General features: G+C 40.3%; 1 protein-coding gene, 1 long non-coding RNA gene and 2 pseudogenes across 2 annotated transcripts; 1 reads left to right on the top strand and 3 right to left on the bottom strand.

Moving 5' to 3' along the window:
- Nucleotides 1–45714: 45714 nt before the first annotated feature.
- Nucleotides 45715–51827, bottom strand: LOC145797190 (uncharacterized). The gene is made up of 3 exons (XR_014338406.1): nucleotides 51689–51827; nucleotides 50387–51457; nucleotides 45715–47790 (listed from the first exon to the last, which is right to left on the bottom strand). It is a non-coding gene; the product is annotated as an uncharacterized LOC145797190 (long non-coding RNA).
- On the top strand, nucleotides 51809–52517 carry LOC114264597 (uncharacterized). Its single transcript, XM_082883765.1, has 2 exons — nucleotides 51809–52084; nucleotides 52191–52517. The coding sequence occupies exons 1-2, from the start codon at nucleotides 51809–51811 to the stop codon at nucleotides 52446–52448; spliced, it is 534 nt and encodes a 177-aa protein (XP_082739891.1). The 3' UTR covers nucleotides 52449–52517.
- Nucleotides 52518–52597: 80 nt separating this feature from the next.
- On the bottom strand, nucleotides 52598–55366 carry LOC145798170 (G-type lectin S-receptor-like serine/threonine-protein kinase At2g19130 pseudogene; annotated as a pseudogene).
- A 4906-nt stretch (nucleotides 55367–60272) lies between these two features.
- Nucleotides 60273–61467, bottom strand: LOC114264482 (G-type lectin S-receptor-like serine/threonine-protein kinase At2g19130 pseudogene; annotated as a pseudogene).
- Nucleotides 61468–63108: the final 1641 nt, after the last annotated feature.

The raw sequence follows: 63108 nt of genomic DNA, 5'->3' as shown, positions 1-63108 counted from the left end.
TATCTCATTTCTTACTTGCCTCAGGTTCCGAAGGATCCAGTGTCCGGTTGATCGAGGTTGCCCAAGGTTTGAAGGAGGGCAAGAGCTACATTGCTATGGCATTGGCTGAGACATTGATGGGCTTAGACGCTTTTCATTGCCAGGAGACGGCTAGGCTGGCGGGGAGCCCACTACTATTGCAGGTAATGTTTCCCACCCAATCTCACATATGTATTGCTCACATCACTCGGCCCTCAGGCTCGATTTTTCTCGTAAAGCCCTTTTCTTACTTTTCTCTCATCGTACATCTCTCTATTCTTTATTCTCTCATTTTTCGATCCCTCCCCAGGTGTGGTTGATGGACAAGTTACAGATTATGGAGTCTTGCCCCACATACTCAGCTCGCGGCTACTTTTTTTGACAATGCCTAGTCGATCCCTTGATGAGGGGTGGTGGTACGACTGGATGTGCAATTTGTCTACAAATCGCATCGCTTGGCGCTGCCCTTGGCTCAATCTGCCGGCGATGAGTTACAACATGACCCGTCAACCTGGGGTTCAATTGATTGGCATGACACGCTGTGTCTTCTATTTTCCGTTCCGATTCCAGCGCCAATTCGGACATGATCAGACTTGCCCTCCAGAGGGGATAGAGTATCCTGCTGCATTCCCGGTTCGAGGCGCACAGCTTGCCCGGTATGCCATAGCATGGAGGACTAGAGAGCTCTTGGCCCCTGCTCCCACTTTCAGTTGCACTTTGTCTGATGAGTGCTTGGATTGGCTCAATGAAGAGGCATAGGAAGGGCCTACTTTGGCATCAGAGGCTTCGACCAGCTTTGGAGGGGGCGCAGGAACACCTGACTTAGCTATGCCCCGGATTTATTACTTTATTCGTACTTTCAAGTTTTCTTTATGATTGTAATAAAAAGCAACTTCAATTTGTATGCAAAAGCAAGAGAACTCTGTATTGAAATCAATGAAATTGAAGGTTGTGGGTACTGAAAATTTTCCACTTTGGACCAAAAATGGTCTAAGTTGTGAAAAGATTAATTTTGAACAAAATAGACTTTATTAAAACTTTTCAAAACCATTTTCGATGTGGACCAGAACTGGACACGCCTGAAATCTGTCACCGAGATGCACAACCCCGGATCCCAGCAACTGGAAAGTTGCCCCTAGTCTGGAAAAATAGTACCGCAGCACTGCGCAGCAACGAAAAGTTGCCCCTAGTCTAAAGAGCACTGCACCGGAGATCATAACCGAACTATTGAATGCTGAATAGACAAAGATGGTCAAGATGATCAAATGGACAAAGTTGATCGGGAAAAAGTTTATGGCTGAACTTCATAATGAAGTTGCCTACGTATCCCAAAGATGGGAATCAAGCCTTACGTAGTTCAGGCTCAGGCTCACTCGAGTATTTTCACTCTCCTTTTACGCTCTAACTTTTGCCAAGGCCGCCCTTTGCGGGTTTTCAACCTTGCGAGCTCAGTTTTTATAATTTCAAAATTTTTTGTGCTCTGACTTTTGCCTAGGTCGCCCTCTCGGGTTTTCGGCCTAGCGAGCCTCTCAAGGGTAATATTTCTTCAACTTGTCCATGTTGATCGGTTGGGAGAACTCTAGGCCATCTAGGTCCATCAGAACCACAGCTCCACCTGACCAGATAGACTTAATGATGTAAAGACCAGTCCAATTGGGTTTGAACTTGCCCCTTGGGTCGTGGATGGGAGCTCGGTTGTCCTTGAGCACCAAATCTCCTTCTTTTAGATTCCTGGACTTAACTTTCTTGTTAAAAGCCCTGACAATTCTGCACTGATAGCCTTGAACATGGTACAGTGCTTTCAGTCTACGTTCGTCAAAAAGCATGAGTTCTTTAAATCTGCTCTGTTGCCAATCTGCTTCGGCTATCTGACACTCAGCCAGCACTCGCAAAGATGGAACCTTAATTTCAATAGGTAGAATGGCCACTATCCCATAAACTAATGAATACGGAGTCGCCCCAGTAGAAGTTCTAATTGAAGTCCGGTACCCCCACAGAGCAAACGACAGCTTGTCTGGCTAATCCCAGTAGGTTTCCACCATCTTCTGTAATATGTGTTTGATATTCTTGTTGGCGGCCTCGACCGCTCCATTGGTTTGCGGCCGGTATGTAGACGACTTATGAAAAGCCACATTGTATTTTTCCAACAAATCAATTACTTCCTTTTTGAAGTGGGAACCATTATCTAAAATGACCTCGTTTGGGACCCCATAACGACAGATGTTGTTTCTGATGAATTTTGCAACATGTGACGCCTTCAACACCGCGTAGGGTTGGGCCTCAACCCACTTCGTGAAATAATCTATCACGACCAGGATGAACTCATGCCCATTGGACCCTTTCGGGGTAACAGCCCCGATCACATCGATTCCCTAAACTGAAAATGGCCATGGCGAAGTCATATTGTACAGCTTCGACGACGGGATGTTCATGCGGTTTGCATGGATCTGACATTTGTGGCATCGCCGAACAAAGCTGATACAATCCTCCTCCATGGTGGACCAGTGGTAACCCTATCTGAGGATTTTCCATGCCAACATTACCCCATTCATATGCGCGCCGCATTCCCCTCCATGGATGGCCTCCATCAGGCGTTTTGATTCTTCAGCTTCAACGCACAGCTTATGCATTCCCAGATGACCTCTCTTATACAATTTACCCCCACAGATGATAAACTGAACGACCATTCTTCTGATTGCCCTTTTATCCTTGGCTTTTACCCTTGGTGGATATGCTTCCTTCTCCAAGAAATTCCAAATATCATAATACCAGGGGTTCTCAACGTGAACCTCATCTATAGCCGCAATTGATTCGTAAGCCGGCACAAATTTCTGGTCGATAATGACCGGACGCATCCGGACTCCAAACAGGATGTCTATCATGGAAGATAGAGTTGCTAGTGAGTCTGCGAACCTGTTGTTTTCTCTTAGTAGATGAGTGAAGTTTAGCTTCTCAAATCGAGGAATTAACAAATCCAAGGTCTGGTGATACATAATCATCTTTTCTTCTTTGACTTTCCAATCTCCTTTCGCTTGAGATACAACAAGGTTCGAGTCCCTGATGACGTCCAACCGTTTTGCTCCTAGTTCCAGGGATGCTTCTATACCGACAATGCATGCCTCATATTCTGCTTCGTTGTTCGAGACTTTGAACCAGAGTTTGAAGGCTAGAGGGATACGGGAATTGTCGAGTGCTATCAGCAACACTCATATCCCATACCCGTACTGGTTTGACGCTCCATCAAAGTACATCGTCCAAGTTTCATCTTCGATATGCAAAATGGCCTCATCTGGGAATAAGTACTCAACTGCTTCACCCCCTTCCACTGGATGATCGGCTAAGAACTCTGCTACTGTTCTTCCCTTGACTGACTTGCGCGTCACATATTTTAGATCGAATTCGGAAAGCAACAGCAACCAACGAGCCAGCCTACCCATAAGTGCTGGTTTCTCAAAGAGATATTTGATGGGATCTAATCGTGAAACCAACATTACGGAGTGAGCTAACAGGTAGTGCCGCAGTTTCCTGGTAGCCCATACCAAGGCTAAGCAAGCCTTCTCCAATGGTGTGTAGCGAGTCTCATACTCTAGCATCTTCTTACTCAGATAGTAGATGGCCCTCTCCACTATATCCTCTGATTCCTGCGCGACCATGCAGCCCATTGTGGTCTTAGTTACTGAAAGGTACAATATCAACGGTCTCCCCAGCTCTGGTGGTAACAACACGGGCGGGTTCTGTAAGTATTCCTTGATCTGTTCAAAAGCAGCTTGGCATCGGCCGTCCCATTGAAATTTCTTTCCTTTCTTCAGGAGGCCAAAAAGTGGTTCACAAGTCAAGGTTAATTTTGAGATAAACTTTCTTATGAATTGCACTTTACCCAGAAAGCCTCGCACCTCCTTTTCAGTCCTTAGTGGTTGCATTTCTAGGATGGCCTTAATTTTGGAAGGGTCGACTTCGATACCTCTCTGTGTAATCAGAAACCCTAGCATTTTCCCTACTGTAACACCGAACGTACACTTCTGAGGATTCAGCCGCAACCGAAATTCTCTGATCCTTTGAAAGAACTTTTGCAAGGCGGTGTAGTGACCCTCTCTTTCCTTGGACTTGACAATCATGTCGCCCACGTACACCTCAACCTCTTTGTGGATCATGTCGTGCAATATTGTGGTCGCGGCCCGTTGATATGTAGCTCCAGCGTTCTTTAGCCCAAATGGCATCACTCTGTAGCAGTAGGTGCCCCACGGGGTGGTGAATGCAGTCTTTTCCCAGTCTTCAGGTGCCATCACTATCTGATTATAGCCTGAGAAGCCATCCATGAACGAAAGCAAAGCATGCCCGCTGTGAAGTCCACCAACTCATCGATATGCGGCAAGGGGAAGTCGTCCTTCGGACTGGCTCTGTTTAAGTCCCTGAAATCCACGCATACCCGGATCCTGCCATCCATCTTCGGCACTGGAACAATGTTGGCCAACCAAGTTGGGTATTCGGATACCAGCAGGAAACCTGCATCAATTTGCTTGGTGACTTCTTCCTTAATCTTAAGGGCCCAGTCCAGGCAGATCCTTCTGAGTTTTTGTTTAACGGGTCGGGCCTCGGGGTCAAGAGGGATCCGGTGCTGTACGATCTCAAGATCGATTCCAGGCATGTCTTCGTAGGACCACGCGAAAACGTCTTTGAAATCTTTTAATAAAGCGACTAGGCGCTCGCGTTCCTCCGAAGACAACGTGGACCCGATCTGGACCAGCCGCGGGTCCTCCTCAGTACCAATGTTCACAGTAGTGATTTCATCCATTAAGGGTTTAACAAATCTTTCCTGCTCTTGTTCAATTAAGCGTTGTAAAACCGGAGCAATTTCTTCCTCGTCGTTTTTATCAAAATTTTGAAAGTCTGAGTCCAAGCAATAAATCAAGGGCACAGAAAAGTACTCAGAAACCACAGCCACATCATTCTCATTAACCACATCCAAATCGTCCGATTCTTAGGTTACAACAGACTCAAAAGAGAAAGAAAAAGACGACCTGGACAAGACTGTGGTATCCGGGTTATCACCCCCTGGAATACCGGACTCAGACTCAGTCGAGCTGGAACCTGATTCTGACTCAACAGACTCGGTGGAATCAGATTCTGGCTCACTACCTGACCCGGTGCTGCTTGACAAAAATCCCTCTTCATACTACCAGATGAGAGAGGGTGCAATAGATGCATCCAAAATGTTTGCTGGTAGGCCCGCAGCCGTTCCATTCCTGATCACGCATACCGAGAAGGTATCCTCCAAGCACTTCTATTCGATCAGAGGATCTGAAAGTAGACACGCCAGCGCTACCCCCATTTCACTTTCGGCATCCTCAGACTCCATTTTCTTGCTCCGCTCAACTTCAGCTAATGGGTCTGTCTATTCTTCGGCAACGTCATCCCTGGGTAACTACAGGTCAAAGAAGATCTCAAACCCCGGCACGCGCTTCCTTTCCGCGTTCAACCACGGCTCTGGGAAGCCACAAAACAGAAAGTCCTCCCCCTCCCGGACGAAGCGTCCGTTTAGGGTACCTTGAATGGGCCGGTGCATTAAGTCAAAAGGCTTCCCTGCCTTCTTCGCTCTGGCTCTCCCAGCCATCTCCTTACCCTTCTTTATCCAATCCTCTTTGGTGGGCAGATAACCCAAGCCAAAGGTATGTGGGTTGTGTGGCACCTCGGCCAATGCTGCGACGCCCTTCCAGCCGCTCTTTCCCAATCCCATCCTGGGGACGTGTTAAAGCTTGTTCATGAGGTATACCGATTGAGCACTGACATACACCCCCTCATTAACAGCTAAGATGTTCTGTATGACCCGGTCCTCAGCTAGGGTAAAACCGGATACGAACACATCCTCTATACCGTGCTCAATTTCCAAAACTGGCGTAGATACTTCCGGCGTTGGATGGATCGATGAATTCCCACAAACAATGGCTACTCCCTTTCCATGGGGGTACTTCACTATCTGATGTAAGGTAGAAGAAACTGCCTTCACTTGATGCAGCCACGGCCGTCCCAAGAGTAGATTGAAAGTGGCGGGAACCACTAGGACGTGAAAGTTAATTTCATGCTGCCCCGGCCCAACCTTGGTCTGAATTTTCACTGTCCCCATGACTTCTCTGGTTGTGTTGTCGTATGCCCGAATCACCTAGGCTGTTGGCACAAAGTCCGCGGTCTTCAAACCAATTGCATAGGCAATCCTTGCTGGACACACGTTGATGGCGGACCCTGTGTTGACAAGCACCACGGGTATCCATTTGTTTCTGCACTCCACGGAGATGTAGAGTGGCTTGTTATGGTTTGCACCCTCAGGTGGCAGTTCTTTGTCAGAAAAGGTCAACATCGGGGTAGCTCCTCCCGGAAAAACTAAGCCCACCAGCTGCTCGGGCTCTATTGAGAGCTTGGCCTTGTCCATGGCTGATAAGACAGCTTGTCGATGCACTCGTGATGCTATGAGCAGTCCCTAGATGGAGATGTCTGCCTGTATCTTTTTTAACTACTTCAATACAGCCTCTTCTTCGAGTTGTTTCTCTTTCTGCTTCTTTGCCTCCTTATCTTTCCCAGATGCCTCTGGCTGGTCTAGGTGCGAGGGCTTGAAATATCGCCCGCTCCTGGTCATATGATCGACTTCGCCGATATACCAGGTATCATCTGGCTGATTGCTCCCCCAATCCTCATCCGTGTGGGCAAGACATAAATCATCGTCCTCCCACCACATTCCGTCGGCAGCCAACAGACACCTGTCTGGCTCCGGTACAATTGCACCCGCCGTACTCTCCGTCCACATGCTCGCAACATTCTCTATCCTCGTGCACACAGCACTTTTAGTTCCCTCAGGGCCCTTAGCTTTCTTGATTCTCTCAGAATCCTCAAACCTTTCTTGTTCCAACTGCGTCAGTACAGCTGGCTATTCAACAATTCCTACATTCACAATGCCCATGTCTTGAGCGAAATTCTTAGCACCGGCGCTCTTTCGGCGATTCATTCTGATTTCCGGCCCTTCCGGCCACCACTGATATTCTTGCCCTTGCCGGGCCCTGTTCCAACTGAGCTTCATCAACAACGTCAAGCAGGTCATCAAGCCACCCGGTGACCTCTGCTGACTCTTCAAAATCTGACCAGTTGACTACCATGCCCTCTGGCTCTTGTTCATCGAAAAATTGGAGTTTAGCAAAGTCCTCTTCCACAGCTGCCAGGTCATCTATCCTCTGACCAGATTCATCCCCTTGTATCATACAAAGCTCTGCCCCCGCCGGCAATTCAAAGTTCGGCCCAACCTGGCCCACTGATAAAATGTAGTCGCTCGGACTGTATAAAAAACTCTCAGATTCCTCATATCCTGGCTCGACAATCCCATTCTCCCCTGGAATCTCCCCTGTTCTATCTTCGACAGCCATGGTTCGGGTTGGGCTCTGGAGATGTCCAACATGCACAAGTTAGTGCAGTCAGGAAGGAGCACCTCCGGCTTGGGTAGGTGGGTTGGGGTAATATATATGCTGGGATCGTAAAACATGACCCCAGTCTGGATAAAGTTGATTCTTTTGGGAGGTGGAGCTTGGTTGTGCGGTGGGAGAGGGTTTGTTGTGACATTGGGTTTTTCTGGAGACACAATCACCTGCTTGTCAATGAGATCTTGAATCTCATGACGCAATCTAAAACATTGGTCAGTGTCGTGACCATGTTGTTGGTGATATGCGCAGTATTTTGTTGGGTTATGAGAGGGAGGGAGTGGATTTGGCAATAGCCTTGGCTCCAGGGGCTTTAAGTGCCCTTTCCTGATTAATACCCCTAGAGCCTTGGACAGGGGCATGTATAAAGGCGTAAAGGTTCTTTGGCCTCTGGATTGGAATTTGGTGGTTTGTGTGTTGCTTCCAAACGCGTCGGAGAAAGGGGTAGCTGCCATGGGTCTTGGAGGGGGAATGGTCGTGACCATGCTTACTTTTGAAGCCCTAGCATTTGCGGCATTGCTGGTGCCTGTGTTGTTGTTGCGGTTGAAGGTTCTTTGGGGTTGCTCTCAATCTTGGTCAATCAGACCTTGTTTCATAGCATCCTCTATTTGTACCCCCATCTCGTGCAAATCTGAAAAGGTAGGGAAGGGGAGCACAATCATTTTCTGCATCAGTTTTGGCTGGAGATTGGGCACAATCATCTGGATTTGATCTTTATCTATAGGCCTTAGGGTCATCATTGAGGCCTTCGCCCTCCAACGGGCCACAAAATCCGAAAAGCTCTCCTTAGGCTCCTGCTTTGTTGTCTCAAGATCACGGGTTGTAATCTCGATCTGAGTGTTGTAGGAGTACTGTGCAATGAAAGCCTCAGCCATCACGTCCCACTTCCGCTTCACATCATCTTCTAATTTTGCATACCAGATAGCGGCCACACCTGACAAGGTCCGGCCGAATAGTGAAAGCTTCTATGGTTTGGTGAGGCCCATCGGTCGCAGTATATCTGAGAATAACCGAAGATAGACCATGGGATCCCCGGATCCGTCAAAACGGTCGATTTGTGGCATCTTGAACCTATCTGGCAGCATCACAGCCACATCGGTATATCCGTCCTCGATGTCTGGGATGGACTTGACCCCCTAGGATTTCTTGAACAACTTCTCGAGCTTGCTCAATTTCAATGTTGTATTGTCTACCTCAAACTCGAAAGGAGAGTTCAGTTGATTGATAGGCGTAGGCGCCTTGGATAACTGTGGTAGAATCGGGGGCGGAGCCGACCCCGTTGGGATGTCCATATCTCCCTGGACATTTGGTGCCTCCTCGGGTGCTGGAACTCCTGGTGGGAGAGGAGCTGGGTGTAAAGCAGATGCCCCAGTTTGTTGTTACAACCTGGCAATTAACTCTGCCTGCTGGGCCATGATCTCGGCTTGTTGTTTGGCAAACTCATCCCAGAGAATAGCGTCCTGCTGCATGGCTCTCATGGTCTCCTGCATCTGGCGCATCATTTCTTCAACTCCTGTCGGTACCGCCATGCTGCCCTGATCTGTCTGAACTACTGATAGGTCTATCTCTATAGCAACAATTGAGATCTCAGTCCGACTGTCCACTGATGGGGTAATCCACTACTCTGGCAACCTCTGCTCGGATACACTGCGTCTTCTCGACCTCCGTCTGATAACCAGGGGTAGAGAATGATACACTGGTTGTCTGTCGACCAGATCCTCAGATCGATGGAGTCGGCAACCTCTTGTCCAGAGTGCTTGGGGAATATCTGCTTGGCCTGAAGCAATTATGCTAAACTACCCTAGCAAAAGATAAATAAAGCAATAATAAGGAAATAAATAAGCAGACAAACAGACAGCATAACAGCGTAAATAAACACAACGCGCAGTCGGATATAATTAACATGCAATTGATACACTGTTCTCAAAGACTGATTATTATTCCCAAATCACTATCCCCAAAGCTGAATCTGATACCCGCAGATAACTGATTCCGAAAATACTGAACTGGTGCCTGCAGGCCTGATACCCAAAATACTGAACTGGCGCCCGCAGGCCTGATGCACAAACTTGTAAACTGATACATGCATTCGTATAGAGACGCACTCTAAAAGCACATAATAATCAAGTGAGAGCCAAAACACCCCTATGTTGGGGTAGGGTTTCCCTGTCCTATTCTGCCAGGAACTAGGGTTTCACTATGCACGCAGCGGTTTCAAACAACCTATGATCGGGTAAACAACCTGTCCTAGTTTGGAATGGTCACTATGGATTTTGAATATGCACTAGGTCGAATGGTCAAAAGGGGTGCCCTGGTAAAACCAGGGTTTGTGTTCCCGTCGTGGCAGAGCCCATAACCGGTCAACCTTATGGCACGCTTCTCGAAGCGAGCCTCCGGCAAACCGTTCAGGAATAGCATACGGAAAACACGGTGTCCTAGGCGCACCAATACAAATGCAATGCAAAGAATCACATAAGTGTAATCAAAACCAGATATCACAAGTTCGAGTCAAGTTCACTAAGTCCCCAGCAGAGTCGCCAGAAACTGTAGGCGCGCCCTTGGGCCTCATTACCATTCGGACTCAATTTGTCACGGTCTTGTATCTAATCTCGCAGAGTACAATGCAAGACCGATGAATCATCAAAGAGTCTAAATCCGACAAATCGTTTTTTGAAAACAGATTTTTTTGAAAGAAGTGCCAAACATGGACTGCTTTGCCAGATACAGAGTCGCCACCTAAATATTTATTTTGGGGGGATTTAGGAAACCCTGACTCGTTTCCTAAGGCCACGTGTCCATCATCACCAAAGTTGCCTCGGCTCGGGAACTTGGGTACGATTGGGGAAGGTCACTTCGTGAGCACCCCCGCTCACCCGATCAAAGATCGGCCTTACTAATATGATATCTAGTTTTGAAAACATTATGCGTTCTTATTCCGGTTATTAGCCTAGATTTTACTATGTGATGCACACAACATACAAGTATAGACTGGATCGCCTGAATTGGAACGAAACATCTCATGTTTGTTTTGAAAACGGTTTGCTACTCGCAAGTAGGCTAAAGTGCGGGTTTGCCACCCTCGGCTGGGCTTAGAAAACATGGTTTTGCCACTCTCAAGTGGGCTTAAAACTCGCATTTAATGAATTGTTCCAATCCAAATAACCCAACCTTCGCCCACAGGCATTCAGGCAGTTATATCACATAAGCAATTAGCCTCATGGTAAGCATGCTATCATGGCAGTCACTCACACACATGCAAGGATGCTAAAGCATAAACACTTACCGAGTACTCCAAGCCAAAACAAAGCTATGTTAGAAATCCATGCATGATCCTAACTACACAGAAATGCCTAATGCAACACATGCAAAAATGCAACTACAATAGGCTCGGCTATTCTAAACATGGCATATGATGATGCTACAGCTAACACGTATTCAATTTGGAATTGAAATACAAATGCAGTTAGTATGATGCGCCGAGCCCGGTACATGCAATACAGATGAATGAATGCAAACATGCGAGCATGAGCATGCTAATTGAAACATGCCCTAATCTAACCATCATAAGCTGGTAAATAAAAGGGAGAAAGACGTGGGGTTGGAAGACATGCATCACACACACGCACAATTATTACAACATTGCCCCCTTCGAGGGGTCCGAATAAATAATACAGTCTGAATAATAAGTACAGTCCGAATAAATACAAAGCCCTAATTAATTAACAACTTAACTAGGAAAGCGGATAAATTAGCAGGCAAGCTATGGACAGCCTCAGCTCTGTTCTGAATGATGAAAGATGCATGCTTGAGTTGCCTAGTACGGAAATCCATTGCGATGCCCCGATTCGCCTCTGTTTACACTTAATCCCAAAATACTGTGCGAAGCTCCAGAAGGCTATTGATTTCTGATTTGCTGCAACAGAGAGCAAGAAAGGGGCATGGCAAAGTATTTTCACATATGTATGCATGACTACTCTTCAGGGAGTGTAGTCCTCGATCCTCGTGCCACCAATCACGCATCTCGATACATGATGGTCGACGAGTCGAATTGCACGACTCGATGTGAAATGAATGCACATGAAAACACAACAAGACCTAAACTCCATCATGGGTAATCCGAAGCGTCGGCGACCAGGAATTGAGACACGTTGAAACGTTCCCCGTTTCCCGTGCTTGGGCTAACTCCTATCCCAAACACAATGCAAATGAGATGGCATACACAATGAAACTAACATACAACCTAGCATACGCAATGCTATGAAATGGCATACACAATGCTCGATGTAACATGGCATATACAATGTTCTAGCATGCAACCCAGCATACGCAATGCTATGGACCGAAATGGCATACACAATGCACGACGTAACATGGCATACACAATGCTCTAACATGCAACCTAGCATACCCAATGCTATGGACCGAAATGGCATACATAATGCACGATGGACTTATACCAACAGGAGTGGACCTCAGCCACACTCACATCAGTGGCCATGAGATGAAAATGAGACAACCGAAATGGGTGCACACATGCACAAATACCAAGGACCGAACCTGAGGCATGGAATGCCACTACCAAAGCATGGCAAGGATGAAACATGACATGGAATAGCATAAATTACAGCTCTAAAACAGCATGAAATATGGTCCCAAAACATGCAAATATGGCATACAATGCGAGCTAGGGGGGCCGGGTACCGAAACTAGTGAAGTGCGTTACACTAGAGGTATCCAAAGCAATGCACCAGTGGAAAACCAACTCCAAACAGACCCTAGGCAGGTCTGGAACAGTGGGGAAATGGCCTAAAATGATGGCTCGGAATGCAACGGAATGGAGCTCATTCAATGGTCCGAAAACAAAGCATACAAGCCCGACTCTCAAATGCATTTAAAAAGATGAAAACATGGAAACATGGCATTCAAACAAGCTCTGAAATGTGATGGATAATAGGCTCAAAACATTAACACACCTCAGTATATGCATGCAATGAAACTCAAAACTCGAAGCTAGGCAAATGCATTGAACTACAAGTATGCAAAATAGACATCATTCAACCACGAGGCCAAGAAATAGAGCTAGGGAAGTCCAAAATAAGCACATTATCAGTTTAAGACATGGCCAAAAGGTGCCAACATGAAGGGCCAAAACAACACGCAACCTAGGCTAGTAAGCAAGGTTTTCATGGCATGTACATGAAGCATAAGAGAGGTCACCAAACCAGCCAAAAATAGGAGCATGACATGTCAAATAAACCCAAAATAACCACTAAAATGCATCCAATGCATGCAAAAATGATGAGCTCCTTTGGAGGGCCATGCAAGGGGTTACTCAACACATACAATAAGAACACTTAACATGGCCAAACCAACTCTAGAAATCAATTATGACAGCCCTAAAACTCACCAAATTGGCCCGGAAATGGGTCAATGAAGCATACAATGAAAGGCCCCTTTGAAAGGCCTTGAATGGAATTGTTCTACACATGCATTATAGACATAAAATATGGCCAAAGGGGCTCTGGACAGAGCTAAGGCAGACCTTGAAACTCACCAAATTGAGCCCAAAAAGTGACTTCACAACATGCAAATGAGGGGCCCTTTGGAAGGCCAAAAGGGCCAACAAACAAGACAATGAGAGAGGGGGTCACCCCCCTCTGATTTTAGATCTTGAAAACACATCCAAGCCACTGAAAATCCACTAGATTTCAGTGGCTAAGAGGCCAAACCAAGGCCAATGCAAATGCTCACATGCATAGCTCAAAACATGAGGAAATAAAGCATGAAATGGGGTAGATGACCCCAAACAGAAAAGTGACCTCAAGTAATCATGTTTATAAGCTCAAAAGGAAACTTTTTAAAGTTTATGACAAATCTCGAAAATGCTCACAAGTAGGACTAAGAAATGATGCAAAATAAGCCTACAAAGAGGGATAAATCATACAAGGATGTAGGAGGCCTCAAACGGAAAAGTATCCTCAATCAAACTTCAAGAGGAGCTCAAAATATGACACTTTATGGTTTATGACAAAACCAAAAATGCTTGCAAATAGGGCTAAGCTATCATGCAAAACAAGGCAAGAAAAAGGGAAATGGAGGCTTACCCTTGTAGCACAGCAAAGCAGCAGCTTCTGGACCAAGTTGGTGAACCGTCAACCCTTGCAAATCAGTCCCAAAGTGCTGGAATGGATGGTGGAGGTGGTAGGCTATGAGGTGTAGTGCAAATGATGTAAGAAAATTAGGGTTTGGAGCTTGGAATAGTGAGTTATGGAGAGTGGAGTGTATATGCCTTAAAAAAATTTGTTCAACCCTTCAAATGGAAGAGGAGGGTTGGTTTTATAGAGGAGAAGAGCCAAGGCTTCTTGGAAAAGCCTTAAGAGGGGTTTAAAGCTTCTCAAAGAAGCTTAACCAAAAGGGTCAAGCTTCTTAAGGAAGCTAGACCAAAAAGGGTCAAGCTTCCTCAAGAAGCTTGGCCAAAGGGTCAAGCTTCCTTTAGAAGCTAAGCAAAGGGACCAAAGCTTGCTTAAGAAGAGAAACAAAGGGCTCAAATCTTGGACAGTGGGTCAAATGCTTCACAGCTAGCACAGCTATGTTGCACGTGAGAAGAGCAAAAAGCAGAAAGCTAGCCGACCAGCTAAGGTGGCCGGCTGGCCGGCTGGCCAATCCCCCTGGTCGGCCGACCAGGGGTCAAAAGGGTCAATGAGAAATGCTGGCCGGCCATACCAGAAAGGTGGCCTCCTAGATGAGTGCAACACAGCTGTATGGTGGAAAACCAGAAAATGGGACCCAAGAGAGAGAAAAACCAGCTTTTTAGAAAGGTTCAAAAGGGTCAAGAAGAATTACTGGTCGGCCTACCCATATTGGTGGCCTCCCAGATGAGCACAACACAATGGTGGTATGAAAAGCCAGAAATTGTGGCTTAAAAGTGAGAAAAACCAGCTTTCTGTCAGAAAAATCGGCTTTAGGAGAGAGAAAAAGAGAAAACTAGTTTCCAAGGAAAAAAGGTGGCCTCCCACCATACTACCACCTCCCTAACAATGAAAATAGGGTCCCTACCAAAAATGGACCAAAACGGATGAAAAACGAGGGTTCGGGGGCCAAAACGCGCAGTCTAGGGCCCCGAAAACAGGCTGTTAGGCACCGGAAGTGGCGTATGACCACGAAAGTGGTCTTTCGGGCCACAGTTTCTCTCTAAAGGGAGGAACCAAGGTGTGTGCCAAAAATCAGAGCAAACGAAGGTAGTTAAGCGGTCCCAAACTGAGGCACATGGTCGACGGCTCCGAAAACCAGAAACTGGGCTCCAAACGGGAAAAATGGCCTACGACCACGAAACGTAGCCTACGGCCACTGAGAGATGGTCTACGATACCTCTCCCTCTCTTCGGGAAGAGAAAACAGAGAAAATAGGACCTGGTTCATAAACCGAGGCAAAGCATAAAAGAGCCCCGAAGTCCGGAGGCAAGGCTCGCAGCCGAGACTCCGCTACCTTAGAACGAGCACAATATGCAACATCATCGAGCGCTCAATTGGTGACGTCTGAGTCTTAAGGTCGGTCAAAAATGGGGTGTCTACACTCCCCCAACTAGGTTTCTTCCCTCTCCTCCCATTTTCTTCAACTCCAAACCTCTAAATAAGGTGTTTTGGAAGATTTTTCAAAAATACCACCTCTCTTTCATGCATCTCCACTTTGTCCTTGCTCAGTTTATTGAAAAGCGTAACATTTAACGAAATGCGAGCCTCGGAACATCGTAAAAATTTCTTTCAAAAACATTTTTGAAAGAGAGGGTTTTAAGGTCTAAAATCATTTTGGTCAATAGGCTTTGGTCCAAAAAGGGGTGTGAGGTTTGGGATTTGACGCTCTACACGACTGAATGCATCCAAGTGCGCATTCAGCGTGGGATCGGGAAAATTACTGGGCTTTTTAATAACCAACCGGGGTATAGAAGTTGATCCGTCTCAGATCAAAGCCATCCAAAATCTTGTGAGGCCCAACACAGTCAAGGAGGTGCAACATCTCACTAGCCTAACAACCGCGCTAAACCGATTCATAAGTCGATTGTCAGATAGGTGCTGACCGTTCTTCCAGGCACTGAAGGCCAAGTTTGAGTGGGATGTCAAGTGTGACCGTGCCCTGGAAAGCTTGAAAAACTACATGACCTCTCATCCATTATTAGTAACCCCCAGTACTAGGAAAGGAACTCTTTTTATACTTAGTAATTTCCTAGCATGCAGTTAGCGCAGTGTTGGTACGTGTAGAGGGAATACAACACCTACCTATCTTTTACGTTAGCAAGACCTTGCTGGACACCGAAACACGGTACCTTCCCTTGGAGAAATTGGCCTTAGCTTTAATGATGGCTTCTAGAAAATTGTCGCACTACTTCTATTCCCACACTGTGATTATTTTAACAGCCTTTCCATTAAAAGCCTTGTTTTAGAGGGCGAATTTCTCGGGACGAATCTTGAAATGGGCAGTGGAGTTACGACAGGTCAACATTAAGTTTCGGCAAAGAACCGCAATAAAAGCACAAGCTTTAGCAGATTTCATGGCCGAATTTGCCCTAGGAAGCCATCAGGTTTGCCCAATCGACATAACTGGGGAAAGGGGAGAAGGTGCCACAGGGATAGCACAGCCCCCGTAGCAGGGCACTTAACTGCATAACAAACCGTTCAACCTTTCAGAAGGGGACAAAGGAGCAACTTGCAGTACGACAAGCGAACACCCGGCTGAAAGTCCAGTCCTAAGAAGTGAGGAACAAACCCGAACAGCAGACAATAACCTGGAAGAAGGCATCATCAACGCCCCTGATCCCAAGACATCATCAGATCCCTCCACATGCTGGAAGCTATTCGTCGGAGAGATGTGGAAACTCTTCGTGGATGGAGCATCCAATATGCACGGTGTAGGACTTGGCTTAGTCCTCATCTCACCAGATGGCCTAACAATCGAACAGGCAATCAACCTTGGTTTCCAGCATCCAACAACGAGGCAAAGTATAAAGCATTATTAGCGGGTTTAAAGTCAACATTTCGCATGAAGGTCACCGAGCTGATGGTATACAGTGCCTCCCAATTGGTAGTCAACCAGATTTTAGGCGACTACGAAGCAAAGGATGATAGAATGGCTAAGTACCAAGAGTTGGTCAGAAAAGAGATCATAAAGTTTGAAGTAGTTCGGATAGCGCAAATCGGTCGAGAGAAAAATAATAAAGCAGATGAGCTAGCTGGTTTTGCATTAATGGCAAACACATCTATCCCACACCCATTGTTAATTGACTTCCTACCCAGACCAAGTATTGAAGAGCCCGAAGCAGCCAAAATATGTTGCGCAGAGCTAGGCCCTTCCTAGATGGATCCCATCATAGTGTTTTTAAAAGATTTCGTCTTACCTGAAGAAAAGAAAGAAGCCAACAAAATTAGAGCAAAGTCACAGCGATTTTCGCTCTCCCCATCCCTAGCATTGTACAAAAAATCATTCACAGGACCTTACTTGAAGTGTGTCCATCCCGGTAAGGTCGAGGCATTTTTTTTCGAAATACACAAAGGCGTTTGTGGAAGCCACCAATGGGGAAGATCGTTGGCCTACCGAGCAATTTCACAAGGGTATTGGTGGCTGTACATACGAGTAGATTCAAAGAAATTTGTCAAGAAGTTCGAGAAATGTCAAAAGTTCGCACATCAAATACATTAACCAGCTAGAGAGCTCCTACCTTTAACTAGCCCGTGACCCTTTGCAATGTGGGTCCTGGATATAGTGGGCACACTCCCAACCGCACCAGGCAATAGAAAGTTCTTTCTCACAACAACAGACTACTTCACAAAGTGGGTGGAAGCAGAAGCACTCACATCCATAAAAGAAAAAGACGTCAAGAAGTTCGTCTGGCAGAACATCATAACTCGATTCAGCATACCCAAGGCTTTAATATCCGACAACGGTACTCAGTTTGATGGCAAAATCTTTAGGGGCTTTTGCAAAGAATACAAGATAGAATTCTACAACTCTACACCAGCGTACATCCAAGCTAATGGCCAGGCTGAGGCTTCCAACAAAGTAGTCTTAGAGGGTCTGAAAAAGAGACTGGAAAGAGCAAAAGGCAAGTGGGCTGAGAGCTTCCCCATGTTTTATGGACCTACCGTACCACACCTCGGCGATCAACTGGCAAACTTGAATGGTAAGGTCTATGGCATGGAGGCAGTAATCCCATTGGAAGTGGGCCTCCCCACTATTAGAAGCGGAAATTTTGATCCAACTTGAATGGTGAGGCCATAGCCCTAGAACTCAACCTTGTAGAAGAAAGAAGAGAGAGGGCATTGGTGTACATTTCCTCATCCCAACAAGAGTTATCCAGGAAATACAACAAAACAGTGCACTCAAGGAAATTCAAGATTGGAGATTGGGTACTGCGCAAAGTAATGGGCAACACTTTGGTACCTGGAGATGGCAAGTTGGGCCCTAACTGGGAAGGACCATACAAAGTGATTGGTTTAGTAGGAAAATGAGCATATCACTTAGAAGATATGGACAACAAAGCTATTCACAGGCAATGGAATACAGCCAATCTCAAAGTATTTTATTTTTAGCTTTTTCTTAAAACACTTGTAATTTTTCTCTTTTTTCAATAAAACAAGTAGACTTTTTTTGGTAAAATTCTTTCCGCTATCTGTAAAAGTTGATAGCCCGACTGGGGGCAATCAAAAAGGTTGGAAGGTTTGACCAACACTTTTCGTTCTTCAGCCGAGATAAGGATCTAGGCTCAATATGGTTGGCAGGTTTGACCAACACTTTTCTTTCTTCAGCCGACATAAAGATCACGGCTCAAGAAGGTTGGCAGGTTTGACTAACACTTTTCTTCTTTCAACCGAGATAAGGATCACGGCTCAGGAAGGTTGGCAGGTTTAACCAACACTTTTCGTTCTTCAGCTGAGATAAGGATCTAGGCTCAAGACAATTGGCAGGTTTGGCCAACACTTTTCTTTTTTCAGCCGAGATAAGGATCTAAGCTCAAGACGGTTTGCAGGTTTGACCAACGATTTTCTTCCTTCAGCCGAGATAAGGATCACGACTCAGGAAGGTTGGCATGTTTGACTAACACTTAGTGCGTTCTTCAGCCGAGATAAGGATCTAAGCTCAAGAAGGCTAGCAGGTTTGACCAAAACTCTTCTTTCTTCAACCGAGATAATGATCTAGGATTAAGAAGGTTTTCCTTTAACCGAGATAAAAATCGAAACAAAAATCTCGGCTATAAAAGTTTTGCAGTTTCCCAAGTTGTTCTTCAGCCAAGATAAGTATCTCAGCCAAAAAAAGGGAGAAGGATAAGGAAAGGCCAAGCTAACTAGGCCGCCTAGGCTTGCAGTAAAGATGTCACACTATAAAATGGAGAAGTGCTGTAACCAAACAAAACAAAACAAAAAAAACCAAAAAAAAAAAAAAAAAAAGTTTCTTTCATTCATTGGGAATTAAGTACAAAAGGTGGGGCGTATAGCCCGGTTACATTTCATAAAAACAAAAGGAAAAAGTGTAGCAAACAAGACAAACAGGTTTTTTCTTTTCAAGTGAACAAATCATCAAGGTCAGTGTCCAGGTCAACCCGGACTTTGCCACTAGATAAACCGATTTAGGCAGCTGCCTCTTGGGATAGCTCGGTCACAGGCTTCACGTCAACTGTGCTTGGCATAGGTTGGTTGAACGGATCTACCCGAGCTTGCAGAGAAAGCTGAAGACCGAGGTCGGTGTTGGCAGGAGGGGCATTAGATGGATCTAGGGTCTTTTCCTCCTCTCCCTCTTAGGGAAACTTTTGTTGGGCCACATTGGCGTAGTCCGTCATCTAGCTCGGTATGAAATGAGGGGGAGGGTTCAGAAAGATCTCGGTATCATGCCCCTGACCAAGCTTGGCAGTCGCAGCCTTCCACCCTTATTTGAAGAATATATCTTTTGCTGCTTCGCACTGCTGGACGTAGGCTTCTTCCCCCTTCTTGTAACCTTGGTCTTCAGCATCCTCCGTCTTATTCTTCTATTCCTGGATCTCGGTGTTCTTTTTCTTTTCCAGTTTTGCCAGCTCACACAAATAATGGTCTTTTCTCTCGGCGAAGGCTTTTTGTTTATCTTCCTCGGCTGTACTAACTAGCTCAGCCAGTCGTTCGTTCTTCGCAACCACCGCGGCCAGTTTTTCCTTTAGTTCTTTCAGCTCGGCCGCCTTGGCGTTGGAGTCAGCCACAGTAGACCACGTTGTCTTGTACAACTCAAGCACACGTTTGTGCGCTATATGGTTTTTCTACAGTGCCTACGGTTTAAATAAAAGGGTGTGAGGCTGCAAACCGAGCAAATTAATGGACTTAAGCTAGCAAGTAGAGGGCTTACCAGCACCATGGACTTTGAGGCTGACCGAATTGCTTTTAGTTCGATCAAATGATCATGGTGCTCCATGTCAGCTGGCAGGCAAAGGCATTTGAAAAGGTTGAATGTGAGCATGTGGTCCTTCTCAGTAACCACCGAGTCTTTGATGGACATAGCCCGGTTCTTGTAAGACATTACTGGTGCCCATTCCAAAGAGCTCGCTTGGTCAATTCGGGCAGGTTCTGGGTTCGGCACACGGGGTCAGGAAACACAGTCTTTTCTTCATCCCCCAAATGTTGTGGCTCGATCGATGAGGTGCACGCGCGCTTACTTGGCCGAGACGTGGTTCCCCTTGAGGTTGGAAGGGCGACCACGGTCTCACGTGGTTGACCAAAAGAAGCTTATTTTTTCTAGATTACGGCGGAAGTTTGTTTAGTGATAAGAGCTCGCACGACCCTCCTTTTAGCCATTTTTTGTTCTTCGGTGAGGGGAATGAGGTTGCTCTGAGGTAATCCAGGATCTGGTTCAGGAGAAGGTTCAAGCAGGAAGTCTGTAACTCTGCTTTTTCTCCTGCCACTATAGCGGTACGTTGGCACTACTCCTAGAAGCTCGGTCCAATCATGGTGACGATACTGTAAGGCAGCTCATAGCGTGGCTTGGTTAGTGTATGCGTAGTCTGTCTTCAGGCGGTACAAATCTACAGAGGAAAAAAGGAAACTCAAGTGTTAGCACGGCTGTAGAATGGGGTTAATTATTACCACAAACCGAACTACGCTCACCAGGACTTTCTTTGTTCGAGTTGATATTATAGCCCGATATTTGGGCCTCTTAATCCTCAACGTTACCAGAGACCTAGAGAAATCGTCGTCATTCAGGTCTTTGTCTGGTGTATGCTTGATGATTTTCTCTTGCCCCTTTCTGATACATAGGTAATGGACCCAACCGTCGTCATTTTGATCGAGCGAGTATTCATGAAATAGCTCGGCCAATCCGAGGTTGAGGCCAAGCTTGCAGTTTACTCGGCAATTCCATTAATTATCATGTACATATTTGTAGACAATTGGGGGGGACATAATCTGGTTTGCCTAAGAAACTCGCATATTAGGGGCTGGACAGGGAATCTGAGCCCAGCCTCTACAATGGATATAAGTGTAAAATGGACGAAGCCCAGTTTTCCCCAGGGCATGGAGTTTAGTTCGGCTAACTCGAATTGTACGTCATCAAGGATGTTGTATTCCCTTCGGAACTCGGCTATGGCACTGGACGAACTCACAAGGAACCGATATTTGCCCATCAGTGTGTCTTTAGGTTGTTTATAAAAAGCTGCTCGGCACCTTAGCCCGGCCTTGTGGTGAATGGTGTGCCTGGATAAAACCTAAAGTCTGTACAGTAAAGAAACATAATGTGTTATGGCCAGCTAATGACCGGGCTAAAGCAGCAGTGTAAATTAGTTTGTTTGGCTAAACAATGAGGTTGGGTTACGATCGCGGTTAGATATTCTCTTAGTTCGGTGGTACACATCTAAATGAGCACAAACAAGTTTATAGCTCGGTTCCAGTATGATTTTGGATCAAAACCAAAATTTTGGTTGGATTTCAGTTCCAGGTAGGGGCATTTTTCCCTAAGGAATAAACTTGTGGGAGTTTAATATAGTTCTGAGTTTGTTTTTGTAAACAACAAATGCAAAAACGTTACAGATGCAATTGAAATATTATCAATGAATTTACAGTCCCAGAACATGGAAAGTCATATAGAGCGCGAAGAAGTGCAGGCGACTTACCAATTTTTTGAATGAAGAAAACAACGGTAATAGGTACAAAGAGTTCCAGCAACAGTGCTTAAGCTCGACTTGTTGGCGACAACAAAGGTCGCAAGGTTTGAAAAACTCAAAGGTACAGGATTACACTATAAGTCGCAAGGATTTTGTGTGCTGGAAGATAAAATTGTGAACGATGACTATTAGAAGGTGAGGGACTGTGTATGTAATGGAGGTAAAATGGTGGGTCTTTTCAAATTTTTCTTGAGTAGTGTGATACAACTATTGCAGTGCAAAAGGGAAATTAACACACGCCACGTGTCCCAGTAAGGACACGATGTTAGATATATGAGACAACGGGTTGTTCAACCGGCATGGGTTTTTTAGGCCGAATTAAACTTAGCTCGATTGGATAGAACATTTTGGACTTGTTCAGTTGAGTATTTTGGCTCAGTTAGTTTGAGGCATTTTAGTGCGGCTTGAAGATAATAATCTCAATCATGCTTAGCAGATGGAATTAAGGGGTAATTAAGAGGGTAATTTATATGCATAAGTTGGGCCAAGCTAGGTTCATTTGTTTTAAGAGTTGGGCCAAGCTAAGCAAATTCAGTTCGTTAGGGCATGGTTTCGGCCGAGCTAGGAGCTTCAGTAGCTCGGTCTTGAGGTGTACAGACATTAGGCCGAGGTGTGGAACAGATGAGCTAGATGTACTCAGCAGCTCGAACCGGGGTATGATTTGTATCATACCGAACTAGGGTTTATCTCGGTCGGGTATCATCTTGGTTTTGTCCGGCGTAGGGCAGGGCCATGCTAGCTCGGTTGAGTGTACTACCGAGTCGAGGAAGGAGGTTTGAGCCATCTCACTTGGTTGGTAATGAGTAGGGTGTTATTAGGATGGATATTATCCTTGGAAATGTGATTCCTAGCAGGACTCTGCTAAGGAGAGTTAAAGTCCTACTAGCATTTGTGCCAGGTGGGAATTTATAAAAGCTCATGACAGGACCTATGTACAGGTATCACAACTCTTACTCTAAAAAACACATAACTTTTGTGTCTATTGTCTATTGTGCTGATTTAGGCATCGGAGAGGTTTCTGGCACACCCCCGCCGGCTAGCTCACATTTGTGTTTTCAGGAAGTAAAGCGACGACGTTTGGAGGAGTGCAAACCTGATCAACAGGATTATACGAGAAGATTATTTCGTGCTCGTACAGTCCATAAGGACAAGTTCAAGTTAAATGATCAAAATACACTCTATATATATATTTTATACGCTGCCCAAAAATCAAAATTGTTCCTCTATTCTCTCTCTTTTCACCTCCAACACCGTCGTCTCCTCCAACAGGATCGACGAGCGCCAACATGACTGCATTGTCGATCTCCACAACCCTACCCACCTCCGCCTCCTATTTCTCTCTCACTTCCTCTCGCCGCCATAACGCCGTAGTAAATCGCCACTATGTGCCCCGCAATTGAGTCACCACCATAGATATAAATATCGGCCGGTACATACTGGAAAATCAGAGTATCGATTCAGATATGGACCGGTATACCGATGAGAATGAAATTCGCAGTCGTAGCATCCAAGTCCCGGTACGTAGCGGCCTGAATCCGATACATAAGGCGATACAGTCCGACATAGATTTGCAGTCGCCAGTATGGATGAAATTAGAGCAGAGAACCTATTTTGTTGTTGTTGTGATATGTTTTTGGTGAGTTGTTGTGGGTTTAGCTATGCTCTGTTTCTGTTTTGTATTTCATTTTTTTTTTTGGTCTTGTTTTAATGTTGATCTAAAGCTAGAATGTTTGTCTGGGTTTGGCCGGAAAAGCCATTGTTCTGCAACTTTCGGTCAGCGTCAACCATCTTTTAGAGAGAGAGAGAGAAGATATGAATGTTTGTGGTTATATTATGGTATGGGAGATTGAAATAGATAAGAAGAGAGAGCTATGTTTAGGGGGTTTTTTTCTCTTTATTTGTTTATACACCTACATCAATTTTAAAAGTTTAACATATCAATTTTTAAAAAGTTTCCACATCAATTTGTTTTTATTAAAAGTTTAACATTTCTCAAAAAAAGCTTGAGACTAAAATAAATACATATAATTTAGTTGAAAATGAGTCAGAAGTAATCCTACATATCAAAATTTTGATTAAAATGTGACAAATTAAGGCTAAAAGAATTTTTAAAAAATGAATAAAATTGAGTTTTAGAGGGATTGCTAATGTTTTTAAAATTTCACGGCTACGACACTCGATTCCCGATACGTACCGACCAATACTACCGATACCGATACTCCGCGATCGATACCATTACGTTACCCGATACCGTGATTTAGAACTATGGTCGCCACCTCACCGGACTCCCCAATACCCCATAGACTGGATTAACTCGATCGATTTCAAGCTCGCTTCTAGGGTTTTCAACCTCCTCTCTCCAAATGGTGTCTTGATGTCTTCGATTTCAACTGTTGATCATCTTTCCTTGATGAAGTATGTATTTCTAATTGAGCAGTTGCTTGAGTAGGTTAGGTTTTTGCTTTAAAATGAGCAAGACTCACTATCGTCACCATGGCGGAGCTAAAAATCTGGATCTCTTCATCAGCATCATTGATATATATATATATACACATGTTTGTTTGATGTCTCTTTATCTCTCCCTCTCTCTAGATCTAAGTTTTGTAGTAGTTATTGTTATTGTTAATGTTGATGATGATGATGAAACTTTGCAATAAAGTAGTTTTTTTTTTTCTTTCTCTTTTTAATTTCCTTCTACTTTTTTCTTCTTTTTATGGATAAAGTGAGATAGATTAGACAAAAAATAAATAAAATAAAAAAAAATGATCTAATTTGATCTTATTTAATTTCCTTATATTTTCTTCTTCTTATGGAGATAGTGAGAAAAATTAGATCTGTTGTAACAGATACAAAATGCTATTTTTACATCTATCTGTTTAAATTATTTTAACAGATAAAAAAAACATTTGAACAGATAAAAAAAACTGAATAAACAGGTAAAAATTTAGGAGATCAGGTGGTAAATTTTAACAAATAGCAAAATTTTAAACAGATAAGTGGAAAAAATTTGAACAGATAGATATAAATTTGAATAGATAGTCAACAAAAAGTCAATAGACAAGAAAAATCAATAGATAAATTAAGAGATAAAATTAAAAACAAAATGTTCTCCAAGACTTCTCATCAAACTATTTTAGAAAGTGTAGGCCTCTCACCAAAATATATATGTATATATATATATAAATAAATAAAAATAAAAAAATCACTGAACCTAATGCCTTAAACAATTGATAGAGTGAATTTTTCACCAATTTTCTCATTATTTTATCATCATCCAAAAATTAATATTTATATATATATATATACAATTTAAATTTTGAGTTGTTGGGATTATTTTGATATCTCTCCTCAAATTTAATTTGGGTTTTGAAATTTCTATCTACGGGTCACACTACATTAAAAGAAAATTGCTTGGTAGCTCGAAATGGTTGGGCTCGAGTGGCCCGAAAAGTACTATTTTTCTCTCTCCTCTCTATCTCTTTCATCTTCTCTCTTCTACTCTCTATCTATATTCTCGAAACAAAAACACTCTCATTACTATCATCTATATTTCCTCATCTCTCTAATTCTCCCGATCTCTCTCATCCCTTTCATGATGAAAACTCAAACTGTGATGATAAAGATCAAGAACCAAAACAGGACTCAAATTCTGCGAAACACACACGGGTTGTTGGACTTTCTTAGACATGTTGTTTCAACTCTTTTTCTTGTTCCCAATCTTGGATTCACTTCCTATTTCCTTCTGATTCACATTCTTAACTCCACTTTTTTTTTTCTCCTTCCTTTTCCTTCCCCCTCTCTTCTTCTTTACCCCTCTCTTTTTCCTTTCTCTTCTTCCTCTGTTCTTTCTGAATCCAAACTTGGAATCAAAATCAATTTTTCTTTTTACTAAAAAAATTTTAAAACATAGCCAACCGACCATAAAACCATTCGACAGGCCAAAAAAAGGGCCGGCCAGCCAACTTTTTTTTTTTGATAATCTAAAAAATTAGAGAAAGAAGAAGAAGAAGAGATTCATCATGATTACATAGACACATGTTTTTACAATTACAATTCTCAAAATTTGCGAACTCTCTCAAGCATGAGAGTGATGCTTTTCTGCTGGCTAGAGAGAGAAAGGGAAAGAGGAGGTTGGGATGGTGTGATAGAGAAAGATAGAGAAAGAGAGATACTACTCTTGGGGTCTTAACTTGGGTTTTGAAATCTTTTTTTGGGTTTTCGAAGGTGGTGGTGATGGTGGTAGTTGAGATGGTGGTGATGGGGGGGAGATGATGAGATCGGATAGGTGGATTGGGAGGCTGTAGGTGTAGAGGAGGTGGCAGAGGATGTCGAAAAAACACTTAAAAGTGGAATTCTGTGGCTCTGTGATGTTTGAGAGAGAGAGAGAGAATAAACTATGTGGAAAGGCAAAAAATGTTGTGTGTTTGAGAAAAAGAGTTAAAAAGTCAAATTCAGGTCACTTGAGGCTCAACTATTTTGAGCTACCTAGTGGGATTGAAATTAAAAAAGGGTGATTTACGGACCATCCTAATAGATTGGACTTAATATCTAATTAATTAGTTCGACTCTGAATTAATAGATCACGTTTTAAGTTTGGAAATGACTTCCCTCCAGTCTGATCACGGACTAAAGGATATTATTAGGACTATGGGGGCCCACCACGTGCGGGTCCCGTTTTGATAATCTGAACTGTTGAATGTATAAAAATTGTCAAGTACTATATGCCTGTAAAAAATCATGTTGATCGGATATCGATAGCTAGATGATCAAATCAGTTTTGTATGAAAAATAAATAAACGATGAAAAAATAAACGATTAACAAAAATCTAATCCGATAAAATAGCTATCGATATCCGATTAATGTGAATTTTTACAGGTATATAATACTCAACGAGTTCTACACATTGAACGGTTCGAATTATAGAACCGAGGCTCGTGATAGGCCTCCACGGACCCAACAGTACCCTCCAGTCCGATCACGGACTCGGACTGGAGGGAAACCGTTCCCTTCTAGTTTTATCCTTACAATCCAACTCGTTAATCCATAATTATAACAAACTCACCTATTTTTAATTGATTTTCAAAACATGTGTTATGATTTAGGAAGTTTTAGATTCGGTTAGCCCAGTTGGCAGCTGAAATTCAGTTTGAGAAGGAGAATTAGTTGAGAGTTGTTTGATCGTTGGGGGGTTAGTTAGTTAGTTAGTTAGTTAGTTAGTTAGTTAGTTAGTATTAGGTAGGGTTATTCCAGCTGTATATAGCTACAGTTGAGGGGGGAAAGAGAGGGGATTTTACTGTAATGAAGTTTTTCTGAAAAAGGGGACATTAACTCCAAATTAAGTTTTCCATTTTCTCTCTTCTATTTCTTCAATTACTATTTTCTTCTTCCATAGTCATATCAATTGGTATCAATGCAAGGCAATTCTTGGCCTGCAAGAGAGATTCCACAGAAATGGCAGATGAGACTAGGGCACAAGAATCAAAAAAGATTGATGAAGCAATACGAACGCTTAAAGACAGCAGTGATAGGCAAGCACGGGATATCAGAGAGATCAGAAATTCATTGAAGGATATGAATGAAATCAAGGAATTAATTTTTGCCATGATTGTCAAGTATGATCAAATGGCAAATAGAGTTTTTGGAAATCATCCAAAAACCATGGAAAATTCTCAGGTTCGATCAGATTCATCTCAATTATCTACTTTCTTCAATACCATATATTCTAGAATTGATTTTCCAAGATTTTTTGGGGAAGATTCCACTGGATGGTTATATAAATGTGAGAGATTTTCGAGTATAACTTTGTTGAAAGTGCAAATAAGGTGAAACTAGCCACTTTGCATTTAGAAGATAAGGCCCTTCAATGGTACCAATGGTTAGAGAAATGCCATCGCCAGATTAATTGGGATTTGTTCAAACAAGGAATTATTTCTAGATTTGGGCTCAATTCTTATGAAGATGCAATGGGTGATTTGACCAAATTAAAGCAAACAACCAATGTGAAGGAATATCAGGAACAATTTGAGATTCTGGCAAATAAAACCAGTGATTTACCAGAAGATTTTTTCAATGGGTAAAGAGAAGACATTAAGGTAGGGGTGTTAATGTTCAAGCCATTGGATTGGCTAAAATGCAAGCGAATAGCATTGAAGCCATAACAAGAAGAGCAAGACAAGGGAATAGAGTGGGAGAATCTATATTCTCCCATCTGCCCAAACCAAATCCATTTATGAATCCTGTGAAGAAAAAACTACCAAAGGACTTGGAAGAAGAAAAAAAAAACTCAAATGCAATGAGAAGTATACAAGGGGGCATATCTGCAAAAAAAAAAAAAGCAGTTACATGTTCTAGAGGTTGAACAAGAAGATTAGGAACAAGTGGAAGAAGAGAGTGAAGAGGTGGATGAAGACCAGATTCCATAAGAGGAATTACAGATCTCTATTAATGCCCTGTCTAGCTCTATTTCCTATAGAACTATGAGGGTAAAAGGCAATGTCAAGAAAAAGATAATCATGATCCTAATAGATTCATGAAGTACTCATAATTTTCTAGGTCCAGAAGTAATCAAGAGAGTTGGGATAATAGCCTCAGAGACAGACCCATTACCAGTTTCAGTTGCTGATGGAACCAAACTAATGAGCACAACAATATGTAAAGGATTTCGGTGGGAAATGCAGGGTACCAAATTTCAAGGTGACATCAATGGGTGTGACATGGTTTTGGGGATTCAGTGGTTAGCAACATTGGGTCCAGTGAAACGGGATTTCAAGAATCTTAGCATGGAATTTCAGTTAAATGACAAAAGGCATGTGCTGAGGAGGGGGAAAGGAAAGAAGAATTGACAGTCATTAGGGCTAACAAGATGAAAAAGATAATTCAGAAACAAGCACATGGAGTTGTAGCTCAGGTGTTTTCTCTTCAAACTGAATGTAATGAACTAGAAGATACATTGCCGCCAAACTTGGAAGCATTATTGGTTGATTATGAAGATATTTTCCATGAACCTAAGGGCCTTCCTTCAACCAGAGCTCATGACCACTGCATACCATTGAAACCAGGGACGGAACCTACCAATATCAGGCCCTACATGTATCCCTATTTCCAAAAGACTGAGATTGAAAAATAGGTTAGTGAGATGTTAATTTCAGGAATTATTAGAACCAGTGTTAGTCCTTATTCTTCACTTGTGCTCTTAGTTAAGAAAAATGATGGGAGTTGGAGAATGTGTCTTGATTATCGAGCTCTAAATAAAGCTACTGAAGGATAAATTTCCTATCCCTGCTATAGATGAACTCCTTAATGAATTGTGGGGTGCTAAGTATTTCTCTAAGCTAGATCTGAGATCTGGTTATCACCAAATAAGGGTAACTCCTGCAAACATTTACAAAACTGCATTTAGAACCCGTGATGGACATTATGAGTTCATGGTAATGCCGTTTGGGTTAACAAATGCACCATCTACTTTTCAAAGCTTGATGAATGAAGTTTTCAGGCCTCACTTAAGGAAATTCATCTTAGTATTTTTTTATGACATTTTAGTTTACAGTAGTTCATGGACCAATCATTTGCATCATTTGCAAGCTGCTTTACAGTTGATGTGAGTTCACCAGTTGTTTGCCAAAAGGTCCAAGTGTGGTTTTGCAAGGAGGAGGTAGAATATTTGGGGCATGACTTCATTTCCAACCCCAGAACCAAAAACCTCCCTGGAGCTTGGTCATCCCAGATGAGCTGAGCTAATGATTTGTTATACGACCGTGTAAATCAAAATTCTCCCAATATAAGCTGAATTATAGCGACCCCGGTCTTTTCCCATTTGATTATTGTATCCGGACTTAGGTTCCGTAGATTCTGTCATTGTATAATTGTTGTTGTTGTCCTTTATTTTCTCATTTGGAATTATAGGATGTGTTGGGCAGGTTTGTTTCAGGTTGGTTGGGTTTAGAAACCAAGTGTTGCTGTCCAGGTTTTTGGTTTTTCGCTCGAGCGAGGAGTTGGTCGCTCGAGCGAGATGTCGTTTTGGTTCTTCGCTCGAGCTGGGGTTTGGTCGCTCGAGCGAGAGATGGCGTCCAGTATGGACCTGTAGCTTTGCATTCTTGGATCGAGCGAGCTTTTCTTCGCTCGAGCGAGTTAGTTCATCCTTCGCTCGAGCTATAGTTCCTTCGCTCGAGCGTGTGTCTGGTTTCAGACCTGAGGGTTTGAGTTCTTCGCTCGATCGAGTTTTCTTTCGCTCGAGCGAGCTTTTGGGTTGTTGGCTCGAGCAAGGCTTCCTTGGCTCGAGCGTAGCTTCTTGTGTCTGGTCGCTCGAGCGACCAAGTCTTCGCTCGAGCGAGCCTGTCCAGTTTATATACACAGTAGCGGGTTTTGATCAGTCTTTTTCATCTTCTTTTGTTTCCAAACCCTAGGTCCGACTTCTCTCTCTCCCTACTCACCTTCTTTCTTAGATTTGATCTATTTAGAGGGTGTTTCTACCCTATTTGCTTTATTAAAAATATAGAGGGAGTCGAGGGCTTTCATTTAATCTGAACATTTGGCGATTTGGAGCACATTGGTATTTGGGCACTCATCTCTGTCTTCACCATTTGGGTTGTTTTCTTTGAGGTAGGGATTTCCTACTCCATTTTATAGGTTTTGTTCTAAGTTTTGGTATTTTGATATGTTGGGGATACTTTGTAAATTTTGGGAAAAACCCTAGTTGTATTATTAAATTAATTTGTATAATTAATTCATGGAATTGGGGAAATCATTGATTAAATGGCGTAGTTGGATAATTTGAATCATTTGTCTATTGAATTGTTGACATGGTTATTTTCAGTTTAGAAATAACTGTTTTGGGCTATCGGTGGAGGATAGTCGTGATTGTTGTAGACATTGCATGTGGATTAGGAATAACTGATACTAATCACATTGGTTAAGTCATTAATTTTGACTATTGCATTGATACAGAAAATACGTGTATTGATTGAGCATTGCATTTGCATACATTGTTTTTGTGTGTGGGAGGAGATAGGGGATGTACTCCACGGTTTAGGGAAAGATAGGGGATGGACCTCTAAACCGGATTTTGTTTGGGAGGAGATAGGGGATGGACTCCATTAGCATCACTTTTATGTGTGCTTATTTATATAGAAGTGTTTTATTGATACAGCACTAAAATGTGTATCAATCTGGAAGTATGAAGTGTTTTGAATTGAGCTTGAGTCTCATTTGTTTGTTGTTATTGGGAGAATGTGAAGATGATATATATATAATTCACTGTTGTAAGTTTGGCCAGGTTCTGAGCCATGTCGATAAAATTGGAAAGTAAAACGTGTCTTAGACAATAGTGTCATGAGACTGTAAAATGAAGTAATTAATTATCTTGGTTAACCATCTGTTGAATGCTATTGCTTTATTCATTGCTTATATGTGGTTTAGTATATTTCTACTGGGCTGTGGCTCACCCTATATGGGAACATCATTTTCAGGTTCAAGTGATAAGCTACCTCCAAGGACTTAGCTTGGAAGGGATTTGGATTTCGAAGACTATCTTTAGTTAATTGTCTTTATTTATTAGTACATGTAAACATCCAAGCCTAGGGCTTTTCTTGTATTGAGTTAGAACTCATCTTTTTGTATCCAAGTGTTGGCTTGGAAAGATGTAAGCCTGTAGGGCATTTTATTCGATGTTACATGTAATGCTTTTATTTAGTAATACTCTGATAAATGAATTAATGAATTGTTTTCTTTAAATAGTGCATGTCAATGACACATATATATATTGGGTTTATTTTGAGGGCGTTACATGAATGATGAAGAGATAACAAAAAAACGCATTTATTTCCCGTTATTTCCTCCTCCCTATTATTTGATTAGTGATTAGCTACTACTTTACCCTCTAATTAGTATGTTGAGGTTGTTTCTGAGCACGGCCATACATAACATAGAAATCACACTTGGAAAGGGTGGACAATTAGTTAGAGCAGCGGGTGCTGTAGCGAAACTGATTGCAAAAGAGGGGAAATCGGCCACATTGCTCTCAGGAAAAGGGGTTTCTGCTAAACCAACCAAAATTACAACTATGATCAATTGGCCTGCACCTGTTACTTTGAAGGAACTAAGAGGATTTCTTGGCCTTACCGGATACTATAAACGGTTTGTTCAGGGGTATGGGAAAATTTGTTTTCCACTCAATCAATTACTCAAAAAGAATTCTTTCCAATGGAGCTCAGAAGTTGCAGCAGCGTTTGAACAGCTTAAGGCAGTAATGACAACAATACCAGTTCTGGCTTTGCCTAATTATGAATTTATGGTGGAATTAGATGCATCGGGAAAAGGCTTAGGGGCTGTGCTAATGCAAGAGGGACGTCCAATAGCTTTTTAGAGTAAAGGCTTATCTGCAAGGGATCAAATTTTATCTACCTATGAAAAGGAATTAATGGCAGTGGTCTTGGTTATACTCAAATGGAGGCATTACTTTTTTGGTAGGAGAACAGATCACCAAACCTTGAAGTACCTATTGGAGCAAAGGGTGGGCACCCCATTCCAACAGAAGGGGATTAGTAAATTGTTGGGTTATGATTATGAGATCGTTTACAAATGTGGAAAGAAGAATAGGGCAGCGGATGCTTTGTCTAGGGGATACTACAGATACCCCTACTACCTTGCATGCTATCACTTTTGTGTCTACTAGTTGGTTAGCTGAAATTAAGCACAGTTGGATATCTGATCCAGTGGTGCAACAAGTCATTGCCGATTTGATTCTTGATCCTACTTCCCATACAGGGTTATCGTTGGGAGCAAGGGATTCTGACCTATAAAGGCAAATTGGTGGTAGGGGACATGCCTCAGCTCAAGACCTAGATTATGGAGGAATCTCATTGCTCTGCAGTAGGTGGGCATTCAGAGATTGATAAAACTACTAAGCGAATTCAGAGAACTTTGTATTGGAAAAGGTTGAAGAAAGATGTTTCGAAGTTGGTTTCCAAATGTGACATTTGCCAGTGGTTTAAGAGTGAAAATGTGAAATCACCTGGATTATTACAGCCTCTTGCTATTCCCAATCAAGTTTGGTCTGACATCTCTATGGATTTTATTGAGGGCCTTTCCAAATCACAAGAAAGATCTGTTATATTTGTGGTCGTTGACAGATTAACTAAGTATGGCCATTTCTTGGCACTTTTCACATCCATACATAGCCAACGATGTTGCTCAAGTGTTCCTTGATCAAGTTTACAAATTACATGGAATGCCTTCATCTATCGTATCCAATAGAGATGTAGTATTCACTAGTAATTTCTGGCATGAGCTTTTTACTTTGCAAGGTTGCAAATTGTGTTTAAGCTCTGCTTATCATCCACAAAATGATGGCCAAATAGAGATCTTAAACAAGTGCTTGGAGAACTACTTACAATGCATGACAGGTGACTGTCCTAGGAACTGGGCTAAGTGGCTTTCTTTAGCTGAATGGTGGTACAACACTTCCTACCATTCAGCCATCAAAACCACTCCATATTATGCTGTTTATGGCCAAGATCCATCAGACCACACCTTCATTGCTTCCAACCCCTCTGCTGTGGCTGAGGTGGATAATTGGATACGGGAAAGAGCTTCAATTCTCAAAATCTTAATGACTGGGTTTACTTGCATCAAGCTCAACACAGGATGAAGCATTATGCTGATACTCATAAATCTGACCAAGAATTTGAACTACATGACTGGGTTTACTTGCGGTTGCAACCTTATAGGCAGACTACTTTGGCATTACCCAGGAATATGAAGCTTGCTCCTAGGTTTTATGGTCCATTTCAGGTTGTGGCAAGAATTGGAAAGGTTGCTTACGAGCTACAACTACCTGCTTCTGCCCACATCCATCTAGTGTTTCATGTTTCTTTGTTAAAGAAAAAGTTGGGTCAGCAATAATTGCACAACCTACATTGCCACCAGTCGCCCCTGATGGTACTTTCCGAATGGAACCCATGGCAGTGCTGAACAGACGTATGGTTAAAAGGAACAAGGCTATGGCTCAACTCCTCATTCAGTGGTCTCACTCATTTCTAGAGGATGCTACTTGGGTGGACTACCAGGACATCATCACCAAATATCCCCACTTCCAGCCTTGAGGTCAAGGCAGTTTTTAAGGGTGGGAAATGTTATGATTTAGGAAGTTTTAGATTCAATTAGCTCAGTTGGTAGCTGAAATTCAGTTTGAGAGGGAGAATTAGTTGAGAGTTGTTTGATTGTTGGGGGGTTAGTTAGTTAGTTAGTATTGGGTAGGGTTATTCCAGCTGTATATAGCTACAGTTGAGGGAGGAAAAGAGGGGGGATTTTACTGTAATGAAGTTTTTCTGAAAAGGGGGAAATTAACTCCAAATTAAGTTTCCCATTTTCTCTCTCTATTTCTTCAGTTACTGTTTTCTTCTTCCATAGTCATATCAATGTGACCATATGGAAACATGAAAACGAAGATGGTCAGGATTTTACAGTTACTTCTCCTCCTTCCCCTTGGACTGATTGTCTGTTTGGTGTTCCTCAATGGGATTAACCCTTAGAAAGCAAATGACATCTTGAACTATCTGTCATCGTCTTGTCAGCAATTTGAGAAAATAAGACAAGTTTTTATTTATTTATTTATTATTATTATTATTTTAGGGGTATTAGGAAAACAATGCTGGTTGTTTGAGTAGTGCTTGGAATGTGTTCGATGAAATGTACAAGTGAAGAATTTGATCAAATGTAGGTGTTTGGTAATGCTATTGTTTATGCCTCACTGCTAAAAGGGCTATGTGTGAGAACCCGAATATAAAAATTAAGTAAATAATTAAATAATAATATTACAATCTCAAATATTTTTGTGGTGAATTCTAAGGTGCAAATTAAATATTATTGGAGGATGTTTTAATTAATTTTAAACTTAAAATAAATTTGTGGTGAAAGCATTTAATTTAGAGGCAAGATTTATTATAAAAATAAAGAGAGAGAGAGAGAGGAGGGTGTGACTTGAACTCTAGACCATAATGTTAACATATAAGACTCCTACCATTTGAGTAACATATAACTTATACATGTATTTTGTATATTTATTTATTTATTTGACCTATGTGTGCCCACTACTAGTATAAAATAAAATAAACACAAACCCTACTCTATTATTTGTTCACCACATAGGGCAACAACACAGCAGCCACGGGAGAAGGTTTGAGAGAAGGAAAAAAAAGAAGAAGATGTTGCAATCAAAGAACTTTTGGGTGTGTTGTGTTGTGTGTGATCATCAAAGGTTAGCCCTCTTAGGTTTTCTTTTCTTCTTCCTTTGTTCTATCCTTATTCTATAATTATTTTGTTCATTGATGGAGAGGTTGTAGGTTTATGTATTGTGTATATAGATATCCTATTAAGAAACTTGAGGAGCTAAATTTATGTGTAAAGATTGGGTGTAATTTTCAGTCCAAAAATTCTGTACAAAGTCACAAATTTTAAAAATCAAGAAACCATATCAAACGGATGAATTTTAATCTGAAATTTTTACAGTAGATCAATTACACATTGAATTGCATATCTGAATTTTTTCATAATTTTTGGGAGTCGAAATCCATATAAATTGAGGTATTCAAATCTGTCCAGGAAACCAGTCCAAAACAGTAAATTCGGGATTGTTGTTCTCTTTGGGTATAAATCCAAAAATTATCAAATTAGTGTCATTAGAACCGGTTACAAGTCTAGTTTCGTACGTTTTTGGCCTTGCATTGACTGCTCGTGTATATTAAGAGAACCGTCAATTTCTTTAAAGTGCTGCAGAAAACAACCTGTTTGGATATAATAAATTGTAGATAATTATTTTGATAAGAAAATCAAGTGAAACCAATTGGGTTTGAAACTTAGGATATATTAGATCATATCTGGAGGTTATTGGAATTTTTTGAATAGCGTGGAGTGGGTTTTGTAATTTTCAAAGTTAGCGAATAGATTGGGAAAACTAGTTTAAAACACTGTTTTATCTTAAAGTTATTTACTGTGAGAACCCGAATATAAAAATTAAGTAAATAATTAAATAATAATATTACAATCTCAAATATTTTTGTGGTGAATTCTAAGGTGCAAATTAAATATTATTGGAGGATGTTTTAATTAATTTTAAACTTAAAATAAATTTGTGGTGAAAGCATTTAATTTAGAGGCAAGATTTATTATAAAAATAAAAAGAGAGAGAGAGAGGAGGGTGTGACTTGAACTCTAGACCATAATGTTAACATATAAGACTCCTACCATTTGAGTAACATATAACTTATACATGTATTTTGTATATTTATTTATTTATTTGACCTATGTGTGCCCACTACTAGTATAAAATAAAATAAACACAAACCCTACTCTATTATTTGTTCACCACATAGGGCAACAACACAGCAGCCACGGGAGAAGGTTTGAGAGAAGGAAAAAAAAGAAGAAGATGTTGCAATCAAAGAACTTTTGGGTGTGTTGTGTTGTGTGTGATCATCAAAGGTTAGCCCTCTTAGGTTTTCTTTTCTTCTTCCTTTGTTCTATCCTTATTCTATAATTATTTTGTTCATTGATGGAGAGGTTGTAGGTTTATGTATTGTGTATATAGATATCCTATTAAGAAACTTGAGGAGCTAAATTTATGTGTAAAGATTGGGTGTAATTTTCAGTCCAAAAATTCTGTACAAAGTCACAAATTTTAAAAATCAAGAAACCATATCAAACGGATGAATTTTAATCTGAAATTTTTACAGTAGATCAATTACACATTGAATTGCATATCTGAATTTTTTCATAATTTTTGGGAGTCGAAATCCATATAAATTGAGGTATTCAAATCTGTCCAGGAAACCAGTCCAAAACAGTAAATTCGGGATTGTTGTTCTCTTTGGGTATAAATCCAAAAATTATCAAATTAGTGTCATTAGAACCGGTTACAAGTCTAGTTTCGTACGTTTTTGGCCTTGCATTGACTGCTCGTGTATATTAAGAGAACCGTCAATTTCTTTAAAGTGCTGCAGAAAACAACCTGTTTGGATATAATAAATTGTAGATAATTATTTTGATAAGAAAATCAAGTGAAACCAATTGGGTTTGAAACTTAGGATATATTAGATCATATCTGGAGGTTATTGGAATTTTTTGAATAGCGTGGAGTGGGTTTTGTAATTTTCAAAGTTAGCGAATAGATTGGGAAAACTAGTTTAAAACACTGTTTTATCTTAAAGTTATTTTTAGTTAAGTTTCGATCGGAACCTATGTCTTGGGTGATTTTAGACCTTGAAGAACATGAACTTAGGTAATATTTAAGAGTAACGGTGAGTTGGGTTGAGCCGTGTTAGTGCGCTTTAGTTTGGGGTTACTCAGTTCGTATTCTTTAGTATTTTTAAATTAGCAGTGACGTGTAGTTTTCATATTGGTTCAGGGCACTAGTTGGACTTTCATACTCTATTCGAGGATTACATTATTTCGTTCCAGGTGAGTAGTTTCATGCTACGTATTTTTATAAATGTTCCCCTACCCTGAACTGTTGGAAAATTAAATTGTTGTTTCAAGATTAAACTGTTTTGATAAATTATTATATTATCAATTGATTCAAATTATTTCTGAAACATGTGTGAACTTGGCATACTGTAAACTATTTGTTTTGGTCTCATGTTTATAATGATGAACCACCATGTTTTGTGAAAACTGATGTGTATTGATTATTGGGACCATGTGTGTATTTAGTCCAGGGAAATTATTCCACTGTGTGTGGTGACTCTGGCCACTAGGGAACAGATCCGGGTCGGGCCGTGATCACTCTAGTGCTCAACGATTGTAAGGAAAAGACCTTTAAAAACAACTAGGTGACCTTCAATCGGATCGTCTTTGAGAAAAGGCCCAGGTGCCACCCTGAGGATGACTCTTAGTTCGGTTTTGGATCCAACGGGGCTTATAGCCTGAGAAATGTGTGGCAGATTATTTGTTTTTCTTGGTACCCAGAAAATTATTGGTGTTCATGTTATAATCTGTTTTAAGTGAAAAATGTCATTTATCATGTTCTTGCGAGACATGAGTATTTTAAGTGTTGATCTGTGGAACCTTCTTTTTGAAACAGATTGTATTTACCAAACTATATGCCAATCTAGTTTCTGTGATATATATCTTATTTTGGAATTGAACCCTGTTTTCAAAACTGTATTTACTATCCATGTTGCTACTCACTGAGCTATCAGCTGACTTAGTTGTTTACCATTTCCAGGTGTTAGATGGACTTAGAGTGAACTCATGGCATAGCGGGGACTTAATTGCATGGACCTCTAGGGCATTTATTTAATTTTCTTTTAGGTTGCTTTGTCGAGTTTTGTGCATACTTTGTGATTGCGTTTTATTTAGAATTATTTTATTTTGTGGGTTGTTTATATCCCATAAGTTTGGATGACTTTTGATTACGGTTGATTTTGCCGTTTATAATTGTGGCATGTCTGGATTGAGTTTTGGTTATTTATTATTGGACTATTGTTCAGTTGTTCAATGTGATTGGATTCGTATTTAGGCTTACGTGTGCCTTGGGCTAAGTCCCTGTGGGCCACGGCCGGTCATGCCCGGATTTGGGGTGTGACACTATGTAATGTGAATGATTTGAGTTTGGTTGTTAAGCTTAAAGATGAGATGTTGGAACCTATAATTATTGCACTTTTCAAGGTCAGTTGCAAGGAAGATGTTATTGGATCTTTAGACGAAATGCTAGAAAAAGGGCATAATTCTGATAGTATAGTTACTTTATTATGCAATGATATGTGGGTTTTGCCAGGATAAGGATTTTGATACGACATATGCTGTTTAAAGTGGGATGATAGAGAAGAGGTGTAAATCAGATGTTATTAGACTTAGTTATAATGTAATTACCGGAGTTTTTTGCAGGGAGAGAAAATTGATGGAAACAAATGAATAATTTGGAGATAAGCCACGACAGAATTGTGCTTTTGATGTGATGAAATTGTTGGACATTATTTGATGGGCTATGAGATAGTATGGAGTTCAGGGAAGTTGCATTTATTTTGGATGAGATGGTTCTCAAAGGTTATGCCATTATTCTGCAAGTATAATAAAATTTGTTGATCAGTTGTGTTGAGGTGGTAATCTAAAGTTACGTACAGTTCTAAGTAGTTTTGTAGAAGGAAATTTAATTGATGTAGTAGAGTGCTGGTTCCCATGGCATACAATACAAGAACAATAAGCTTTTAAATGCCTTTTAGCTTGTAGAAACCTTGCCAATGCCGTAAGTGATGCTCTTCCAATCAGGTAAAGTGATCAATACCAACATGCTTTCGTATAGTTGAGCGACTTTCAGTCTTAATTTTTATGATCAATCCTAAATATGTTTCATCATTCCTATCAATTTTCCACTCTACTTGTATTTATTTAGGCATTGTAGATGTTTAAAGAAGGGGCTGAAATTCTAGTCTACCATTCCTTTCGGGACGTATAGGGGAGTATAGACCTAACGCACAATGGTAATAGTAATAAAAAATAAAAATAAGAAAGTGTTCCTTATGCATGTTCAGAGTTTGAAATGTGTAGATTAGATTCGTTATGCGTGTATCTCACACCATACCAATTTTAAATCTACTCTATGGATTTAAATTCTTGACATTTTTTTGAATATTTTATTTGAGTACATAACATTTCTGATGCCTATTATTGTTGCTTTACACTCAGGTCATATTATGGAGCAACCTGTGTATAAAATCTAACTAAAAGTTTCTAATTGGGTTTATTCAACATGTAGCATATATGACAAGGCCCGCATAACGTGACTACTATCTTGGTTGTTTTGTGTGGAGTAAAGTCCACCCCATTTTTAGAAACAGCTAACGATTTTTATTTTGATACGAATTTTGTGAACCAGGTTTGGCTGTGAGCATATTGGAATCATACCCTAAACTTGCTGACAAACGTGACGAAAAGGGTATAACAGCTTTAGATCTGTTGGCCTCAAAACCATTGTCCTTTAGAAGTGGATCATCATATACACTTAAAAATCTAGGCTCCACGCCTTTCATTCCCTGCCAGATTTTGGGAGTTTTAGTCTATAGTTGTAAGTCCCATACAGTATGAACTATGAACAATAGGATCTCTATTGCTTCCCAGTTTCTTTCTTGCAATTTTATAATAAAACTTAGGTTAAATTACACTTATCATTCTTGAGGTTTGGAGAAAATTGAATAGCTCTATTTGTTTCATTTTCAAAATCTATTTTCTGAAAATTTCAAATAAATAAAAAATAAAAAATAGTCAAACTAGTTTGGTGAAAAAATGAAAAACACTCACTTTCATTTTTATTTTTTATTTTTTTGGGGGACAAAAAATATCTTTTGGTATTTTTTTTCATCAAACTAGTTTCTATTTTTTTGAAAAAGAAATTCAGAAAACAGACTTTGAAAACCAAACCCAACAGATAAGTCTTACAATTTCAACATAATGATACTATTACTAACCTCCTCTACAATAACAGAAAAGTTAACTGATTACGGAGGATGTAAAATTACACTTTTAGCCTTCTGTAAAAGTTAATATCCTCTAAAGTTATGATATATATATATATATATATATATATTTTTTGGGTCAGAAAATTATAATGTTGTTCAAGTTTCATTAACATAGTTACAGACTTGGAAAGAATTAAGCAATGAACAAGTGCATTGTCGTAGAAATATGGTCTGGATAACTTTAATGAAATCATCAACTGAAAATCAAATCAGATCATAATGAAATGATTTCACCCAGAAGTGATCCTTACTGTAATGAATTCCACCAATTTCCCACCTTTTGGCTCAATGTCTTTGAAAATATACATGTGTTCTTATTTATTTTATTTGTTGTATATACTTAAATTATTTCTGCTAATGGTGAAACAGAAGTCTAATGGGCTACTTCTAAATACTTATGTTCTGAATCTCAACACTATGATTCTAGAGATGGTTACTTTAGTAACCGGTTCAGAATTTCAAATTGATTACAACAATTATTAAAATTTTGTGTAATAGCTAGGGAAAAAGAAATAGAAATATAGAGAAAGAAAGTAGCAAATCTATATATTATTCTCAGAAAATTACATACCCTCCATATGAGAGTTCCCCAATTATTTATAACTACTTCCTTGCATACCTCACACCTCTAACTAACTAACTAACTAACTTCTTCTCAACTACCTTCCTCTAACTAACTAACTAATTAACTAACTTCTTCTCAACTGACTCACAATTCTTGATATAACATTCCCTGCTGCTTGAAAATTAACCTTGACCTCAAGGCTGAAATTGAGGATACTTTGCTTCTATCGAAGAATGGTCAGCCCAGGTAGCATCCTCTGGAAAAGAATTCACCCATTGGATCAACCACTGAACCACAACCTTATTACCACGCTTAACCATCCTCCTGTCTAAGACAGCCATAGGTTCCAATTGCAAAGTTCCCTCAAGACCTACTAGGGGAAGAGTAGTGTGAGCAAACACATTGGTCCCAATTTTCTTTTTGAGCAGTGAGACATGAAAAACAAGGTGAATTTTAGCAGTTGCTAGTAACTGCAGCTTATAAGCCATTGAACCCACCCTTTCCAAGACCTGATATGGCCCATAAAACCTTGGAGATAGCTTCATATTCCTCTACAAAGCCACTATAGTCTGTTTATAAGGTTGTAACCTGAGGAACACCCAGTCTCCAACTCCAAATTCCCTTTCAGAGCTTCCCTTATCAGCATAATGTTTCATCCTTTGATGTGCCTGAGACAAATGCTCCCTTAAGGTCTTGATAATAGCTGCCCTCTCCTTTACCCAATTATCCACCACTACTACTGAAGAAGGTTTGGAAAGACAGAAAGTATGGCTAGGAGGCTCTTGTCCATAGACTACAAAGTAGGAAGTAGTTTTGGTGGCAACATGATAGGTGGTATTATACCGGTATTATACCACCACTCAGCTAAAGAGAGCCACTTAGCCCACTGCCTAGGACAGTCCCCAAACATACACTTGAAGTAGTTCTCTAAGCATTTGTTCAAAATTTCAGTTTGACCATCTGTTTGAGGGTGATAAGCAGTGCTAAGGCGCAACTTACAACCCTATAAAGTGAAAAGTTTATGCCAGAAATGGCTAGTAAACACAGCATCTCTATCTGAAACAATGGTAGAAGAAAGGCCATGCAACTTAAACACTTGATCAAAGAATACTTTGGCCACATCTTTAGTTGTATAGGGATGTGATAAAGCCATGAAATGTCTATATTTTGACAATCTATCTACTACTACAAAGATCACAGTCTTGCCTTGAGAATTTGGCAGACCTTCAATGAAATCCATGGAAATGTCAGACCATACCCTATTAGGAATGGGAAGGGGCTGCAATAGGCCTGGATACTTGACATTTTCACTTTTGTACCTCTGACATGTATCACATTCAGAAATGAAATAAGCCACATCCTACTGTAGGCCCTTCCAATAAAAATTCCTATGCAATCTTTTTGTGGTCTTGATTATCCCTGAATGTCCTCCCAAAGGTGAAGAATGGAAATCCTTAATAAGTTGCTTCCTGAGGATTGAGTTCCCAACTACCAACCTGCCATGGTAGGTTAAAATATCATGGCCCCAAGCATAACTAGCAGGAGCTTGACCTTGCTGCAGGTCCAGTATCAACTGTTGAATGTCAGCATCTTCACTCAAACTAAGCTTTACTTCAGCCAACCAACTGGTAGAGACACAAGATATAGCATGAATCATAGCTACTGAATCAATAGTATTGGTTAACTCAGTATTGGTCAACTCCCATTTCCACAGCAAAGCAACAGCAGCTTAGTTATCTTTCCCACACTTGTATATGATAGTGTAGTCAAAACCCAACAGCTTGGTCACCCATTTTTGCTAGAAAGGAGTTTCCACTCTCTACTCCAAAAGGTATTTTAGATTTTGGTGGTTAGTCCTAAAAAGGAAGTGCCTACCTAGAAGGTAATACCTCCATTTGAGGATTGCCAACACTACTGCCATTAATTCCTTTTCATAAGTAGAGAGAGCTTGGTCTCTTGTTGAAATGCCCTTACTCCAATAGGCAATGGGACGCCCATCTTGCATAAGCACAACCCCAAGGCCTGTGCCAGAGGCATCTGATTCTAAAACAAAGGCCTCACTATAATCAGGTAAGGCAAGTATTGGTGTTGAAATCATTGCAACTTTGAGTTGAAGAAAAGCTATTGTAGCTGCAGGGGACCATACAAAGGAATCTTTCTTGAGCAAACAATAAAGTGGAGAGCAAATTCAACCATAATGCTAGATAAATCTTCTATAATAACCAGTGAGACCCAAAAAACCCCTCAATTCCTTGATAGTAGAAGATATTGGCCAAGATTTTATAGCTTGTAACTTTGTTGGTTCTGCAGAAACACCCTAAGCTTAAACTAAATGTCCCAAATATTCCACCTCAGCCGTCCCAAAAACATATTTGATCGTTTTTGCAAACAAATGATGTTGCCTAAGAAACTGTAAGTGAGCTGCAAATGGTCTCCCCAAGATATCATCAAGAAATACCAGAATAAATTTCCTTAAGAAAGGTCTAAAGACTTCATTAATGAGACTCTGAAATGTATAAGGGGCGTTAGTGAGTCCAAAGGGCGTCACTAAAAACTCGTAGTGCCCATCATGGGTTCTAAAATTGTTTTGTCAATGTCAGAGGAATGAACCCTTATTTTGTGATAGCCCGACCTGAGATCCAATTTAGAAAAAATACTTTGCCCCACATAATTCATCTAGAAGTTCATCAATTTCCCATATAGGAAACTTTTTTTTGATAGTGGCATTGTTAAGAGCTCTATAATCCACACACATTCTTCAAGTGCCATCTTTCTTCTTAACCAAAAGTACTGGTGAAGAATATGGACTGACACTAGGCTGTATTATACTAGAGGTAAGCATGTCTTTTACTTGTTTCTCAATCTCAATTTTTTGAAAGTAAGGATACCTATAAGGTCTCACATTTGTGGGTTCAATCCCTGGTTTGAGAGGGATGCAAAGGTCATGAGATCTAGGAGGTTGTAAGTCCTTTGGTTCTTGAAATACACCCGCAAAGTCAGAAAGCAAAGCCTCCAAGTCTGGTGGAGTCTCCTCTTCCCTCATATGATAATCAGCCTACAATAAATAGAGTTGGGCTATGGCTCCCTGTGGCTGTTTGTGCAACAACTTCTGCATTTTTTCTAGGCTTAAAACCTTCAATTCATCACTCTTTCCCCCTCTTAAAACATGTCTTCTGCTATTAAGATGAAACTCCATGCTAAAATGCTTAAATTCCCTTTAACTGGACCTAGAGTTGCCAACCATTGGATACCCAAAACCATATCACACCCCTTTAGTTGCAGGACCCTCATTTCAGCCTGAAAAGTTGTGGCTTCCATTTCCCATTGAAAATTTGTGCGCATGGCTGTACTCAACATTCTTGTCCCATCAGCAACTGATACTGGAAAGAAATTAGTATTTTCAGTCTCGATAGTAGCTCTTTTGGCCACTGCTAGGCTTAGAAAATTATGTGCACTCGCTGAATCAATCAAGATGATGATGAGGTGTTTTTTAACATTACCTCTAACCCTCATTGTTCTGTAAGAGATTGTACCAGTTAAAGCATTTAAAGAAATTTGCAGTTCCTCCCCAAATACTTGTTCCTCATCTTCCCTTTTAATTTTCTTCAAGAACTGGTATCCATCTTCTTCTCCTTCCATAACATACAATTGCTTCTTTTCACACACATGTCCTCTAGTATACCTCTCATTGCAGTTAAAACATAACCCTTTTGTGATAACCCTGTTCCGTATTATGCTAATTAATCTTAATTATGATTGTGATTATGTATCTAATATGATTTTGGGTGCTATCTATGTGATTATATGTGGTTTTGGCTTTATATCTGTTCACCGTAGGAAAGTTTGTTCAACTTACTGTTATAAACTGAAAATTAAAGGCCTTGTCGGCCACAGAAACCGAAATTGACTACGCCATTGTGATTGGCGTAATTTTTAGAGCCTATAGTGAAATTTAATTGAAAACTGATTCGGAATGAAATAATTAGATTCAGAACGATTAAATTAAGCACTGTTATTTAACCTTAATCAATTTGATTAAGAGAGACTATAAAAGGGCCAATATACACTCAAATTCATCTTCCTTAGAGCTCAAAATCTGAAACAAACACTCTAGAGAGAGAGTGAACCGAATATAGAGGGAAAGGGAGCACAAAATTGGAGATTTGAGTTGAGAACTTGGGAATTTGGAAGCTAGGCTCAAGAGCTAGCTAGATTTTGGGAGATTAGAGCTCCTAGGTAAGCATTTGAGCATAAATCCATGAGTATAAGTTTGTAATTTTTTGTATTCAAGTTGGTTGGGTAATCAAGAACATAAATTAAGATGTATTTGATGAATTTGGAGTCTATATGCATGTGCATGTAAAGAATTGCCATGATCTTACATACTCAAGCATGAAGCATGTTGAATATGAAGAATTGAGCACCAAACTTTGCATGCATGAGCAATTTTGTATAGCTTCAAGATTTTAATCACCACTTGTACCCTTTGAGATGGAATTAAGTTAACATTTTGCATGCATGCAAGATCCATGTAAGTAAGGAGCTTGATTATTTGAGTTTTGAAACCAACAAGAAGAATTTGAAATGATTTGGGAAATGAACCATGATTTTAGTCAATTGATTCTAAATTAATTATGACCTTGTGTTATATGATGTCCTTTCATGCTTTTGCATCAAAAATATGAGTTTTGGAGCCTTTGGGGTTGAGTTTGAAGTTCAAACGGAGTTTTGGAAAACCCAGAATTCAACCTGTCCGCTCGAGCGGGGAAAGCGCCACTCGAGCGTGAAATGTTACTTCCTAGAACTTTTGCAGACATTGATGTCCGCTCGAGCGGGCAGAGTCACGCTCGAGCGCCAGTCACGTAGTTTGAATTCCAACTCAAGCGTCCAAAGTCACGCTCGAGCGTAAATATGATGCAACCAGTACTTTTCCAAACTAAAGGGGTCCGCTCGAGCGGCATAAACTGTGCTCGAGCAGGGAGCCCTGTTTTAGAAATTTTGTAAAGTTGATTTATGTTTTGTTTTCCGTTCTCTTTCATTTCTAAGCACTCTTAGGCATGCATTGAACATTATAAATGAGTTAAAAATGATAAGAAAGAAGCCTAAGAGGGATGTATGAATTAAGAACGGATTGAATCATTTGTGACCCATATATGTGTTATGTATTATGTAGGGTCGAGCACAAGAACGAATCCACCGGCAGAACACTGTGAATAATATCTTAATAAAGATATTTTGAAGTATGCTATTTGTCCAATTATTTACTCCTATTTAAGTTTCATAAGCTTGTTAATCTGAAAGGTGGACAATATTTGTTATGCCATACGATTGGGCCAAAGGCCGTTGGATGTGAATGATTGGGCCAAAGGCCGTTTGACACGAACAATTGGGCCAAAGGCCGTTGGATATGATCGATAAGGCCGTCGGATATGAATGATTGGGCCAAAGGCTGTCGAACATAAATCATTGGGCCAAAGGCCGTCGAACATAAATCATTGGACCGAAGGCCGTTTGGTATGAATGAATGGGCCAAAGGCCGTTTGATACAAATGAATTGGGCCCGAGGCCATTTGACACGTCTGGATTTGTAGTCGTTTGGTACACTAGATAGAAACATGAATTGGGCCTAAGGCCGTCTAATGCATCTATTTCAAATTTTGTTCATGTATCTTCTTTATTTGATATTATTCACTAGGCTTTCACTCACTCTCATTCATGTGTCTGTAGGTGAGCCAAGAGATGTCCAAACCTAGCCCCAGTGAAGTATGTGAGAAACAGTCAAGGTTTTGAGGAGTCAGCCCATACGTCTCATGCATGAGACTTGTTTTCGCCCTTTTGTTCTTTTGATATATTTTTGCTATGTTGGCGAAAACTTTGGATCACCTTTGTATATAAGCTTTTGGTTTGGCTGATTATGACTTGAATGATCCTGTTGTGTAAAGCTTATATGTTAACTTCCTTTGATATGAGTTATTAATGAATATATGTGAAATGTTATGATATGCCATGTAAGCACAACTCTATGGACAAAAGTTTTAAATTTGCTTCCGTTTTGGCCCCTTAACTCTGTTGAAATATATCTAACCTGATTTGAGGTCGTAGGTAATCTCTTGATTACTAGTCGGTTATGACCCTACACCATGGAGGCGGGTTCGGGTCATGACACCTTTGGTTCTTTTCCTCCAATTCCTTAGATAACGCTTTTCAAACATATCTCCCATTACCCACTTGTGACCTGTTTAAAGAAAAAGAAGGGATGCCTTCTGATTTGGTTCCCAACCTAGTCTTCTTGGTAATGGCTTCAATACTTGCTTCTTGAAGTTTTGCCAACCCTATAGCCTGAGTGATAGAGGTTGGTTTAAACATTAACACCCCTAATTGAATTTCATCCTTAAGACCACTTATGAAACAACTAACAAAGAAGCTTCAGGGAGGTTTTGAGTTTTATTCGCCAAAATCTCAAACTGTTGTTGGTAAGCTCTCACAGTAGTGGTCTGCTTCAATTTGGTGAGGTTACCCATTGCATCTTCATATGAATTTGAGCCAAATCTTGATAGAAGTCCTTGTGTAAACAAATCCCAAGTAATATGATGATCGCATCTTTCAAACCATTGAAACCACTGTAGGGACGAGTCCTCCAAATGAAGAGATGCCAATTTCACTTTATCAAGATTGTCAACAGCATTACGCTCAAAAAATCTTTCACATTTATAAAGCCAACCATTTGGATTATCACCATAGAAGCGAGGAAATTCAATCTTCACAAATCGTTGATAAGATTGGTGATCTGACCTTAATGGAAAATCCCCTCGAGCTTGAAAATCCCCACGAGCTTGAACCCCTACTGGAGACACCCCTGATTGTTCTTGGCGAAGCATTCTAGAATTGTCACTCCGATCTACATGTTGTTTCCCATAGATGTGCCCTGCCATTTGATCATACTTCATACTCATGGCAGCAATCAATTCCTTGATATCTCCCAAATCTTTGAGAGAACTCCTGATTTCCCCGATTTCCTTCGCATTTCTCTCATTACCCTCCTTTAATGTTCACAGTGTCTCCTCAATTTTTTTAGCTTCCTGGGCTGTGAGAACCCGAATATAAAAATTAAGTAAATAATTAAATAATAATATTACAATCTCAAATATTTTTGTGGTGAATTCTAAGGTGCAAATTAAATATTATTGGAGGATGTTTTAATTAATTTTAAACTTAAAATAAATTTGTGGTGAAAGCATTTAATTTAGAGGCAAGATTTATTATAAAAATAAAAAGAGAGAGAGAGGAGGGTGTGACTTGAACTCTAGACCACAATGTTAACATATAAGACTCCTACCATTTGAGTTACATATAACTTATACATGTATTTTGTATATTTATTTATTTATTTGACCTATGTGTGCCCACTACTAGTATAAAATAAAATAAACACAAACCCTACTCTATTATTTGTTCACCACATAGGGCAACAACAGCAGCCACGGGAGAGGGTTAGAGAGAAGGAAAAAAAGAATAAGATGTTGCAATCAAAGAACTTTTGGGTGTGTTGTGTTGTGTGTGATCATCAAAGGTTAGCCCTCCTTGGTTTTCTTCTCTTCTTTTTGTTCTTCATCCTTATTCTATAATTATTTTGTTCATTGATGGAGAGGTTGTAGGTTTATGTATTGTGTATATAGATATCCTATTAAGAAACTTGAGGAGCTAAATTTATGTGTAAAGATTGGGTGTAATTTTCAGTCCAAAAATTCTTTACAAAGTCACAAATTTAAAAAATCAAGAAACCATATCAAACGGATGAATTTTAATCTGAAATTTTTACAGTAGATCAATTACATATTGAATTGCATATCTGAATTTTTTCATAATTTTTGGGAGTGAGAATCTGTATAAATTGAGGTATTCAAATCTGTCCAGGAAACCAGTCCGAAACAGTAAATTCGGGAGTGTTGTTCTCTTTGGGTATAAATCCAAAAATTATCAAATTAGTGTCATTAGAACCGGTTACAAGTCCAGTTTCGTACGTTTTTGGCCTTGCATTGATTGCTCGTGTATATTAAGAGAACCGTCAATTTCTTTAAAGTGCTGCAGAAAACAACCTGTTTGGATATAATAAATTGTAGATAATTATTTTGATAAGAAAATCAAGTGAAACCAATTGGGTTTGAAACTTAGGATATATTAGATCATATCTGGAGGTTATTGGAATTTTTTGAATAGCGTGGAGTGGGTTTTGTAATTTTCAAAGTTAGCGAATAGATTGGGAAAACTAGTTTAAAACACTGTTTTATCTTAAAGTTATTTTTAGTTAAGTTTCGATCGGAACCTATGTCTTGGGTGATTTTAGACCTTGAAGAACATGAACTTAGGTAATATTTAAGAGTAACGGTGAGTTGGGTTGAGCCGTGTTAGTGCGCTTTAGTTTGGGGTTACTCAGTTCGTATTCTTTAGTATTTTTAAATTAGCAGTGACGTGTAGTTTTCATATTGGTTCAGGGCACTAGTTGGACTTTCATACTCTATTCGAGGATTACATTATTTCGTTCCAGGTGAGTAGTTTCATGCTACGTATTTTTATAAATGTTCCCTTACCCTGAACTGTTGGAAAAATTAAATTGTTGTTTCATGATTAAACTGTTTTGATAAATTATTATATTATCAATTGAATCAAATTATTTCTGAAACACGTGTGAACTTGGCATACTGTAAACTATTTGTTTTGGTCTCATGTTTATAATGATGAACCACCATGTTTTGCGAAAACTGATGTGTATTGATTATTGGGACCATGTGTGTATTTAGTCCAGGGAAATTATTCCACTGTGTGTGGTGACTCTGGCCACTAGGGAACAGACCCGGGTTGGGCTGTGATGACTCTAGTGCTCAACGATTGTAAGGAACAGACCTTTAAAAACAACTAGGTGACCTTCAATCGGATCGTCTTTGAGAAAAGGCCCAGGTGCCACCCTGAGGATGACTCTTAGTTCGGTATTGGATCCAACGGGGCTTATGGCCTGAGAAATGTGTGGCAGATTATTTATTTTTATTGGTACCCAGAAAATTATTGGTGTTCATGTTATAATCTGTTTTAAGTGGAAAATGTTGTTTATCATGTTCTTGCGAGACATGAGTATTTTAAGTGTTGAACTGTGGAACCATCTTTTTGAAACAGATTGTATTTACCAAACTGTATGCCAATCTAGTTTCTGTGATATATATCTTATTTTGGAATTGAACCCTGTTTTCAAAACTGTATTTACTATCCATGTTGCTACTCACTGAGCTATCAGCTGACTTAGTTGTTTACCATTTCCAGGTGTTAGAAGGACTTAGAGTGGACTCATGGCGTAGCGGGGACTCAATTGCATGGACCTCTAGGGCATTCCTTTAGTTTAGAGTGTTATGTCAAATTTGTGCATATTTATATTTATTCTTATCGAAGTTCATTTAGGATTATTTTTTATATGTGGGTTGTTTATATCCCATAAGTTTGGATGGTTTGTGATTACGGTTGATTTTGCCGTTTATAATTGTGACATGTCTGGATTGAGTTTTGGTTATTTATTATTGGACTATTGTTCAGTTGTTCAATATGATTGGATTCGTGTTTAGGCTTACGTGTGCCTTGGGCTAAGTCCCTGTGGGCCACGGCCGGTCATGCCCGGATTTGGGGTGTGACATGGGCTACTCTAGTTCCGTCAGCCATGTTGGTTACAGAGAATGAATAGGCTAAGAACTTGGGTGCTCTGACACCAATGTAATAGCTAGGGAAGAAGAAACAGAAACATAGAGAAAAAAGTAGCAAATCTGTATATTATTCTCAGAAAATTACATACCCTCCATATGGGAGTTCCGCAATTATTTACAACTACTTCCTTGCATACCTCACACCTCTAACTAACTAACTAACTTCTTCTCAACTGCCTTCCTCTAACTAACTAACTACTTCTCAACTGACTCACAATTCTTGATATAACATTTCGAATTGAAAGAACATCTTTGATGACTTTATTTTGTCGTTGAGCAGGTATTCCAACCATGGTTATTGATTCAAAAATTGTTGGTGATGTGAAGGACCCGCGTGGTAGTGCACATGATATCTCCAAATCAGAAGGGACTTTGTTATCCAAATTAATGTTAGGTCTTATTTTATTTTTGTGCAGTAAATTTTAGAGAGAAAAAAAATAATGCAGATGTAATTTTTGTCTGCATATAATTCCCCTCACCCCAAAAAGAAAAATGAAAAAAACTAGTTCTTTTGAGTGTATGTATGGTGGATTTGACCCGTGCAAGTATTCAGTAATTGTATTGAATACAAATATCTTTACTTTAAAAAAAATAAAAAGTCAACTTTCCCTTTCATCTGATTGATTATTCTACACTGGTATTTTGTTACAAGGTACAGAAGGATCATCAGAGGTTTGTTGCTCTTACTCTTCAACTATGAGTTGTTCGCAGTTTTTGGAATACAGTTAAATCAGAAATTTTTGGGTGCTTCATAAGTCACTTGTACACACAAGAATTCAAGATTCAGGTGATTCTCTTTAAATTTAAGGCTGTGGTTCTATTATTACAGGAAAGAGTTACAAACAAAATACAAAGATTTACAGCCACAAGTGCAAAAATATCAAAATATCTTTACTCCAAAATTCAGATAGTTAGTCTTCAGTACTCAAGATTTACGCTACACAACAAAATGAACCATTGCCAGCTTTGCTTTCTGTTATTTCTTCTTTGTCATCAGTCCCAACTGGAAATTGAAGAAAATTCACGAGAAATTGTTAGTATGCCTAGCTTATCACTATACTAAATATGAAGTAATTAATTTTTTTTAATGCTTCTGACTCTTGTTTGTTGTCTTCTTTCTTTTCATGAAGTTTGTCCTTGGATTAAACGAATTGATGATGCAAAGCAAAAGCATGTGTTCGCAAGAGAGCTGGCAAAAAGACTGATCGAAAAAGAAAATGGTTGGAGTGATTACCTATATTGCGAAAATTTTCATGTTTCTGGATTGGGCTGCGTTGGAGAAACTTCGTCACAGAATAAGAAGAATAGAGTGGTAGACCCACTTATCCTAGCAACAAAGCACGGCATCCATGAGATGGTAGAGGAAATCCTTGAAAAATTCCCTAATGTTGCAACTACATTTGATGAGAATGGAAGAAATATACTGCACATGGCAGCACAGTTGAAAGATAGAATTCTCTATGACTACTTGAAGAAGACTGTTAATCACGCAGATAGGATGATGGCCAATGTTGATAAACATGGAAACACCATCTTGCATCTTACAGCCTATGAGTGCAAGCAGGGTCATTTTCTCGCAACTCATTTTGGACCTATAAACCGAATGTCATGGAATGTATTTTGGTTCAAGGTACGTATCAAATCACATGTGTACATGGGAGTAGTTGGTAAAAAATTTGGTAAATCAATTCCCTTATAATATTGTCTTCTCACTCAATATTTTTGAATTTCTACAGCGTGTACAGAATGACTGTCATCCACATTTGATATATCATCAAAACATTGAGGGTAAGACACCAAAAGAACTATTTGAGGAAGAGCGCGAGGACATGATAAACAAAGCTGAGAAAGTAGTCAAAGATATCAATTGCTGCTTGATGCTTGTTTCTACTCTAATTGGCACGGTCAATTATGCAGCACTTTTTACTGTCCCTGGTGGTTTCGATCAAGACAAGGGCCTGCCAATTTTTTTCACAAAAGCGAAAAATGGGTGAGAGGATCTGCAGTTGTTCATGGTTTATGTAGGAGGAAGTTTGGTTGCTTCTTTATTGGGTTTGGGAACTCAGCTTTCAATACAAGTGTCACGGTTCAATAGTAATGATTTTCACATTTCATTGCCGTTGAAATTTCTTCTTACAGTCACGTCCTTGTTCTATGCTGCGGCCTTCTCAATCACAGCATGCTTCCAAATCTTCATCATTGAGGGTGCCTTCATAAACTCATATTTTGCGGTGATGGTGCTTGCCTATATATTTATGGGCCTTGTTTACACGGACTCATTATACATGACCTATGATTACTTGTACTACATAACTCGTTTTTCGCTTGCTTATAGAGGCCAGAAAATGTAAGTCTGCAGCTGGGTTGGTACTTGTTTTAAGATCATGTTTGTATTTGTGTGCAATTTAAGTGTGACTATACATGTGAGACAGATATATGTATTGGAAAAGGACTGTTGAAGGAGAGTTTCTCAAGTATTGCTAAGACATGCTATGAATACAGTTAATTATCTTGTATTCAAATAATGCACTGCTATAGATCTTGTTGGCATGCTTTAGATGTGGAATGTGTATGGTTCACGAGCTCTAGTTTGTTATAAATGGTAATGGTTTTTATTTATATTAATTTTTTAATTGTCGAACTGCCTTTGGCTGGTGGGTTTCATCAGTCATGGACGAACCATGAAACTGTAAATTTGGTGGGTTGTTTGAACTTCTTTGGCAGTTTCGAATCAACAGATTGAGCAGATTTAGGTGGGTTACAACATCTCTAATGGTTGCCTCTGTACCTAGTTTGGTATTTTCTTTTTGAGTCAGTAGTTGTTGTATTGAATTTTGTGTGTTGTGCAACTAATAAGTGTGTGACTATATTCCATTATACTAATTCAATGTTATATATGTTTCTTGGCACGAATACCTTTTAACTTAGATTAACAAAATTTCAGCACTTTTGTATATGTAAAGTCAATTAAATAAGGCTTTAGAAACAACATTTATCAACAGTAAAACACTCCTAGTCTGTTGTTTGGTTGTGTTTTTATTTTCAGTTTTCTGTTTTTCAACAATACAAAAGAGGAACAAAAAAAAAAGGTTTGCCTTCTTCACAACCCAAAAACATTCATACTTAGCGTCCTATTATGAACTCAAGAAAGCAGAGTTGAACTGTCCTCGAAGACAAAGCATGGTTCCAATGGATCATCTGCCAATCCTCGGAGAAACCGTGGAATCGGAGGCATACCCACGTCTAAAACTCCCTCTAGAATTTGGACTACCTGTCCCATACTTGGCCTATCCTTCTCATCATCTTGAATGCACCAACAAGCAACTTTGCAAGCTCTAATCACCTCTTCAACATCACCATTGCCTTGCAACCTGTAATCCAACCAGCTCATGACTAATTCCTTGCTTTCGTTCATTTTCATTGCCACTAAAAATGGAAAGTACCGATCCATTTCATCATCTACTCTATCACTGTTTCTCCTTCCTGATATAATCTCAAATAACAGCATTCCATAGCTAAAAACATCGGCTTTTGGCGTGATTGCTTCACCTGATATCCATTGTTGTCAAAACCCAACTAATCTCTCTCCAAACAAGCTTAGCAAGCCCAAAATCAGCCACTTTTGGGTTGTATTCAGCATCCAGTAAAATGTTTTCAGGCTTAATATCACAATGTATGATGCAATCTCCACATTTCTCATGGAGGTAAGTCAATCCTCTAGCAGTCACAACTGAGATGTTGTACCTTGTTTTCCAGTCTAAGACACTAATGTTGTCTTTTTTAAACAAGTGAGACTCTAGAGAACCATTTGACATGTAATCATAAATTAGAAATCTTTTTGTACCTTGTATGCAGAAACCCCGAAGGCGAACAAGGTTGATGTGTTGGATCATGCCAATGGTGCTCACTTCTGAGCAAAATTGCTTCTCTCCTTGCATCAAATTTTTTAGCTTTTTCAGTGCTACTGCGATTGAATTGGGCAGTGTTCCTTTGAAAACTGTACCAAAACCACCTTCTCCAACATTTTCTGAGAAGTTCTTCGTCGCAATTCGTATGTCACAATACTTAAACACCACCAAAGAATCATCAACTTTCTCCAAAGTGCCAGCAGTGTCTCTTTGTCTCTTCCTCCAGATGAATACACTGCCAAAGAAACAAAAGAAAACACAAACCACCCCAAAAACAATCAAAGACGTGTTTCTCTTAGCTTCAGTTCCAACCAGCTGGGATACTGCTACTTTAACATGAAGATCTCTTCCACTTTTATCATCTTATGAGAGTTGTTGTAGGTTGAACAAACCACCTCTCCAAATCAAACTCCTATTATCATAAGGATAAGCGCTGCATGAACAATTTCTCAAGCAAGCTAATTCACATTCATCAATATTCCCCAACTGTTATCGACTCTTAATTCTCAGGAAAATGGGTGTTTGGCACCACACAAAATTTGTCATTTTCTCTGTTTGTATAGTGTTACATAGCTTTTGCTTTATATTATCAAATGTATAGCTTTTGCTTTCGGTGGTACTCAATCAATTGTATAGCTTTTGCTTTCGGTGAGTGTGGCATCCAATGCCCATGTTTCTCTCTATAAAGAGAGACTTCATTCCCTTTGTAATCAACACATATATACAAAACATTTCAGAGTCTCTCTCTCGCTCTATAACTTCTCTCACTCTCTCAAACTAATCTTTCATGGTATCAGAGCCCAGTATTACATTTCTGGCAATTTTCGATTTTGGTGTTTAGTCCCGTACACAGTGGCATACATCAAATTGCTCGGAATTTTCTCACGATTCCAACGGCACCTAGCCCGTTCTCAGAACACCCTCCACGCGCCCACACGCGCCGCCTTTACCTTCTGCGCGTCACCAGCTCCGCCACCACTCTCACACGCGCCCGCACGCGCCATCTGTTGCTCCTCACCTCCGCCACGCGCCTCCACGCGCCCACACAACCGCGGCTGACGTCAGCCCTGCCACTTCCGTACGCCGCGCCTGCTATTGTGCGCCTTTCGTGCGCCGCTTCACTACATTGCACCCGCGTGCGCCAAAACGGCTATTGTGCGCCGCGCCTGCGCCTGTTCGCTACCGTGCGCCGCCGCCTTTCTGCTAACGTGCTCCTCCCTGCACTCTGCTAACGTGCGCCGCTGACATCATCGCTGACATCATCTCTGTCCAGCAGCCTTTTCTGGCTATTTTCGACCTTCCGGACTCACTGGTACACTCTGTTTTACCAAATTTTGCTCCTACAGGTCTCTTCCTGCTGCTTTAATCCTACTTAACTAGTATTATGGATCGTCTTGACACCTCCCATCCCATTTCCGTTATTCTGAATGGTTCAAACTATGTTCTGTGGGCCCAAGCTATGTCTTCCTTTCTTAAAGGGAAGAAGCTCTGGCGAATTGTCACCGGGGATGTGACTAAACCAGTCAAAGACAGTGTCACTACTGAAACTCCTGTTCATACTGCTACATATGAAGACCGACTTGAGGAATGGGACAGTAAGAATTACCAAATCATTACCTGGTTTCGTAATACCTCTGTTACCTCTATCAGTCTTCAATTTGGCCGGTTTCAGCTTGACTCTGTAACTACTCCTGCGAAAGACATCTGGGATTTTTTGAAAGAACGATACCAGACTACTGGTCTTGCCCATCAATATCAACTTCAGAACCAACTTCACCGCATGCGCCAAGAATCCACTCAGTCCATTAATGACTTCCTTTCTCAAATATACTCTGTTTGGGATCAGCTTGCTCTTTCAGAACCAACCTGGCATGACCCCGAAGATGCAGTTTTATTTACTAACCATCGCAACCAGCAAAGGTTGGTGCAATTTCTCATGGCTCTTACCCCCTCTTTTGAGCCCGTACGTGCCTCTCTGCTTCATCGCCATCCCTTGCCCACTCTTGAACAAGCCATTTCTGAGTTGCTATCAGAGGAGACTCGTCTAGGTACTCTTCAAACTCATCATGTGGACTCTGTTCTTGCCACTCCTCCGTCCCGGCCATCATTTACCCAGCGGACAACTGCTTGCCTCTATTGTCAGAATCGGGGCCTTCCTTCAACCCATCTCCTGGTCAATTGCCCTGTCAGATCCTGCCGCTACTGCAACAAACTTGGTCCTGGTCATCTGCAACAGGATTGTTTTCGCAATCCATCCCGCTCATCCTCCAATAGCCACTCCTCTCGCGGTGGCTCTTCCCGGGGAAGTTTTCATCGTTCTGGCAACCAGTCTCATCACACTGCTACTTCTGCTTCCGGGAATCAGTCTTATCACACTGCTGCTGCTGCTTCCGGGACTCAGTCTCATCCCACTGACACTGCCCCCTCTGCAGGGTTCTCTGAGTCACCTGCTCCATCTACTCCTCACTTTTCTCCAACGGATGTAGAGGCCATGCTTAAACAACTTCTCTCCTCATCTGGTACACCTCCTCCTACTGCTTTGTCTGTAATCCCAGGTAACTCTTCTTGGTATTTTGACTCTGCATGTTGTAATCATATGACCTCCAGTTCTACTATCTTTTCTTCCTTATCTTCATCTCCTCATATTCCCTCAATACATACTGCTGATGGTTCCCTCATGTCTGTTCGTCATGTTGGTACTGTTTCCACCTCTTCTTTATCTCTACCTCACGTTTATCATATCCCTGCTCTTACCTTAAACCTTATTTCCATTGGTCAATTATGTGAACTTGGTCTAACTGTCACCTTTTCTGCTACTGATTGTTTGGTACAGGACCCTCAGACAGGGCAGACTATTGGGATCGGCCGTAAGCGTGGACGTCTCTATGAACTCATTCACCTTCATGTTCCTGCCTCTCTTCAGATTGCTGCTCCTACATCTACTTCCTTATTATCTCCCTTTCATCTTTGGCATTGTCGCTTAGGGCATATTTCTGTTACTCGTTTAAGGTCTTTGGTTTCTAGTGGACAGTTGGGTCATGTAATTCCCGATCATTTCGATTGTATACCCTGTCAACTTGCCAAACAACCTGCTTTATCATTTAATAAAAGTACTTCTGTTTCTCTTGCCCCTTTTGATCTTATACATTCGGATATTTGGGGGCCCTCCCCTACTACTACTATGGGGGGATCCCGCTATTTTGTTGTTTTTATTGATGATTTTTCCCGGTTTACTTGGCTTTTTCTCATGAAAAATAGGTCTGAACTTAAACACATTTATTATCGATTTGCACAAATGGTTCACACCCAATTCTCCAAAACCATCAAAATTTTTCGCTCTGACAATGCTATGGAATATCGGGATTCAGATTTCCTTTCCTTTCTTCAGCATCATGGTACACTGCCTCATCGTTCCTGTGCTGGCACGTCCCAGCAAAATGGCCGCGCTGAACGGAAACATAGGCATATTCTTGACACTACTCGCGCTCTCCTTCTCTCTTCTTCCTGTCCTGAAAACTTTTGGGGGGAAGCTGCCCTCACTGCTGTTTACACTATCAACTGTGCTCCTACCCCTGTCATCCATAATCAAACTCCCTTTGAACGTCTGCATGGCACTCCCCCTCCTTACGCCAATCTCCGGGTTTTTGGCTCTGCTTGTTTTGTTCTACTTCAATCCCACGAACACACCAAGCTTGAACCTCGCTCTCGTCTTTGTTGCTTTCTTGGGTATGGTATTGAACATAAAGGCTTTCGCTGTTGGGATCCTCTCTCTAAACGTCTTCGTATCTCCCGCCATGTCGTTTTCTGGGAACACCAAATGTTTTCCTCACTATCCTCCTTTCACTTACCCAGACTTTCCACTACTGCATTGTTTACTAATCCTTCCATCGATCTTTTCTCTGCTGATTTTGATACAGGTTCCTCCTCCATCGAGACGCCCCTGCTCACCCCTGATCCTGTCCAGCCTGCTCTACCTGAAGGTCTACCTCCTTCTCCACCGACTCTTCCTCCCACCGATCCTCCTACGGGTCGACCCCGCCGGGTAACTCAACCTCCTATCCATCTTCGTGATTATATTGTTGGATCTGCTGCCTTCTCTACTTATGAACCTACCTCCTATCGTGAGGCTTGTACTAATCCTCTTTGGCAGCAAGCTATGACTGATGAACTCCATGCCTTGGACAAAGCTCATACTTGGGATCTTGTTGATCTTCCTCCTGGCAAGACTGCGATTGGCTGCAAATGGGTTTACAAAATCAAAACACATTCTGATGGCTCTATTGAACGCTACAAAGCTCGTCTTGTTGCCAAGGGTTTCAACCAAGAATATGGCATTGATTATGAGGAGACATTCTCTCCTGTTGCTCGGCTTACCTCTGTTCGCAGTTTACTTGCTGTTGCTACTGCTCGCCACTGGGGGCTCTTTCAGATGGATGTCAAAAATGCTTTCCTCAATGGTCATCTTCTTGAAGAGGTCTACATGCAACCTCCACCTGGGTCCACTTTTCAACCTCATCAGGTTTGCAAACTACAGCGTGCTCTTTATGGTCTCAAGCAAGCGCCTCGTGCTTGGTTTGCTAAGTTCAGTTCTACCATTCATGACTTCGGATTCACCTCTAGCTCCTATGACTCTGCTCTTTTTATACGGACTACTTCTCATGGTACTACTCTTCTTCTTCTGTATGTGGATGATATGATTATCACTGGTGATGATCAAGCTGGTATTCTCCACCTCAAACAATTTCTCCACCAACAGTTTGAGATGAAGGACCTTGGTACTCTTAACTACTTCTTAGGCCTTGAAGTCTCTCATGATTCTACTGGTTCCTATTTGTCCCAGGCCAAATATGCATCCGATCTTCTGGCTCGAGCTGGTCTTACTGATTGCAAAACTGCCTCTACTCCGGTTGATCCTCAGATTCGTCTCACTCCTCTCGATGGGACTCTTCTCTCTGATGCTACTCTTTATCGCCAGCTCGTCGGCAGTCTTGTCTATCTCACAGTCACTCGTCCTGACATTGCCTATGCTGTTCACATTGTCAGTCAGTACATGTCGGCTCCTCGCACTCCCCACTATACTGCTCTACTCCGTATCCTTCGCTACCTCAAAGGCACTATGTTCCATGGTCTTCACTTCTCGGCTTCTTCCTCTCTTGACCTACGTGCCTTTTCCGATGCTGATTGGGCTGGGGATCCTACGGATCGACGCTCCACCACGGGATTCTGTTTCTTCTTAGGGGATTCTCTTCTTGCTTGGCGTAGCAAAAAACAATCCCTCACTGCCCGCTCTAGCACCGAAGCTGAATACCGAGCTCTTGCTGATACTACTCAGGAACTTCTCTGGCTTCGCTGGCTCCTTGCTGATATGGGTGTTTCTTCATCTGCTCCTACTCCTCTCTACTGTGACAATCAGAGTGCCATTCAGATTGCTCACAATGATGTTTTTCATGATCGCACCAAACATATTGAAATTGATTGTCATTTTATTCGCCAGCATGTCACCTGTGGAACTGTTCATCTTCTTCCTATTGCTTCCATCGATCAACCCGCTGATATCTTCACTAAGGCTCATCCTCCTGGCCGCTTCACTGATCTTGTTTCCAAACTCAACTTGGTTGATGCTTTCCCTCCTTGAGTTTGCGGGGGGCTGTTAGAATAGTTTTAAATTTATTATTATTAATTGTATAGTGTTACATAGCTTTTGCTTTATATTATCAAATGTATAGCTTTTGCTTTCGGTGGTACTCAATCAATTGTATAGCTTTTGCTTTCGGTGAGTGTGGCATCCAATGCCCATGTTTCTCTCTATAAAGAGAGACTTCATTCCCTTTGTAATCAACACATATATACAAAACATTTCAGAGTCTCTCTCTCGCTCTATAACTTCTCTCACTCTCTCAAACTAATCTTTCAGCACTGTAGAGGAATTTTCCTCACACACCCACCTGAGTGATCCCCCAATTCCCAGTCTGCTTTAATCCTTGGTTCAAATCCTTCAATGCAAGTGCAAATCGGTACATTTTGGTTACAACTACTAAATGCCCCGCAAAAAGCATAGACTGCGCATTGTTGTGGTATGATCCATTTTGGAATCCACTGCGCATTGTTCTTCCTCCAAACAAATTGTTTGAATTGTCTATTCACATCCAGCACAAATCTAGCAAGAGCAGTAGGGTCACCAGCATCGTATGTAAAATAGCTCTCATTTGTATTGTTAACATATGTGATATTTTTTATGTAATAGCCCGATTGTATCTCAAGAACAAAGCTAAAAACTTTCCCATTCCATACCCCACTAGTCCAATACGGCTTAGACACATTCCAAAGCAATATATGACTTGAATTTGGCTCCACCTCCAAAGAGAACAGACTTGGTGATGGATTTTCTGAATTTTTCCAAGAAGTTAGAGCTTTGTTTTTCATTTTTGAGTTTATTGTATCCAATTTTCCCACCGGGAAGATATGTGTCAGTTGGGTAGTCGAAACTCTGCCATATTACATTAGAGGAATCCAATGTATCTCTGATGACAAAATTTCCATTGTCAAGGAGCATGGCTATGGTTGAGTTAGCCGATTTTGAAATCAAATTTGTCGACCAAATTTGAGTCTTTGACTGGTCTAGTAGGACTAAATTTCCATCTTTCAAGAGTCTAAATTGTGAAGAAGACGGATTTGAAATGGGTTGGATTCTATTTGCCACCCAAACTACTGTTTTGATTGATAATTTTTTGTACCATATGCCTATGTAGTAGTTTTGAGAGTTACCTGGAGTAAAGAAGCCAAGCTCAAAAGATCCACCTTGGATTGTTTGGTTCCCAGAGAGAGACTGTCCAGCATAGATGGTATTGGTACCATCTGATCCTTTTGAGAAATGGGTATTGAAAGATAGAACGAATAAGGGCACAACACAAAGAAAGAGCCATTGAATTTTGCATATGGGACTCATTTTTGCACGAAGTTGCACCAAAGAATTGGATGTGATTGACGTATTAAAAGAACACAAGCATAAAAATTAAGTTGGTTGTGCTCTTTACTAAGTAATCTTCAGTGGGCTTGGCGAGGATAGACCAAAACAAGCCACACAGTCCTTACACTAAAAAGTTCGATTTCAATCACTCTCATGAGTAATACGATCTTGTGGTCTTAAAAAAGAGTTGGAACAATGTCCCAGAAGAAAAGTAATAATTATTTTTATTTTTATTTTTTAAAATTGTTGATTAGTATTTCATGGCATAAAATCAAATCATTTCAACTTTGGCTTACGAGAAGATGTTTCTGTTATTTGAAATGCAGAAAAATCATCTCACAATGCTGATTGTGTCTGGCTGCATGACAGGACAAAAAAGAATATGTTGTAGAAGATTTGTATACAGTTTATTGATTTTTCATCCTCTACAAATTCAATCGTTGTAAACTTTTTGGACTTGTCTATTTTGGAGAAAAACAGAACTCAAACTAGTTTTTTTTTTTTTTTTATTTTGAAATCAATTATTATTGTTTTTTTAATAAATTCAACATGGTGAAAATATTACTATTCCTCTCTCAATCACCTTTTGCATTAATTCGGCGTGGATTTGAAGTATTTTTGGGCTGCATAGGGAGATTCTGATATTGTTTTTTTTATTTTTTTAAATCTATAAAGAAGAATAGATAGATGCATGAATGTTTGGAAAATTACCTGCACAGATTGGGAAGTTCCGATCTGCAATTTGTTGACAATAAAATAGAATATAAGAAAAGAAAAAATTCACTTTTTCTTACCCGTAAACTATTAATTTCAATAATTACCTTCTTAAATTATTTATTTTATTTCACTTTATTTCAAACTGTCAATAAATTTAAATTTTTTACCGAATATCACACATACCTTCACACAAATTATTTGTCCTTATGATTTACTTAATTTAATGGAAAAAAAAATTTTAAAAAAAAGAAAGAGAAAAGCCTTAGGATTTGAGGTTTGCAACCAAAAAAAAAAGAAAAAAAAACCTTGAGTTTTTAATTTTATCATTTTAAAATCTAAATTTTTTATTTATTTTCAATTTAAACTATTTATCTATTTTCGTTAAGTAAAATCAACGAAAAAATAATATTTTAATCATTAAATTCAATAAAAATGATATTTTAAACATTTTATGTATACTTACATTGAATATAATAACTAAAATACTCTTTTTCTGTCGATTTTACTTAACAAAAATGGACAAATAATTTAAATTGAAAACAAATCAAAATATTGAAGTTTAAATTGATAAAATTAAAAACTCATGATCTATTTTGTCCCTAATTTTTATATCCCAATATAGTATTTTTGCTAAAATTAATTGTATTTTCTGTTTTAATTTAAAAAAAAATCCAAAACAATTGGCTGTATTTTTTTTTAAAGAAATTATATCTGAATATTTGTCTTCTTAAAGTGAATCAGTACCATCAATTAATATAGCATGTGTGCCAGGTATGTATTCCGTAAAAAATATTAACCTTCTTAACAATTTGGGAGTAAGGTAAATTAATATTAATAGCTTGGGAAAGTTAAGGGACAAATAACACACTTTCCGTGTAGAAAAAGAAAATGAAGTGAAATTTTTTTTTTCTTTGGTTTAATTGGTTATAAATAAAAAAAATGAATAATATTTATCAAGAATAAATAGATTTGATAAGCAATAAAAAAAAATTATATATAAATATTTTTGTTTCTCTCTCCCAAGGCATTCAAAGGATATACAACATTCAAATCAAAACATCG

Source organism: Camellia sinensis, chromosome 8 (genome assembly GCF_055761805.1).
Source record: "Camellia sinensis isolate YWXY chromosome 8, ASM5576180v1, whole genome shotgun sequence".
Lineage (NCBI taxonomy): Eukaryota > Viridiplantae > Streptophyta > Magnoliopsida > Ericales > Theaceae > Camellia > Camellia sinensis.
This window is presented reverse-complemented; position numbering and strand designations above follow the sequence as displayed.

Excerpts from the sequence above, each read along its gene's own strand:
- LOC114264597 (XM_082883765.1), top strand. The coding sequence starts at position 51,809 with ATGGTAGAGGAAATCCTTGAAAAATTCCCTAATGTTGCAACTACATTT. Across the intron at positions 52,085-52,190 it reads GGAATGTATTTTGGTTCAAG|CGTGTACAGAATGACTGTCA; the intron begins GTACGTATCAAA and ends GAATTTCTACAG.